Source organism: Pelobates fuscus, chromosome 5 (assembly GCF_036172605.1).
Source record: "Pelobates fuscus isolate aPelFus1 chromosome 5, aPelFus1.pri, whole genome shotgun sequence".
NCBI lineage: Eukaryota > Metazoa > Chordata > Amphibia > Anura > Pelobatidae > Pelobates > Pelobates fuscus.
Window position 1 is genome coordinate 280,478,583 of NC_086321.1, and position 72,089 is coordinate 280,550,671.

The following is a 72,089-nucleotide window of genomic DNA, read 5'->3' on the forward strand; positions in this document are numbered from 1 at the left end:
AAAGTCTCCTGAGTAGAACAGGACCCCCCATGTACAGGTTTTATAGCGTTTTTGAAAGTTACAGGGTCAAATATATGGGTCAAATATTTTTACATTGAAAATGGCCAGGTTGGTTATGTTGCCTTTGAGAGCGTATGGTAGCCCAGGAATGAGAATTACCCCCATGATGGCATACCATTTGCAAAAGAAGACAACCCAAGGTATTGCAAATGGGGTATGTCCAGTCTTTTTTAGTAACCACTTAGTCACAAACACTGGCCAAAATTAGCGTTCAATTTAGTTTTTTACTTTTTTCACACACAAACAAATATGAACGCTAACTTTGGCCAGTGTTTGCGACTAAGTGGCTACTAAAAAAGTCTGGACATACTCCATATTGAATACCCTGGGTTGTCTACTTTTAAAAAAATATGTACATGTGGGGTGTTATTTAGCAATTTATGACAGATAATAGTGTTACAATGTCACTATTGATACATTTTAAAAATGTATGTTTTGAAACCGCAATATCCTACTTGTACTTATAGCCCTATAACATGCAAAAAAATAGCAAAAAGCATGTAAACACTGGGTATTTTTGAACTCAGGACAACATTTTGAATCTATTTAGCAGTTTTTTTCATTCGCTTTTGTAGATGAGTAAAAGATTTTTCACATAAAATTCAAAAAACGTGTATTTTTTTCAATTTTTTATCATATTTTTTCATTTTTTTTTAAATTAAATTACATGAGATTATATAAATAATGGTATGTAAAGAAAGCCCCTTTTGTCCTGAAAAAAACAATATATAATTTGTATGGGAACAGTAAATGAGAGAGCGGAAGATTACAGCTAAACACAAACACCACAAAAGTGTCAAAAAGATGCCTGGTCGCAAATGTACAACATCGCAAAAAAAGTCCGGTCCTTAAGGGGTTAAATTGGGTCACAACTTTGAAGGTTTTGAGGGTGTCTTGACAATAAAACACTAATTAGACATCCAGTGCCAAAATTCTACATTGGAAGTTAACCAGGTTCTTTTACTCTGGAATTAAGTTCCATACTTTCATTGAAACAGATTTCATAAAAGCAAGTTACTGTCTGTTTTCCTCATCAATTGTAAAAAGGTGTCAGATGTGGGCGCCTTAGATTACAAAGTTCATTCTGGGTGTACTTTTTCATATTTCCAGGCAAACTAAAAGCACTTTTTCTCTGCTAAACCGTCATACATTCTTACTTGAACAAGCTGCCAACAAGTAAGATGAATCATTATAGGCCTTCTGGGTCTCCTGTGTTATAGATCTCATTATGTCAGCCTTTCAATCCGGTATCCTCTTCAACCCTTATTTATATTAATTAAATGCACCATGGGGATATCAGGAATTGACATTTTCCAGTTTGAAGCTCATTCTGCCTGAGACGCCATGGCCTTGAAGGTGTTTTCTGTTGGCTGTTGATTAGTTTGTTCAATTCTCTTTGCTGCTGAAGGAAGTAAAAAAAAAAAGCATAATACTTGCCTCTGTCTTTTATTAAAATCGTGACTTTCCATCACAAGTTTGTAAAATCATTGACTCTTACATCAGAAGTGTTCACATCAACTTTTTATTATACTTGCTGTGCTTAACCCCTTAACGCCGTTACGACGTACCATGCCGTCCTGCATTAAATGGGCTTTAAAGCCGTTGCGACGGCATGGTACGTCGTAACGGCTTGCAGCCCCAGGAGGTGAGTTGTACTTACCTCCGCCACGATCCTCTTCTGGGGGGCTGCCCCCCTCCGGCAAATGAGGCCCCCGGGGGCCATGTGATCGCTCTCAAAGAGCGATCACATGGCCCCCTATAGCTGGCTATGGATCTGCCAGCAGGGGGACTGTCTAAAATATCAGACAGTCCCCCTGCTGGTAGGAAGAATAAAAAAAATAAAATAAACATGTTTAAAAATAAATTAAATATATTTATATATATATATAATATGTATATATATTATATATATAATATATATACACATATTATATATATATGTAACGTCATACAAAGTGTATTTTAATATTAATATAAGTAATTTTAATATTAAAATACACTTAGAATGACGTTACATATATAATATGTATATATATTATATATATATAATAGATGTACATATATATATTATATATAAATACGCATAATTAAAATAATAAATAAATAAAATAATAAAATAAATAAATAAAATATTGAAACAAAATTTAATATAAATGATATATGCATATGTAATTTCATTCTAACTGTATTTTGTTATTAATATATATATATCGGTAACAAAATACACTTAGAATGACATTCTATATATCTATCTATATATAAAATACAAATAACCGCAAATAAATAAATATAGATAAATACATATAATTACATAAAAGATTACATTAGTATACACGTAGAATTTAAATACCTATAAATGCATATATATTAAAATTCTACGTGTACATTTAAATAATCTTTTAACGTAATTATGTGATTTGATTAATTACAATTTGATTGACATGCCTGACAACACAGGGAGAAAGTGCAGAGAATTTAATTCGCAAGCACTATATTTGACCCTGTAACTCTCCAAGACACCATAAAACCTGTACATAGGGGGTACTGTTTTACTCGGGAGACTTCGCTGAACTCAAATATTAGTGTTTCAAACTGGTAAATTGTATTACAACGATGATATTTTAGGTAAAAGTGAAGTTTTTCGCATTTTTTACAAGCGAACGGCACTTATGGTCTATATTATTGTTGTAATATGTTTTACTGTTTATAAACACTAATATTTGTGTTTAGTGAAGTCTCCCGAGAATAACATTGTTATGGGCAAATGCAAATATTACAAGTTTTAGAATGAAATGTTGTATTTCTTAAACTGTGTACTTTGTCTTTAAGAGATATTGCAAATTGACAAGGTGTTAGAAATTGAACATATTGTTTTTCATATATGTTTCTTTAAGCAATAACCTCAGTGCATAATATGTTTGCGCCATTTTGTCCCAGACGAATTACAATAACAATAATGCATAAATAAGCTTCAAGGCTATGCTACGACTCTTTCAGTACACAATATACTGTGGTAACCCCAAGTTAATGGAACTTCCCCAAATCCGGGAATCTCCCACGACTGTGCACTTACGTCTTAGTATAAACAACAGATAAGCTATTCGGACTTTAAGATGCCATCTTGAACTAAGTCAGGAAAATTTCCATGACGTATGCAGGGCCGGTGCTAGGATTTTTGACTACACAGGCGAAGATGCATTTTGACACCCCCCTCCCCCCCCCCCAAAAAATAAAAATAAACAATGCATCTTCACCTCTGTGTCTCGTAGCCCCCTTTTGAATTTCTTACCCCCATTAGTGTTGCATATCCACTCTCTTGAATGTGGCCCCTTTGTGCCTTACACCCCCCTTTAGTGTGTCTCCTACAACCCCTCTTATGTATTTCTTACTTCCCCGCCAGCCCCTATCTATCTCTCTTTTTCTCCCACATAGACATAGATACAGGCAAAACTACATATATGCACAAATACACAAACATACAGACACACAACCATAATTATTCAGGCACACAGTCACAAAGTCATACAATCTACACATACAGGTACATTGTCGTACAAACACACATTCATACAGAGGCACACACAGAAATACAAACACAGACATAAAGAAACATAGAGATAGGCATATAGACACATACATACACAATGATACAGAGACATAGATACACAGACAGTCATAAAGAGACATACAGACAAGGCATACAGAGACATACATACACAGACAAACAAAGAACCCTGCACACTGATACCATGTAAATGCTCCGGCCATCCACAGTGGTGGATGCTCCGTGTCAGGCGGACGTCGCTGGATCCACCAGTAAAGTCTTCAAAAGGAATAAACGCAGGCAACACTCCAATATTAAGGATAGTATATTTATTGGTAGGTGAACCACCCCTTAGAAAGTGTGACGTTTCAGCTCATGCAATAAGGCTCTGCTGAGCCGAAACGTCGCACTTTCTTTGGGGTGGTTCACCTATCACTAAATATACCATCCTTACTATTGGAGTGTTGCCTGTGTTTATCCCTTTTGAATACATACACAGACAGTCATACAGAGACATACAGACTGTATGTCTCTGTATGACGGTCTGTGTATGTACACAGGATGGCTAAAAGATAGATCCCCATCTGTCGTGCAACTTCAACAGTGCTTTGAAAGCTTGGGCTCTACCGATTCCCCATGCTTGCAGGATTGTATTTAGCACCGAGCAGTATTTGTGTGTTTGACTGTAAGCATGTGTTTGTATGGAGTATGATTGTAGGGGTGTGTTTGTATGTAGTGTTTGCGTTTGAATGCAAGCATGTATTTATGTGTAGTGTTGGTTTTTGAACGCAGGTGTGTGTTTATATATAATGTTGGTGTCTGATACAGAAGTGTTTGTATGTAGTGTTGACATTTGAATGCAGGGGTGTGTTTGTATGTTGTGTTGACGTTTGCATGCAGGTGTTTATTTGTGTGTAGTGTTGATGTTTGAATGCTGAGATATATGCACATATACATATACAAATACACTGCCACACACTGTGATACACATACACAAAGATACACACACTGACACACATGCAGATACACATATACACAAACTGATACACATTCAGATAGACAGACACACAGATATACACACACATATACAAATACACACAAACACTGACAGACACCGATACACACAAACACTGACAGACATACAGACACACTGACAGACACATAGATACACAATGATAGACATACACAAATACACAAAGACACACTGACAGACAGACATATACACACAAGGACACACTGACAGACAGACATATACACACACAGACACACTGACAGACAGACATATACACACACACAGACAGACATACACACACAGACACACTGACAGACAGACATACACACACTGACAGACAGACATATACACACACAGACACACTGACAGGCAGACATATACACACAGACACACTGACAGGCAGACATATACACACAGACACACTGACAGACAGACATATACACACACAGACACACTGACAGGCAGACATATACACACAGACACACTGACAGACAGACATATAAACACACACAGACACACTGACAGGCAGACATATACACACAGACACACTGACAGACAGACATATACACACACTGACAGACAGACATATACACACACACACACTGACAGACAGACATATACACACACACACACTGACAGACAGACATATACACACACACACAGACAGACATATACACACACTGACAGATCCCTTACCTGGTGTCACGTTCCGTTCCTGGCTGCGGATCATTCTGGTAATGGCTTCTGGTATCCAGAACTCCTTTTGCTATTCTTGTTTAATATTTTTTGGTTTTCTATTCTGTGTTTGGTTTTCTTTATGCTGGGATTTCTGGGTTCATTCCTATAGTTCGTCCCTGGATTTCCCAGTCTCCAGGTTTCCTTTAAATGTTTGTTTTATTTGCCACACCCTTATGTTTCCAGTTTTCATTATGTGTTAGAGTTCCTGCAGGCAGCGGCTCAAAGCTTCTGTCCTTTCTTGCAGGTAAGTGCTATATATGTGTTCTTAATCTGTGGTTGTTTTAGCATACATTAGGCAGTGTAGGACCTGCCAGATATGGGGTACATTGGCGTTGTTGGCAGGCTTAAGCAATGTATGATCATATAGTGTGACTAAACCCCCATGATTTCCATATGTAGTACTTAGTTATTTCTCCTCTTGTTTTGCCTATGTTATCTTGTCGTGTCTTAGTTTGTATATACCTGTCCATGTTCAGTCCTGTCCAGTCATGCCCATGTTTAGTTAATGTTCCCTTATGTATTGTGTCATGTTCTGGGTTTAGCTTCCTATCGTTCTGGGTTCTACTAGTTATGTCTTGTTTTCATGTTTGGTGCCTGTTCTAGCTTTGTCTTGTTTCTAGTACTGGATACACCCTTGCTGCAGAGCCTCCCTATTCAGCTCCTGGGAGGTCTGCTTATTTCCTAGCTCCTAGTTCCTTGGATCCGCAGAAGCTGAATCAGGGTTCTGGTTGTGGCTGCACAAACGCTGGTGCTCTACACCAGGGGGCGTGCGGTTACCCTGCACCAGACCCTGCTAATCCACCTCCACGCTGAAGACTCCCACATCATCAGGCATTATGGGTCCCGGTCCATGCGCCGCCACCTGGACACTGTGTCTGGGTTCCGGGCACCGGACTACCACCCTGACACCTGGGATCCAAAGTGCTGCCTGAGGTAGGTGGGAGTTGGAGGAGCTGGTCCTGCCCAGCTCCCCTCCTCTCTGCCTTCTCCTGTTTCAGTCTTCTTGGGAGGAAGTCCTCCCATGCTGACTTGAATGTGGCCGGCTGTTGCTCCGCCCCTGCTGGGCGCCAGCCGCGCTGTGTGCTACAGAGGGAGCAGGGATATGACGTATTCATATCCCACCCCCTCCACACAGTCCGCTGCACTGCAGTTGGCGCTCGGCCATGCTACAAGAAGGGACCGGCAGGAGAGGGGAGCTGTGCGCCTTCCTCCTGCCGGTCACCCGGACTTTTGCGCCCCTGGGCCGGTGCGCCCTAAGGCGGCCGCCTGTGCCGCTTTATGGACACGCCGGCCCTGGACGTATGCACCCTTTAGTTATGGCCTTGTATGTTTGCCAAATTAGGGGAGGTCCTAAAATGAATAAAGTAAAAGAAGTGTTACTTTTTCATATATGAACTACAGTGACCGTAAAATGACGACACCTAAGGTATATATAAGTGTACTTTTAAATGTTTAACACAGGGGAGAGACTTGGAGACAGGCGCTGCTCCATCTTAAAATGACAGAGAGGCTGACATGATGACATGTTCAGAAGGGTATGTTAACCTATTAATGATATTTGCAAGCATTTAATTTCATCTTATAAACTCTGCTATAATGGATATATATGTCTATATTTATATTTAAATACTAAAAAAGACTAAACATACCCCACTTTCAATACATTGGCTTGTCTACTTTTTCAAATGCTATGCCATTATGGGGGTAATTCTCATTCCTGGGCTACCACACCGTCTCAAAGGTAACATTACTAATCTGGAAAATTTCAATTTGAAAATGGAATGTTCTATATTTGACCCTGTAACTTTCCAAAACAACTGTTGTACTTGTGAGACATCACTGATTACAAATATGTGCATTTTTTTGCAGTAACAGTATTATGACATTCACAGTTAACCCCTTAACGCCGTTACGGCGTTCTATGCCGTCGCGGCTTTAATGGGCTTTAAAGCCGTTGCGGCGGCATAGAACGCCGTAACGGCTTGCAGCCCAGGAGGTCCGGCGGTACTCACCTCCGCCGCGATCCTCTTCTGGGGGGCTGCCTCAGAGCCCAGGCAGCCCCCCCACGGCAAATCAGGCCCCCGGGGGTCATGTGATCGCTCTCAAAGAGCGATCACATGGCCCCCTATAGCTGGCTGTGGATCTGCCAGCAGGGGGGCTGTCTGAAATATCAGACAGTCCCCCTGCTGGTGGGAAGAATTAAAAAAAAAAAATTAGACATGTGTAAAATTAAAATAAATGCATTTTTATATATATAATATATGTATATATATATTATATATATATAATATATATACATATTATATATGTAACGTCATGCGTAATGTATTTTAATAGTAATATTAGTATATATATATTAGTATTAAAATACACTTAGAGTGACGTTACATATATATAATTTGTATATATATTATATATATATATATATATATATATAATAGATATATACACATATATTATATATATACGTATAATTACAATAATAAATAAATAAAATTATTCAATAAATAAATAAAATATTGAAACAAAATTTAAAATAAATTATATATTCATATGTAATTTTATTCTAACTGTATTTTGTTATTAAAAAATATATATTGGTAACAAAATACACTTAGAATGACATTCTATATATATCTATCTATATATAAAATACAAATAACCGCAAATATATATAGAGAGATAAATACATATAATTACATAATAGATTACATTAGTATACACGTAGAATTTAAATACCTATAAATGCATATATATTAAAATTCTACGTGTATATTTAAGTAATCTTTTAACATAATTATGTCATTTGATTAATTAAAATTTGATTGACATGCCTGACAACACAGGGAGAAAGTGCAGAGAATTTAATTCGCAAGCACTATATTTGACCCTGTAACTCTCCAAGACATCATAAAACCTGTACATAGGGGGTACTGTTTTACTCAGGAGACTTCGCTGAACTCAAATATTACTGTTTAAAACTGGTAAATTATATTACAACGATGATATTTTAAGTAAAAGTGAAGTTTTTTGCATTTTTTACAAACAAACGGCACTTTTATGGACTATATTATTGTTGTAATATGTTTTACTGTTTTAAAACACTAATATTTGTGTTTAGTGAAATCTCCCGAGAATAACAGTACCCCCCATGTACAGGTTTTATGGTGTTTTGGAAAGTTAGAGAGTCACATATAAGGCTTGCATTTCATTTTTTTCACATTGAAATTTGCCAGATTAGTTATGTTGCCTTTGAGACCGTATGGTAGCCCAGGAATAAGAATTACCCCCATGATGGTATACCATTTGCAAAAGTAGACAACCCAAGGTATTGCAAATGGGGTATGTCCAGTCATTTTTAGTAGCCACTTCGTCACAAACACTGGCCAAATATTAGTTTTTTGCTTTTTTCACACAAAAACAAATATGAACGCTAACTTTGGCCAGTGTTTGTGACTAAGTGGCTACTAATAAAGACTAACCATACCCCACGTTCAATACCTTGGGTTGTCTACTTTTTCACATGGTATGCCATTATGGGGGTAATTCTCATTCCTGGGCTACCACACCGTCTCAAAGGTAACATTACTAATCTGGCAAATTTCAATTTAAAAATGGAACGTTCTATATTTGACCCTGTAACTTTCCAAAACACCATAAAACCTGTTAATGGGGGGTACTGTTGTACTCGTGAGACATCGCTGATTACAAATATGTGCATTTTTTTGCAGTAAAACCTAACAGTATTATGACATTTACAGCTAAAATGTGAGGCGGAACTACAAATTTTTAAAAAAATTTAACATTTCTCACAGTTTTTTTAATTTTATTCATAATCAATTAGGTTTCATATATAAATATTTGATATGTAATGAAAGCCCTGTTTCTCCTGAACAAAATGATATATAATAAGTGTGGGTGCATATAATTTGAAAGATGGGAACTACGGGTGAACAGACATATAGCGCAAATACCAGTTTTTGTTTACGTTTTGTTTTGATCAGAACGTGCACTATTGACTCCGTCCTGAAGGGGTTAAAATGTCAGACGGAAATGCAAATTTTTAAAAAAATCTTATTTTCTCACTTTTTTTTTTTTTAAATTTTATTCATAATAAATTATGTTCCATATATGAATAGTTAATGATAGATTAAAGCCCTGTTTCTCCTGAACAAAATGATATATAATAAGTGTGGGTGCATATAATATGAAAGAGGGGAACTACGGGTGAACAGACATATAGTGCAAATTCCAGTTTTTGTTTACGTTTTGTTTTGATCAGAACGTGCACTATTGACTCCGTCCTGAAGGGGTTAAAAAGATAGATACATTTTTGTGGATGAAGCAACTTACCATGCCACAAATAAGTTCCACCTTTGATGATCATTTTGTCAAGTTCTAATCTGTCAGACATTTTGACAACCGATCAGGAAATCTGGGCTTTGTCCAAATTAGGCACATACAATAAGGGAACCCATGCTAAAAAAAAATCAAACTATGAACTGCTTCAATAATGATTTGTCAAATTTTATTTTAATGATATTCACTCGTTCTCTCTAAATATCAAAAATATCGTCTGGAGAAATTAAGGAATGATAAAAAAAAAAAAGAGGATTTGAATTATCACTATGCTTACTTAATGGGACACTATAGCCACCAGAACAACTTCAGCTTATTGTATTTGTTTTGGTGAGTAGAATCATTCCCTTTAGACTTTTTGCAGTAAACACTGTCTTTTCAGAGGAAGAAAATGCAGTGTTTACATTACAGCCTAGTGATAATTCCACTTGCCACTCCTCAGGTTCAATTCATCTCTATGAGGAGATGCTGATTGGCCAGGGCTTTTTTTTTTTTTTTTTACTTGATCTTGACAGTCTCAGCCAATCCTATGGGGAAGCACTGTGATTGGCGCAGACCACCAGTTCTGATGATGTCAGCAGACATGGGAAGTTCACAGGCAAACAGGGGCAGAGCCAGCAGCTACAGATTTGAATACATGTAATATTTTACTATATATAGGGAGGCAAGAGGGGGCCAGGGTGGCTAAATGGTGGTTTTAACACTATAGGGTCAGGAATACATGTTTGTGTTCCTGACCCTATAGTGCTCCTTTAAAAGTGTGAGACAATACTTGTATCATTCACTGTGGTTATACTCTACGATGCCCCTATACCAGAAACATTGTTTTTTAAGACTGGTGTCCCTTGCATATTTATATTTTGTTCTTGTCCACAGGCTACAGATCCAGTTTAATTCTTTGATATGACAATTTTAATTTTTATACCAGTTTCAAATATCTTCCTTTGATAAGCTTAGACTCAGTTGGAGTGACTGCGTAAATAGGTCAAACTACTGTGACATGTCCTAATCTACAATAAAACAAGAATTAGGGTGGTTGGTTGACTCATAATTAACAGTCCCATTATTATTTATTTGGGATCTGGTCATAAATACATTTAACTTATCTATCTCATGCCCCAGTTCAGGGACTACCTTCTTAGCCCAATATATATTTTCTTTGCACTTCCTCATAATGTCGAATGGCATCCTAAGCATTGTGGAAGCACAAACACATATTGAAACGGTGTAAGTGCAGATGGTTTAAAGACATGAACTTATATTATAATATTTTGTACATTTTCTTGACATGTGGCTAGCATATTACATGTATGATCATATAATTAATACTTATATTGGGAAAACCATAGTTTTTGCACTACAGGTACCTTTTAATAATTCAAGACCTCTTAACTCTTAAAGTTAACTCTTTAAGCTATAATGTCAGTTGTGGCGTCTTTGCATTTTTGTTTACCTGTATGGTGGCAGATAGGGGGGAAGTATGTAGGGAGTTATACTTATCTGGTGTTCATTCTCCTAGGTGCCCCCATATTTGGCCTGTATCACTCATCAGGAGCATCATCAACTGTGTACTCTTGTTGAGTGCACAACATGGGGGGGGGAGGGGGATGGGGGGTGTGGAAGATTCCACAAGACCATAGAATATTTCATAGATCTTTTCATACATGTTCCATAACATGTCATTAACATCTGTTGCACATCATGCTAGTAGATGTCGTGACTGATAGGTGATGGGAAATGCCAGAATGCGTTGGAGGAATCAATTTTTGGCAACAATATTGTCTTTCATGAGGCAAAGTAGCCCCTACTTTGTCTTAGGATGTATCTTTGATTGTGGTAGAATTTTAAATTAATTCAGTCAACCAGAGCTTTTGATTAATTGAAGCAAAAGTTGTTGGTTTTGGAATAAAAATAATTTACTCAAAGTACATACTTCTCTTTGAAATGGTTTATATTCACTACATGAAATTGACCACTAGATGTCAGCAGAAGCATTTAAATAAATATATATCATCAGCGCTTACTGACAATGAACACTTTCAAATTCAGTGCTGTTCAGATTACTTATAGTGCCAAGTATTTAAGATTGTTTCCAGTTTGGACAAAACTATAATGTAATCGTCCAGTACTGAGTAGGACAGACATATGTGGTAGGTTTTAAGGACCCTGTTTCCAATCTGCAGCTTTCATCTAATTTTCATTTATTTATTTTTTCACTGAATTTTTGCTTTTCTCCGGTGACCAAGATTTTTGTTTTATTAATGCATTAATTTAGTTAAACCATAGAGAGAAAAGTATGTTGAGCATCAGTCCATGTAAGGAGGTATTTAGAAGTAACAGAGAATATTAACTTACAAGGTCTGAATCAAACATTATTTTAAGGATTGAAGCCAGACACTGAAAAACAGAATGAAATGAAATTAGTAATATAAATAAATGAATGTTAAGTCAATCATGTAACAATTTTTTGAATACTGAAGGAAGCAATGGTTTTGCCGTAGAGGGCAACTGGAAATACAAAAAATATGGACATAGGCAATGTTCCAAATAAAAAGGGAATAGGGTCGCACTCAGTCACATCAATTAAACACAGGGTGCTACTGGGCATGGGTCAGCAAAAAATAGGCAATGTTCCAGTGATTCAGTGTCCCTCATGGACAATAAGGAGGATCATAAGGAAATGCCCGAGGCAGGGGTTGGCAACCTTCGGCACTCCAGATGTGTTCTACATGTCCCATAATGCTCTTACAGCTATATAGTTGGCAAAGCATCAGGGGAGATGTAGTCCACCACATCTGGCGTGCGGAAGGTTGCTGAAAGCTTTCAGAAATATGCCACCATTTAAAGCATTGGAAAGACAGACTTTCCTTACATCTTTAGTAACTAGGAGAGACCCCAGCAGGTTTTGAGTTTTATGGCGTTGGAATCCAGTAACTGGCCCTAGTAATGTAACTTATGGAAAATCATAGGCAAATGATACGTTTACACCAAGAAGCCCTCAGACTGCTAGCATACGAAGACTCTTATGACGAATGCTCAGCCTGTAAATCCCAGGCTGAGTTATTACAGCAAGGACGATCAGATCACCTGAGAAAAGCCATGAGGGATTAGATCCATGTCAACAGGCATAAATATAGATGACAACCATGTAATAACATGCTGCAGTTTCAGTAGTAATTCCTGTTGACAACACAGAAGGTTTTGTAAGGTTTCATTAGAGTGATGAGCTTTACAACGGAAATGTGAAGTTGTTTGGCCTCTCCTATGCTTCTTTTACATTTACAAGAGTTATACAAATGGTTACAAGCATCAATCACATGGAGCTGTTATGAAGTTACTGTAAACCCGTATCTAACTAATTGTAACAGTCACCTGGGGACTTATGGAACAGTTTACCAGGAGCCCAGTTGCAGGCGATAGCACATGAAGCAGGCAAAATCCAAAACACACAGCCTGCTAATTAGATGCAGCTGACCCTAATTGGAAAAGGGTTGCAGTTGGATCAGTGCTGCTTAACCCAGCTAAAGGCTCAGGAAGCAGAAAAAAATGCAAACAGAAACTGAAGCACCCCTGGTGGATGTCATGGCAGAGAACCTGACTGGGATGCTGGCGCTGTGAGTTCAAACCCAGCCAGGTTTCTTAAAGGGGCAGCCACGCCTTGCTGTCTGCAGGGCTCGGGCTGTGCCGTGACACTAATGTAGTCTCTGGGATCAGGTTCAGGAATATAAATCCAACCTCTTTAAAAACTGTGTCCTGTTCTCTTGACCTCATCAACAATCTTTGTCAACTTTCAGACTTAACTAAAAACATCCTCTAGGGAGCCTGGATCTGCATACCAGAGTTAATACTGTATTGTTGTTATTAGTATTTATATAGCACCAAAATATTCTGCAGTGCTTTACAATTATAGAAAAAGGATATTTGAATGCCTTGCTCAAATGAGTTTCTAATCTATGAGGATTCGATAGGTGTTCCTGGGAAAGACATTTTATGATATATCTGATAAGGTGATCTGACTGGGATTTGAACATGAGTTTCCCAGTTCTAAACCTTGGTTACATTGGTGCCTGGAACAGGATTTGAATGCCGACATTTAGATGTCCTACAATTTGTCTCTCACGCTTTCCAATTAGAGAAAGCCAATCACACCACTAATGTACATTGTTCTGTTATACCCGCAAGCCAATGATTTCCAGGTCAGCAAACACCTTCTTGTATGCAAAAGTATGAGGGCAATGCATCTTAAACACCCTCCCCTTCCCAAATACCATTACATTTGTGATGTTAACTCCATTCTGCATTTGTTTAATTCCAGGATTAATAAAGATGTTACTATTAAAACCGTTGTTTTGTGAATTTCCTGTTTTGCCAGGTCTTATTTCTTTCAATGTGTGTCAGAAACATTGTCCATGTCTCATAGACAATTTTCTCCTGAGGCAGTTCTTTAGTGCATGTTCTTAAGACTGCAGAATGGTTATCATAGTCCACCTTGAATTTTTTTTTATTTAGCTATAATCCCCATGTGTCTCGATAAGTGTTAAAATTCATTACTTTTCTTTACTGCTTTTAACATGTATAATATGAGCTTTATAGTGACAGAAAATAATATAGTATTTTTTCAGTCAGTCCGAGGTAAGGAAAATATAGAATTTAGAGAGATTTATAAAACTAGAAACAAAAGAAATATATATGTTATAGAAATGTTAATATGTTACAGAAACATTTTTTGTAACACATAAGTTCACAGCAGTACAATACACAATACACATGAAGTAGAGAATCATTGGGGACCTGTGGCACATTTTTCCCATTTTGAAAGACCATTTAATTGATTTTCACTCATTTATTTATTTTCATATATGTTCACTTATATTATAGAAATATATTTAACATGTATTAAGGCCATTTGGCCTGTATTTGTGGGAGGGGCTTAAATTAATTCACTCCCCTATATAAGGGACACCCCTTACCTGACTCATATCGCTTGAGGTCAGCATCAGAATGATTTCCACTTCCGGGTCATCCAGACGCCATTTTACCTGATTACTCCATGAGGTTTTCTAAGCAGAGCTGTGTCAGGAATCCAGCCACAGGCTTTTCCGGCCTACCACCTTCTTTCTTCAATCCATCACCGTGGATGGTGTCCAAGTGACTCACAAACCGTAAGTCGACCTACCCGTTACGCCAGGCATCAGTCCCACGGCACCATGCACGGGTCAGGTCCTCACTTTACGGCTGCATTTTGTCTAAGTCTGTTCTAAAACCATTGCAAGTTCATGCATATCATTCGTTTAAACCCCCTACTGGTCTTTGGGTGTACTACAGGCTTCTTAAACATTATCACATTTCATGTACAAACCAACGAACCACTGCATTTTCGCCTACACACTGACCCCTACCGGTCATTCGGTGTACTACAGGCTTTTCAGACATTATTGCATTTCATGTACAAACCATTGAACCACTGCATTTTCGCCTACACACTGACCCCTACCGGTCATTCAGTGTACTACAGGCTTCTCAGACATTATTGCATTTCATGTAAAAAACAACCAACCACCGCATTTTTCACCTACACACTGACCCCTATCGGTCATTTGGTGTACTACAGGCGTCTTAGACATTTTTTGCATCTTCATGTACAAACCAATAAACCACTGCATTTTCACCTACACACTGACCCCTACCGGTTTTTGGTATACTACAGGCTTCTTAGACATTATCGCATTTCATGTACAAATCAACGAACCACTGCATTTGCGCCTACACACTGACCCCTACTGGTTATTCGGTGTACTACAGGCTTCTCAGACATTATTGCATTTCATGTACAAACCAACAAACCACTGCATTTTTCACCTATACACTGACCCCTATCACTCATTCGGTGTACTACAGGCTTCTCAGACATTATTGCATTTCATGTACAAACCAACAAACCACTGCATTTTTCACCTACACACTGACCCCTATCAGTCATTCGGTGTACTATAGGCTTCTAGGACGTTTTTGCTTTTCATGTACAAAACAATAAACCACTGCATTTTCACCTACACACTGACCCCTACCAGTCATTCAGTGTACTACAGGCTTCTCAGACATTATTGCATTTCATGTACAAACCAACTAACCACGGCATTTTCGCCTACATGCTGACCCCTACTGGTCAATCGGTATACTACAGGCTTCTCAGACTTTATTTCACTTCATAAGCTAACAAACTAACTACAGCATTTTCGCTTTTATACTGACTCCTATCTGTCAAACGGTAGGATTAACCCCTTAAGGACATATGACATGTGTGACATGTAATGATCCCCTTTTATTCCAGAAGTTTGGTCCTTAAGGGGTTAAAGGGTATTTTAACATACAATCAGCATTTCTGACCCCTACTGGTCAACAGCAAAACTGTCTTCACATGTCATATACAATTTACCAGGCAATATAAATTACACATAAGATTGTTTTAAACATAACCATAAACCATAAATTAAACTCCAGCACAGGTTCAACTTCAGGTTTAATTCACAATAATTTACATTTCACATCAAGACCAACAGTGGTTCTATCAACACTGCCACCTACAGGTCTGTCAAGTACGTTGACAATTTTCATGGGGTTTTACAAACACCAAAACACTGACACCTATAGGTCAACAGACAAACAACATTTCACATACCAATCAGTATCCAACTACACTTCCACCTATAGGGCACTCGGCAGATCTCCAGTGCACTTGCATTTTGCAACACCATGTTCACTGACCCCTACCATTCAATAAGACATACAACAATTCACATAGCAAGCACTATATCAACATCTGGTATAAATACATATATTATTACACAGTAGCAGACGCATCTGTATATACGTAACTGGTAATATAGTTCACATACATTTTTCACAGCACGCTGCTCACACAACAGACTTTCCCCTAGAAAGGGGACATACAACTTACAAGGTGGGGACAGACCACATTTTCACTTGTACATACGGCACTTAATGGGTTAAGATTGATACATATTTAACCAGTATGGCTACGATGATTAATATTTATACATCACAGCACTTTACTTTTCACATATACTGTACGTATTAAGATAAGCTTGGTCTATGCCATATTTCCTTATGCCATACGGTTTTATCCATTCAGGTTACAGTTACTACTAAAAACCTATACGGATTGTCAGGTTCAATACCATACTACCAGGTACATACACCTGCTCACGTAGTTATTCATCTCTTACCTTCCCTGGAATAGTAATAGTGTACTGGCAATTAGGGTTCTAGGGCCCAATAGGTATTACCCCCTTTTTTTCTCTGCATTATGCTTCGGTTAGTGGTCCCGCGAGGCCAACACCCCGCCTCACACTCGGAGGCATACACCCCTCGGGCCACTCATGAGCTAGCTGCCTCGCATTGTATCATAGAGAGGGCCTCACCTGTCACTCCCCTTCCTATTTTCTGGTTACTGTCACCGAGAGGCCAACATCCTGCCACAATATTCAGTGGCCACACAAAATCCCCTCGCGCCAAGCATAGATAGAGCCTCTCAAGCCACTTGGCAACTAGCAGGGCCTCACCAGTCACCAAAAAAAAAAAAACACCAAGCCTAATCGTTTCGCCTTACGGCTTAGCTAGCAAGCCAGTACAAGAACCCTGGGTACAAATAATAATTGCAATCTTTATTGTTATTTAAGTATTTCTCCAAAAGATGGTGAAGAATCACCTCTTCCTAGCACCCCGGCTAGAATTGATACACCTTCAAGCAGAGGAGATGTTGCTAGTCCAGCAGCAATCAGATCCTGGACGATCCCACACATTACCACTGACCTAAGGAGGTGACAAATCCCCTACCCTGCTACAGCAAGGAAAGCAGAGTTATTCAAACTCCTCCATACATCAACGGACAACACGGAGGCAGGGGAAGGCCCAGCTACATCAACTCAGGTGACACCCAGGCTATGCTAGCCTCACTCATAAACTCATGAGCCCAAAAAAAAAAATTATTGATAGACTGGCAATCTCGAGTTGGTCACCACAGCCCTCACAAGGCTGGGCCTCACGCTACTCTACAACCAGCACCAACCGATACTCGGTTACCTGGTACAATCAATTCTTATGACACACAAGACGTTAACCCTGCACGTATGATCCCAGCACATTGGGGAAGCAAGGCATATATATGTATGATGATGTATCTGTGATGGTCAGATCCAGGGATTCCAGGTAAATCGGGAACTGACCATCCCTTGGTTGGGTTGGCATTTGAATATGTAGATATGTTTATTTGTGCAGGTACCCATACAGAAGGGAGTTTGTCCCAAACAAATGGACGAGCACTCTCAGGCTCCAGGTACCAGCACCTCTGAATACCAGAGACCATTGATATGAGTAGTTGCATTGCATATAGACTGTTGCATATATGTTCAAATGGTTCAGGGCACATGACAAACCATGTGTCCCAATACAACTTACAAATAACATACTCACCATCTGTACACACCAATACATTTTCAACACTCCTGACTCATCACCCTTCCAGACTTGTAGTAGATTTACTAAAGCTCTGGAGCTTCAAAGGGCTCCCATACAGGTATCATCTATACACCTTCAAGGAATATAGCATGCCCTCACTTACAGTCAGCACAACAAAACCATTGGCTGTAAACACACTCATAGCCAAGATTTGCAGAGGGGTCTTCCAATCTCCACCATTTACAGCATGGCACCAAACACAAACACATTGGTATTGTCACAAGGAATCTTCCCTTAAACAAAGACTAACCATAGACTTATTGGCACCACACACCTCCGCTACCCCAAGTCTGAACTCCCTCATACCCTCCGAGGAGTTTTCTTACTATACAACACCATTGGTCTACCTTTACAGCTATCACTCAAGCATGGGTTGAAGCTTGGTTAAGTAAGACCAATATCATCAACGCAGTAAACGGCTACCATCTACCCTACACACTGGCACTTACATGGCATAAATTGGGCAATCTTTTCCTTGCTCAACTTTCGAGCTACAGATTAGCCTACTATCGATATTCGCAGATACTCTGTGCTGGTTATGATAACATATCCAGAGGCCTTACAGTCATACACTATCTAGAAGACTTCTTGTTGATCAAAGATAACATATTTTTCACTAGAAGCCTCACAGCAGCTTAGTCTGGTTGACCACTTGGGTGTCCCAGTACCCCATAAGAAACAGAAGGCTCAGACACTATCATCACATTACTGGGCAAATGACTTGAGTCGGCATCCATACACGCAAGTTACCACAAGACAAATAGGGAACATTCTCAACTACATCAATCACTACCTCCTGCTTAGTACTTACAACTGCAAGGAACTACAATCCCTACCAGGTTCCTTAATTTTGCCATGCCAATCATACCACAAGACCATGCTTTCACATCCAGAGTACTTTCCCCTTTTTTCCACACTTCCAACATGACGATCAGAGGATGTCCCTAGACACCTCAGCAACAGCAGACCTGCACATGGGGGGGAATTTCTTAACCACTTGGCATGGTAAAAGCATGTTCCTTCCAGGATTGTCTGACACTTCTCCAACCAGATGGTCAGATGTGGCGTCTACCACGGGTTTGGCAATGATCTACCAGGAACAATTGCTTTGGAGCTGTTGGCCATGGCATCCAGGTTTGGAAATTTTTCCACCACCTCAGCCCCTTTGGGAGATCTACCCCATTGTAGCAGCTGCTGTGGCATGGGGTAATGTAGCGGTACTTACCTTATCCGGGGGCCGGCCGCGGTCCTCTCTTCAAGCCGCGCGCGGTCCTGCGGCTCATCCGACTGCTCAAACAGGAAGGCGGGCAGTGACCGCGAGAAGCGGTCACGTGTCCCGCCTGCAGCTAAGAGCGCGCCGTGACTCTCGGGCGCGCTCTTAAAGAGACAGTGGGAGCCTAAATTGCAAAAAGGCTCCCATTGGCTCCTGTCATGCCAATCACCCCATACACTTACCTGTTGGGGGAGTGGAAGTGACAGGAGCCAATCACGTTAGTTTGAAGGCTACTTATACTTACCCTTTTCCCTTAGTTCCTTGCCCTATCGTGGTTTCTGCTACAGTTCCCTTTAGTGCTTGTTGTATTCAGTTGTGTTTCTCCGTACTTGACCTTGGCTTTGTATTCTGACTTCGTTTTCGCTTTATCCTTGTCTGTACTGTTTGCCGGCTTGCTGAATCCTGTGTACCAGACCCCGGCTAGTTCTCGTTTACGCTGTCTCTTTGTGCCCTTGACCTCGGATCGCTCCTGACTCTGTACTTCTCCTTTACGTCGAGTCCGGCCACTCTAAGGTCCGGTAGACGTATCTCTCCTCTGTGCTGTCTTCTGTTTGGCTGGATCCTGCGTGTAGGGGTATATACTCGTTACAGGTAAATCATGGTCAGGGTCATCAATCTGTTGTTACTGAGACAACTAGGCACATGTCATATCATCAACAAACGCCACTACTCATCCATAAGGTCATGATATTTCTGGGGAACTCACTTGGTTGGCCACTTATCACATTTCACTTTCATGTACCAGATGGGGGTATACATCCCTGCCGACAATTGTCTCATTTATATTCCAGGCATGTTCATCATACACTTCCTACAGCCGCCCATACAGTCACGGACACTCTTTGGTTCCAGAGACAAAATCATGGATTAGACATACTCATGCAGCATAGCATGCACTATCCCATCTAGCACTTTCATCCCATACTTGTAGAACACATAACACAGCTTTTTACCTGGCTTAAAGAATCTCATTGGAACACAACATAGCTCAACCTGTGTCATAACATTTCTCCTAGGTTTTGCTTCTTTATGCCACCTTAAACTATCTCACACACCATTAATTATATATTTTACAGGCATTCAACAACACAGGATAACCTATGGCCAAAACTACCAATAGCCATCCAACTTTTCATACTTATCGGACCTATTAGATCTACAACCATTCAATTATACTAGCAAGTCGGCCATTACCAGCCATGCACATTGCCTTTTATGCCTTTCTCGGGCCAGAGAATCCACTACCATCACCACCACTCAGACAGATCATTGTCTTCAACGATCCCACGTACGTAAACACATATATCATTACCTATTGGCTCTACCACATTCCGAAACGAGTCAACACGGACCAACAGTAGAGATAACATACTATCCTACCCACAACAAATGGTGTCCACTTTCGGTCCTAGATTCCTACCTTCAAAATTCTTCCAGGAATTAAATACTGTAATGCATTTAAGGAAATGTCTGGTTAATTTGTATATATTTGTTGACTGTATTAAATCTTTGATTATTCATTTTTGCCCTCTTTATTTACAGGCCTACCGTATCGTCGGTCTCGGCACACCACAACCGACTTGCTCCCTTTATACTATCCTACGCTTATGCTGGATCCTTACTCCATATACGGCTATTTGCCCCTTACACAAGTATTAAGGCCGTTTGGCCTGTATTTGTGGGAGGGGCTTAAATTAATTCACTCCCCTATATAAGGGACACCCCTTACCTGACTCATATCGCTTGAGGGCAGCATCAGAATGACCCTCCCACCCACTCCTCATTTCAACACTTTCTCTTTTCTTTCCATTTACTTTACTTTCTTACTCCTTGGTGGGCCCTCTTTATTTACAGGCCTACCGTATCGTCGGTCTCGGCACACCACAACCGACTTGCTCCCTATATACTATCCTACGCTTATGCTGGATCCTTACTCCATATACGGCTATTTGCCCCTTACACAAACTATATACTATAATAACAATTTATTATAATCCCTTGCATTATTACAATATTTGTTTGCACAAGCTTTTCCTACATATTGATACCAAATGGAACTTATATATCTTTTTCGTAATGTAGTGCGTGTTAGATAATTTGGCCACCAAATTACCTGCAAAATTTTGAGACTCTTAAATGATTAGTGGAACAAGTGGAACCACAAAATCAGTCTAGATAAATCATGCTGGGCTGGAATATTCACTATTGTTGAGCATCTCTGTTTTTCTTGGGCTTTTGTACACGAGTCCACATAGCTGTCAGTGTATTTTTCACTGAACAAGCTTGTATCTAAAAGATTCTACCATGTTACATACCTGAGTTAGCCTAGAAAAATATGTTAATAAACACCTAATTTAAATCTATTGTGAGGGATTCCATGAAAAAAATCTGCTCTCTATCTAATCTACTTCTACTTGCTAAATTCCATTGACAACAAATAGCTAGAGATACATGGGTGTTGAATGCAGTTGTTGGGTTTAACTCAATGTAACTGTTCATTAACCTGCAGAATTGTGGCAGATTACAACATTCTAAATTGAGTTGAAGAGAACAGCCATGTTAGTATGTCAAATATTATATCTTTAATAAATAGAACCCTTGGGTGTTTAGATTTGACTGTTCGCACATACCACAAGATCGTCATACCATCTTTGCCAGATGCTTGCTATAGCTTTTATTCTACACAAATTAGATGTCCACTGTTCATGAGTATTAGAACCCCAGAAGACTTTGCTGTTGACAGCTACAAACAGTGACCTCAAAATAAAATTATGCTGAAAAAACAGGTTTAAAAAAAAATAAATTTTCCATATAAATTTACAATTTAATATTCAATTAACATTTTATTACATGTGATTCCACTGTAAAAAAAAAAGCATGTAGTGGGACTAAAGAATGTAATTTGCTAAACTTCACTTGAGATATAGCAGTTCATATTTATCAAAGAGTAGTATTGTAAAGATAATGAATAACGTTAGAAATGCTATTAGAACAATAAAAGACAAATGAAAAAAAGAATTAGGAATAGGGCTCGTGAAGAGGAAGAACGAGATGTTTACTGTTTGATAAAGCTTGTATGGAGGCTTAGAGCAGGTGTATCACTGAGAAGATATGGTGCAAGTGGAGGCAGTGTGGGGTTTTTAGTTTGTGAGATGGTTAGCATTGAATCCGCTGTCTGCAAAGCTATCTCATTTGTCTTCTAACCATTTCTTATATTGCACCACATAAGTCATATTTACTTATGTACATGCCTTTAGACACTAAATCTATTTATAGATAAATCATTTTAATATAATTTTAATGTAACCATTACATTATATTTGTTAAATATTTCCCTTTTTTCATGTGTGAATTTTTCCCATGTTATAAATTCAAAATATGTCACATCAACCGGAACTTATATATGCATATATATATTTATATAAAAGCAGTTCATTTTGTTAAAATAATTATACATGTATAGACATATGTTTTACTCTCAGAACATCACATTCATTTTTGTAGGAAAATATAAACTCCATTTAAGTACAAAATGGTGTCCAAAATCCCTCCAGGTACAGCTGCTTAGTCCATGACTGACCCACATTCCGTCGGTAAGCCCTCTGATTTTCTCCATTTGGCTAATCGGGCTTTGAACCATTCCTAGGCAAAGAGAAACAAAACTATTTGTCAGAATTTTAAGTTTAGGTGCTGAAAACTATTTCCAGTACTATAGTTAAAATGTCAAATATAATAATGCAGATTTTTATTGCTGTAAAGATTAGGAGGTTACTATATCTGTAATTAATTAAAAATTGAATCACAAAAATAGATGATTTGGTAAAATTCTTCAACTCAATTTGGTTTTTATTTCACTACAATTCAGATGTGACAACGCAGTGTGTTTACTTTAGAAGGTCTTATCTCCTGTTCTGTTAATTGAACTTTAATGACACTGCATGAGGCTCCTGCAGGCTATTAACAGAGCAGGATATAAGACATTCTAAACTAAAGAGTCTGCGCAATAACAATAGTTTAAACATTAGATCTTTCTTTACAAGAAATGTGTAGGAAGACGGTGTAGGTCACATGCAGGGGGCTTATGGCAAGAGCTCATAAGGGCAGAGAATTGAGCTGTGAGACTGCAGGGGCGGGATCAAGACACCAAAACTACTCCATTAACCTAAAGTTGTTTTGGTACTTATAGTGTCCCTTTTAATGTGGCCTTGACTACTATTACTTTGTGGATGTTGAATACTTGTGTAAGTAACATATTTAATGTTTTTTTTTTTTCTTACTATGAAATCAATAGTGCATTGCAGTAAACGCTGTGGAGGTCAATTTCACATTTAAGTTGAGTAAATGCATTTTACTATTTTAAAAACATTTAGAAATTTCAGTCTCACAGTTAACATTTACTAAGGCCTGAGATAATGTTCCTGTAAAAGAGCAAGGTAAATTGCTTACTATTTGATATTAAAGGGACACTTTTTCCAGACTCCAGCCCCCTTAACAACTACATTCCAAAGAAGATGTTATGGAGGTTTGGGTTACTGGGTGCCATCTTACCGTTAATGGCTAAACCATTTTTGACCAGTTTAACCTTGACATTTGTTTCTTCTGTGCCTCACAACACTATATCCTCCTCTGGCCATCATACAGGCAAGGAATCTCTGCCTTGGAGACAAGTGATAAGCACAGAATGTCATCTGACAGTAAACCTTCATGGACTGTATGATGACCGGAGGCAGAATGAGGGTGGTAGTGATGGAGGCTGGGGACAAACTTTGGGGTCAAACCATTTAATTAACCCCTTAAGGACCAAACTTCTGGAATAAAAGGGAATCATGACATGTCACACATGTCATGTGTCCTTAAGGGGTTAAAAACAGTTTAACTCCTGAAGGTAAGACAGCAGGGTCCAGGCATTCCTGCCACCATAACAAATTCATTGAGATTAAGTTGTTATGGGGAGGAGAGTAGCTTTAACATTTGTTATATTCTCTTAACAAAATGATACCAAAACTGTGATTGTCCCAGTCCCACTTTAGACTCACAAATACTTTAGTGTGAATGTAAAGGTTTTATTTGGGCTACAACAGCAGTAAAACAAGTGTTTGTAATAGTATCCATAGACAGAACCTTTATTTTGCATTATTATATTCTTTTAAAGAAAATTTGGAATGGTTTCCATTTGTTTTTAGAACAAAAACACCAGAGATTTGTAATTAGAATCCCTTCATTCCAAATAGCTTTTGTTTTTACACATATATATGTGTTTGTGTTATCACATTACATGTCAAGGTGACATATGGCTACCATTAAACACAGTACATTTCATATCCATGGTATGTGAAACATGTATCAAAGGAAGGCATGTGCAGCCATCTCCTAGCAAAACTATACTTCATAGTTAGAGAGAGCAACACAAAATTGTGAATTGTGGGGAATGTAAAATGAATTTCAAATCTAAGGCTGAAATAGCTAAGATTATGTATTTCAATTAGGCTATTGTGACCTAATTTGTTTTTTGTTAAAAAAGGGCACAAAAGCATACATGAAACATACTGTATCATAACATTATATTTTCCTAATAACTAACTATTTTTTTCTTTTTACTCTTATATTTAGAGTACTCTTTAGTAATATTCTGTTGCGTTTCATTCTGCTTTGATCTAAAGTGCATTTTTTATTGGTTGATGACAATGAGGATTTGAGTACATAATTAGCTTTGCGTTTCTAGGCATTCTTACCTTACAATTTTTTCCTATGTAATTTATTCGTATTAGCAAGACCATATATTAATGGATACAAAGAGATGATACGCAAAAAAACAGAGCATCAGAAAACAAATAGTAACAAACAGAAGTCCACTGGTATCTCAGGACATCAAGGGTGGATCAAGGCTATGGGAAATTAAAAAGTTGAGGGGGACAGAAAAGGAAATAATATTTTCCAGAGATATATTAAAAGGTTTAAACCAGAAGTGATGAAGGGATAGAGTATAGCCCTTGGAACCTAGTATATTACTAGGGCTAGGCTTCCACGATTATTATCAATTCCTAGATCAGATCAGAACCAGGCAGAGAGCCTCTGTTTTTTTACTTTTCACCAGCTGTGAGTGGCAGCCAGGAGGAAGATTTATTTTGGTAGAGTTAGTCAGCCGTGAGGGAGCTTGTGGGTTTGGATCGCTGTGGATCCACTCTAGTTCCCCTAAAGGTAGAGACACTGGGTGGATTTAAAAAAACTTTTTTCACTGTGTGTGAGTGTCACAAGCGCACTTACCTGTGACCCCACCGCCGCGTCTCCGTCTGCTGTTGCAGCGGTCTCCTCTTGGTGCATGCCGAGGACCCCCGCGTGCACAGCATCATGTACCTCCAACTGGCGGTCCTGCAACACATGGACGTGGTACCGCGGTTCTCCACACCACGCCGCGACCCGCAGGAGGTCCCAGCTGAAGCCACATGTGATTCTCTCGCTTGGCGCACGCATGCCCGAACGCCGGCCTCTTAACGGTACAGTACAGCTCACCTTCTAACCAATAGAATGTAAGAGGTGGATACCTCTCCCTGTTATAATTGCAGTCTACCTCTACCTCACTGCTCAGTTCTACTGTGCTTACTGTGGTGTCAACTTCAGTGTGCCTGTCCTGCCTTATCTGATTTATTCGGTATCTGACTCCCTGCCTGTTATATATCGTCCCTGAACCCATGCAGCCTGAACTGACTCCTGGCTTTCCTTCCTAAGAATATGGTTTTCCTTTGGTACTTCGCCTTGGCTGATTCCTGCCTCCTAGACTCCTCCCGTCACATAAGTGACGGACGTAACATTAAGAATGTCTGTGAGTGTGTTAGATTGTGTCTAAGCCACACTGTCCCTATACCCCACAATACTGCCCCTGTCCACCCACAATACTGCCCCCACCCCAACAATACTGACACTATCCCCCCACTAAAGCCCCACTCCCTTACAATACTGCCCCTACCGCCCACAATACTGCCTCTATAACCCCACTAAAACCCCACCCCCTAATACTACCCCTATACCCCACTAAAACTCCAACCCCTATACCCCACTAAAACTCCAACCCCCACAATACTGTTCTTATCTCCCCAGCTAAAAGCCCCTATGCCCCACAATACTGTTCCTATCCTCTCCACCATAGCTCCAGTCCCCCACAATGCTGCCCCTATCTACCACAATAGTGCCCGTATCGCACAACACTAAATCCCCATTCCCACAATACTATGCCAATCCCTACCATTAATGCCCCAATCCCCCACAGTACTGCCCTTATTCTCCCACTTTAAAACCCATATCACCCCACAATACTGCCTCTTTGAGTTCAGTTTTCAGGCATAGTGTGAGTATAGTACTTAGAATGGGGTACCCTACCATACATTTCAGTCTAAGTTATCTGTTCTTCTAGCCTATTACTTCTGATGTATGATGATTATAACCTACCAACAGGTTTTGTTTCTTGTATCATAATGTATAAAATGTACAAGGCATCGTACAAAATGTACGATGCCATGTTTGAACTTAAGTGAATGTGTCTGCGTATGTCATTGTACAACAAAACTCAATAGACGTTATGGACACCGCTGAAATTTCTGCTTGCATGCAAATGAGTTTTAGAATAAGCTTCAAACAGGAGGTGTCTTGTTACTACATTCAATGTTTTTCATTGGTAATTTAATGGTTAAATATGTTACATTTATGTGGATGCGCTGTCCCGATTTCTCTCTACTTACGTTTACCTGGTTAATTAGGGTCTACAAGGAAATAAGGGTTCACTCAAAGACCGCAAATATAGGAAAAATGTCACAAATTATTTGGTAAGTGCTAGGTAGTGGCTGAAGATGGGCAACCTAAAATAACCCAATTTGGTAGGATTTCTAACTTATCAAAATAGGATAGAATAATATTTTATTTGATCAAAATGCAATACAGTGACAGACAGATGGCTCTTATTTGTCTTGTCTGACCGTCTATGTAATGTTTCTTTTAGAAGTTTTGTGTTGCTGGATATTTCAGTGAAGTCTTAGAACAAGCAACTCAGTGTGTGGAGAGAAACAGAGGATGTTCTACTTTGCTCATTAATATATCAGTTTCGCTAGCTGCTAAATCGGAGGGACAATTGATGCCTTTCAGGAGATGTAGTTATACAAGGTCAGCCAGAGCGAAGCAGGATGAGGGAATACACAGCAGCGTGATAGGAAACTAGACATAGGCTAAACAAAGCAGTGTCAGTACCAACAAGATATTGCCAATGACAAATCATATGCTTACAATTCTTTCCCCCCCATAGTTGGAGGCAAAGACAGTTAAATGTTAGAAATCACTTGATATGTGGATTTTCCTTTTTTCTTTTAATGGAGGGACAAACCTAAATAGAACTAAAATAATATTATTGATATTGTAATATTGTTTAAATTGACCTGCATATTATCCTAAAATCAGGTATTATTACTCCATGATATTTTTGCTTTTCTATTAGTGATTTACCAAAGTGTGTGTAAAACATAAATTTATATGCATGAATCTTTTAGTGTCCTGAACACGATTTCTAAGTGGCATCTTTTCAGCTTTATTTGATCAAGGTCCATCTTTATGTCCCTCTTACTTCTCTCGTCTTGCGGGACTGTAGGCTGTGCTCAGAGCCGGCGCTATCATAAGGCGGCACAAGCAGCCACTTAGGGCGCATCAGCCCGGTGACGCAAAGATGTCCGGGTGAATGGCAGGAGATGGGAGCACAGAGTACCCCTCTCCCATTGGTCACTTTATGCAGCCATGCCAAATTTACTCGGCCGTCGAACTCTAGTGCAGCCTAGGCTGTAAGATGTACAAAAGGGGCAAAAGGATGGGTAATATAGGCATAAGGGGGGTTATTAGACACACAGGTATAGTCAAAAAAAATTTCATCTGTGTAGATGAAAATCCTTGCACCATCTCTGTAAAAATATAATCTAAAAGACTATTTTATGTATAAGCTTTACTTCAGAATGTTTCCATACATCATTCACGTGATCCATACATTGTTTAAGCTCTCCAAACTCGGGCCCACCAGATGTTGCTGAACTACAACGCTATTTCATTAAAAGAATCATGGGAGTTTAAGTACAGCAACATCTGTAGGGTCAGAGTTTGGAGAAATCTGGTGTAAAGATTAATGCACTCACTTTTGCCTCTTCTTCTGTAAGACCTGCTTCAGCAGCAATTAGCATCAGGGTGGTTTCGTCTGGCTGCTTGGACACATTATTAAAATTGTACTCGAGGATGTCCTGTTGTTCCTGCGTAGGGTTTTCGTTTTCCTGTATCTCCTTTTGTAGTGAACTCATTGTCTGGAAGTGGTAAATATAAATTAGACAAACATTTATCCATCAGTATCCATATAGCTATGTTTGGAAACACATGAAACCTTGCTTTGTACATTTTAAACTGAGCAGAAAAATAGTAATCCACAAGAAAAGATAGTCCACTCTAAGTAGACTGATTAGTCATCTAGGGGACTATAAATGGGGATAACCCAATGCTACAAACCTTTAACACCAAAGTCATGTCTTTACTTGCCCTACAAAGTAAAGAAAAAAGTAACAAACATCATCTATTACAAGTAAATAAACTTGATGTATATTACTTTTTTCTTTACTTCGTACGCCCAAATTGGGCCTATTCTCATTCCCTTCCACTCCCTAGTTTACAGGGACTCGAAAGTGAGTTGAGATACCTTTAAAAAAACGGAGACAGGGAAAGATACATAGCGTAATACTGTATCAAAAAGGTATTTATTGTCCAATATACAGGAACAAAGTTGAAAGGATCCCCCCCCAACATAAGACTCTTACATAAAATAAAATGTAGTACTCATCGTAATATATATTGCAGGCAAATAGATCTGTCCCAGCGGCTTGTGTGTTTCCCTATGACAGCTCCTCTCCGGTGCACTCGGGTAGGTTGTCGGTAATATGCTCAAAGGGAAAATGCTGGCTGGAAAAACCGGCTTCTGGTAGGCGCTGGTGCAGTCTGCTGCAGATGGTAGTTCTCAATGAAGAAAAAAGCACCCTATCATTGAGAACTACCATCTGCAGCAGACTGCACCAGCGCCTACCAGAAGCCGGTTTTTCCAGCCAGCATTTTCCCTTTGAGCATATTACCGACAACCTACCCGAGTGCACCGGAGAGGAGCTGTCATAGGGAAACACACAAGCCGCTGGGACAGATCTATTTGCCTGCAATATATATTACGATGAGTACTACATTTTATTTTATGTAAGAGTCTTATGTTGGGGGGGGATCCTTTCAACTTTGTTCCTGTATATTGGACAATAAATACCTTTTTGATACAGTATTACGCTATGTATCTTTCCCTGTCTCCGTTTTTTTAAAGGTATCTCAACTCACTTTCGAGTCCCTGCAAATCATTACGAAATTTGGACTTTTTTTGTTCAGGACTTTGTTACAGATAGAACATTTGGACACATTTTTATCTTTTTCCCTTTTTTTCTTTTTTCTGTGATCTATATGATTTTTTTATATTATTGTTTTTTTCATACTAAATGCCCCCTTTTTATTTTTAAAGGGGAATATCTACTAAGCGCTGAAACTCATATGCCAATTTGTTTCTTAGAATTTGGGAGAATTCTTTTCGTTTTAGCTGCTATTACTGTCTAAGTACCAGAGGGTACTATATTCACTGTATTATTCTAACTATATCTTGACTTTTTGTTTAGGACATTTGCTTTAATTTCATATTGCGCTCTCTTTTTAGTATTATCCCTAGTTTACAACTCAGACTTTGCACCAGGCACAGAGCTTTAGGTGGCAAAATGTCTCCTATATCAGGCACTTCAACAGATACGTCATGTGGTGTCAGACCAGAAAATAACAACACACGGAAATATACAGACACAGGTCCCGCTCACATTTATAACCAGATAGCACTACTCTCAACTGTACAAGTATATCATGAAACTCCCCCGACGCCCAGGCATATTTATGGATCCAATATACTTTGAAATCTTGTGCATGGACCCAGATCCACTGCCACACAGCGTGTATGCCATTCTGCAAAAACAACAAAATTTACCACACCCACCTTTCTAATCCAAATGGGAACAGACAACAGGGGAATCATTCACTACCGCCCAGCGGCATAAGATGTGCAATTTAGTACACCACAATGCGAGAGTGAGCATACAAAATCCTCACTGTGGTACATGACCCCAACAAGCAGTCAACCCAACACTGGATGGTAAGTGGTGGAGATCCGAGAAATCAACATTTATCCTCATATGGTGGGAGTACCGACTCATCATGCCATTTTGAGGGAAAATAGCCTCTATCACTAAGAAGTTCACTGACAGGTTACCACGGTTCCACCCGGCTTCTTTCCTCTTACAGCACACAACGACCCACTCATCTAGGTACCAAAAATCAAGGCCGTTCCATATATTTTTTTTCAATTTGACAATTTTTATTGAATTTTCGGGGTACGGAAAAGAAAGAGGGATTTCAGGGGGTAATCGTCAATCAAGTAAGCTATACATTGTATGTCAACAAAACAACACGTCAATAAAAAGATACACTTCCAGCATTTGATAGTTTCCTCTGGACCTGTTTTGGGTGTATCTATGCTCTGTTCTGTTCTATCAAGGAGCCATGGCTTGTCGCTTCTCAACCGTTTGTGGTTGAAGTTTAACATTATGGACTGACATTTGGGTGGGGTACAGATAAGAAAAAGGAGGGGGGATATATCGGTAGTTTTGTCTTCACTTCGAGCAAGGTGTTTATAGCTCATGTGTTATTATGTTTGTACACTGATTGGCTGTTCCTAATGCTATACTAAGTTATCCTAGGGCATAGTAGGGGGCATGGTGAGGCCTGCAGGGTTCCCACCTTCACCCCACAGACATGACCGTCCTGTCAAGACGTTCACGACTAAGGGGTTACGGGGAAGGCTCTTCAGTTCCAGGTTTCCTTTCATTATTAGCTTTGTGCGTATAGTTGTCCCAGATAGTTTTGACTTCAACGGTGTTAGGGTTAGATATTATGGAGGAGTGTGCCATTTATTCGTAGCCCCAGTTAAGAGTTACTTGTTCCCTTAAGGCTCTTTTGCTCGGGACTTTACCTGTTTTCTAGGCTCTCACAAGCAGTATATTTGCTGCTATCAAGATCTGTAAAGTGAATTTAGTCTGTGGTGTGGGTGTGTCCCTCAGTAACATGAACAAGATACATTGGTCCGGTGTACGACTTTGCTCTATTTGGGTAACGTTGGACACCTCTGCCGTGACCATTTTCCAGAAGCTTTGAAGGCTCGGGCAGGACCGCCAGATATGTAGCATTGTTCCCACCCCCTCCCCGCATCTCCAACATTTGTTTGACATATTCGGGTACATGCGGGAAAGCTTTTTAGGTACATAGTACCATCTGTACATAATTTTCCTCATCAATTCAAAGTGTGTTGCACAGGATGTGTTACCTCTATGTGCCATGTATGCTTTATCCCATTGATCGTCTGGAATTGTATTCTAGTTCTCTATGCCACGCTTCCCTGTATGACCTGAGCTCTAGTGGATGTGCATCGATCAGTGCGGTGTATATGGTGGAGAGTACTCTCTTTGGGGGGATTGGGGCTGTGCATAGCTTTTCTAATTGTGTTAGTTGGGTGGGTCCCGTGCCTACTTTAGAATTTTCTAATATGTATGACTTCAGTTGCAGGTATGTGAACAGTAGCTTACTCGGCAGGTTGAACTTGGCCTGCAGGTCCGGGAAGTGTAAAATGTTGTTGCCATGAAGCAACTGGCAAAAGCGTGTGCATCCCAGCATAACCCATGTTCTATAGTCTAAGTTTGGTACTTGGGCGCTTACACTCTGTATTGGTGTGGCTAGGGATGTTGGTCCGACCATGCACAGCGAGTCTTTTGCCGTGTCACACATCTGAAAGGTGAGATGTGTTGGGGGGAGGGTTGTGAGCCGTTCAATATTTTAAAGACAGCAAAACAAATAATCCCATATTTTTGGCGACAAACTGCACCAGCCTTGTCACTATGGTTCTCTAGACTGGAGGAGTGGAGGTCGGTAGATGAGCTATGGCTTGCCTCTCAGGGTAGCCTGAGGTGGTGGCTAGGAGGAGGAGAACAAGGGTAAGGAGGGTTGGGGGAGGGAAAGTGGGGAGTTTGAGGGAGGGGCTAGGTTGCGCTGCTTTAGGCTGTTGTAAGGTTTTGTGTCTTTTCATTTTCTTGCCTAGTTGTTTTGTGATTGATGATCTTTGTTAATGTAGGGTTGGTCGTTGTCGCTTTAGCTAGTTTTTCCGTTAGGGGTCCGGAAGTTCAGTTTCTGTCTCTTCTTCGCAGGGGGGGGTCATAGGTGGTGGTATGCATTTTCTTTAGAGCCCCTATGTCGTTCCTGTGTAGTTAGCATCCCATAGGTCCCAGGTCTTGTGCAATGAGTTGTAAGTGTCGTGTATTTGGTGCTGTGAGTTCATCCAAGTCTCTTGTCTCTTTTATTTTGCGTATGACGGTCATTATTGTCGGGGTGCGTTGCTCTGCCCATATCTCCGCGATCGCCCGTACTACTTTATACTTTTATGACACCTGGGTGTTTCGCCCACAGTATGATTGCAATGCCGTTCCTGTGAGTCCCGTTTTGAATTGAACTCTTTAATTTTTCTGATTCAAAAATGTTGATAAATTTCAATAAAAAAAGATATTCACCTATACTAATGGTCTATTATACTTTAATGCACTGAGTATCTTTTTGTTTCATCTATTGTATTAAATAGTATGGTAAATTTGCACAATATTTTTATTAAGATTATGACTTTAGATTTCTCTTAAAGGGTTTTTAAAAGTTAAGACCGGAGGTGGCTGGTGGCTGAGCGTGTTTCACGAGACCTCCACAGCTAAATGGAGAATTAAGTGACTATATAGCGTTCCAGCATGCCAAAACGACCGACTATGCAGCTTACCTCAGCCAGGAGCCTGCCGGGGTATCCCTAATCACCTGCCTCTCTCCCAAATCAAACTTCTGTCGAAGGTTTCCGGCGGGGCCTGGAGACTTAGCCGGGCGGACGAGATGGCCGCTCTCCCGCACGGCGCTTGGCACTACTCCGGCAAGGGGCACTCGCAGACCCGCTACCCCAACTGGACCGGTGGGGGTTATCCAGGTCCCCGCTGGGCAGCCACAAGCCGCACCGAGAATCAAGGTCACTATACTTGAGCCTATATTTGGAAACGAATCTTAGCTTAGTGAATAGCACTGCCTGTCTCCTTGCTCTAGTGTCAATCTACAGCCCTATAGTATATCCAACATAGCGTGCACTTATTGAGGTAACTAACTATGCAATATGCTCGAACGGTGTGTTATAGTAACTATGGTTGGTGGGGGGATAAATTTAAAGGACTTGCCTCTAGGCACCTCAAGACCATGCTACACGCCTGGTTAAACCCAGCCTTTCTAAGGACCGGTAATACTCCCAATCCTGTCTTTCTGTTATACCATTCAAGTTTGTGTTTTAAGTTATTTCTAACAGACACAAGGTTGGAAGTTAATGGTAGAGCAGAGCTATGATATGTAGTTTCAGGTTCAGTTGCTGAGAGATTTGTAAGTGAGGTGTGAGAAGAGTACTATTTTAAAAATTGGTGCTTAAGAGGTAATGAGAGCATAATAGACGTTGCTGAATTCAGTTGCAGTAATTCACATGATTGATAAAGATAAGGGATATATGCAAACTAATTCTAAACATGAAAGTAACAAGATTTTAAAATCAATTAAAACTAAACACAGTAATAAGTGATCTGTAAAGTAAACGCACAGTAAGAATTGTAGTCCAGATAGACAAGTCTGTAGCTGACCCCCATAATAAAGGCTGAACCTACATTATAAAACCGGCTGTGCACCAGTCCCACTTGCCAATTTATCTTACGTCCAGGTGACACCATAGGCTCAACATAGATTTATGAATTTAATGCATGATGCATTTAACTCCAGGAAAAATCTAAAAAAAAGTCTAATGAATTGCTGGAAAATGTGGCAAAAAATATTACTTTCACAGACTTTGTTATAAAAGGCTAGTACAGAAATACATTGTTTTTAGATTAAGCAGCTCCCTCCCCCATATGGACAGTCTGTAAATTGGATCTAGTAGTGCAGGAACTTGTATCATACTGCTTTGGCTACATAAAATATTTTCCACGTGTCCAAGTCAATGGAGTTACCTAGAATGTGCTATACAGAGTAATGACATAATTCAAGATTCACAGATACATCTTTTTATTTTGTTTAACAATGGAACTAGTCTCAAACTTCATTCTTTCTTAATTATGTGTTATCATAATTATATGTTAGTTGACACCAACCTATAAATTGATGTAACTTGCCTAATTACTAGAAAGGCAGGTTTATATATATATATAATATGGAAAAGTTTTTTTTTCCAATACCGAAACTTCTACTACTGTTGATCTAGTGCAGTGGTTGTAGGAGCATTATATATGCATTTTATTCATCTACACTTCATGATAGTAATATCATGTAGGGAGACATGTAGGCTGCTGGGTTCTGGAAATTCAAATCCCTGGAAGCCAAAAATGATCATCTATAGAAACGAGATCTGATAGTTTGTAATTTTATTTACTGCTGGAATCTGGTTGTCCCAGTCAGTATGTGGATGGACTACCAAGGTGGAAGGGTTTCACGTATATCTGGAATAAAGACACTGTTTTGAAGCAGTTATAGGATAGTGATGGATACCTCCTAAATCACAGTGACGGCTTTTTGAACTTTGTAATAGCTCTTATAGTAGATCTGTAGACATACTGTCTATGTTTCAAAACTGAGACAAACTCAATGTTTTGATCTAACTAGCCAAAGAAGAGTCTGAATAACTTCAGAATTTACTTCCACGTGAAGTGGTAGCAAAATCTCTCCATAACAACAACACCGTGCATGACAAACATTATGGAGACCTTTATATTCTTGATTTATATGGTTTAGTGCCCAGTGGATATTACCTATAGGGGATTATATGTTTGGGGGGAATGTTTTGTTTCTAACCGAAAATCGGAAGTGATGATATTCCGGTGTCGGATTAGTTCGTGCACTGATGGCCATGAGCTATATATGGGAAATATAAGGAGATACTGGTAAGCTTGATGCAAACACCCTTGAGAAAGGCAGCCAGGAGGTGCCGAAGCATTGGGGGTATTAGAGGCTCGTGTTTCTACCAGATTAGGCTTGTGGAATTTTTTGTAAATATCATTGTATATTTGATTGCCTTATTTATTGTCACTTTACTTTCTGCTTTATGTTTGTTATGCTTATTGCGGTTTAATAAAAGCATTTCTGTATATATCTCTTTGGAGTTATTTTAGTGTTCAATCTTTTTATGTATTATATAGCAAAATCTCTCCAACCTGACTGCTCTACCAAAATCCCATGACAGAATAATCATATTTACTAAACAACTTACTCAGCATTCACCATCACACACAAAAAAAGAGCGAACAAGGGCACATTTTATGCTTTGTTGTGATGTTAGTTCTACTCTTGTTATTATTAACAGCGTTATTAACTAAAGTAATAATTCAAAGTGAATTCAAAGTTAATTTCAAATGTAAATCTAAATCTGCATATTTTATTCAACTCTTTACAACTGATATTTTCTCAAATACTGAATGTTTGTAAAGAAAAATAAAGACAGGTAAATATTCACTAGGAGAAGATATTAAAAGGAAGTTTAAAGAGGAAAAGTTTTGTATGAAATAATTTGGGATGGAGAAAAATGGACACAAAGTACCGGTAGAACAGTGAGGGAACAAATCAAGCAGGAGAAAAGCAACTAATAAGATTTTGAATTCTGACAGTCAAATATAGGCTGAGATCCATGTACACGTTTTTTACATAAAAGTCATTATACAAGTCATGGCTCCCTTCATTGTCCTATAGGAGAGAGACGATAGTAAGACTTCCTGTTGAGATATAGGCAATTAAGGCAAGAATATAACCAATTGCTAGAAAAGACGTGGCAATCATGAGGAAATCCATTAATGAAACAAGCATGGTATTAGATGCATCATCATCAGCCTTCACTGTTTGTTCCACTGGAATGTAATGCTGTTCCACAAGGAAATAGAGCTTTCTTGTAATATCCTATATGTATGCATAGCCCAGCAGGTAATTATGTCACACTTTGATGCTATTTCTAACCCCATCTCTCCCTAACTTTAGCTCATCCTAAACCTAAATACCCTGGGCCTAGCAAACTCTAACCCTAACTAATCCTAAATCTTGCTAACATTAACCCTACCTAATGCTAACCCTAATAACACTCTGTTGAGTTGATTGGCTCAAAGGGTGAGTGGCCTTCTGATAGGCAATCTCAATGATGACATACCTTAGCTGATATGTTGTTACTGTGATTGGCTCCCAGGGGGAGCCTGAGGGGTAATTGCCAATATTGCTGGGATACCTTATTGTGAAGTAGTCCAGCAATACACACCAATTGCAGAGTCTGCCTTCAGCCCAGCAACATAGACTGACTGGCATGAGACGTCATGCTCTGCAACACTATTGTTGGATGTCTAATGCTCGTGGTATATACTACGAGCTGTCACTACCATGATTTTCTTTTTGATGGTAGTTGAAATCTGCCTGTTTTGTCATGGAGCCACAATGGTGGGATGCCTGTGGCAGCCTGGCGGGATAGGGAGGACGAAGCTACCACCAGACTGCCTTATTGTAAGGAGTCCTCAGAAAGTTAGATCAGCGTTAGATTCAGAGTCAAAGGTTATGTGTACCGACTCCACATCCCTGGTAATCACACTGAATGGACTAATGAACAGTACACAAGAGCACAGCAAACTATCAGGCTGATCTATTCCCTTGTATGAACCAAAAGGAAGCTGCCTAAATGTAAAGTCAAAGTCATCACAATGAACATTGATTGAAGTGAAAAATAGGCTTTTTTAATAAAAATTTCAACCAAGCCCAGTGCTTGAGAAAAAAAAAAAAAAAGTAAAGCCTATTGTTCTTCAACCCTAACAGGTATTCACTTGCTGAACAAAATGCATTGGGTGCTTTATTGGCGTGTTCCTTTGCTTTTTTGTGGTAGAGCATTGTGCTAGGTTTAAATTTTCAAGAAAGTAATTTTTGTTACTTCAAAGCACAAGTTTTGTTCGTGATGACAATCAGCGCTACCTGTTCAATAAGCCAGCTGCTTACTATGTTTTTGTCAAGTGAATCTAAGGTGGTAAATATTTATCTATGACATCATCCTAGGAAGAGGTATCAAATGACATTACCAAATGCAAGAATAAGGTTCTGATTTGTTTTCGTTTCACATTAAAATCAGTTTATATGCTGAGAGTAATTAACCAGCACTTAAGCATTAACATCATTCCAAGCAAAAAACGTCATCCAATTAATTCCTGAAGAAACCTGCACTCAGAAGTCAGAACTTGACTTGGTTTGCACACTTCTATATTAACCGGGAGCAGTGCTGAAAACGTACTGCACAGAAGCCCAGAGAGGGAAAACAGAGATTGTAGGGAATGTTAAAATCGCTCTGTCACTTTGAAGTATTTTAGAAAGATAAAGGGGGAATTTGATCAAAGGGGGTGGAGGGAGAGATTTATCAAAGTGCTGTATTCTGAAAAGTTGGGCAAAAATTTGAAAGAGGAAGAGTCAACAGTTAAATGTACGTGCTAAAACCCACTTTCCACTTTTTGTAAAGTATTGTTGCAAGTACTAAAAGGTGGGACAATCACCATGGGAAACCAGTGGAACTTGAAGGCAAATTCCATTGGTGACTCCTCACCATTAAAATCTTTGCACCACTTTCCAGAACACGTTTTCTTATTTTCTTTAAACAAAATCTCATATTGACTGCATTGGCATTTAATTGAAATGGCAACTCAATCAAAAAATGCCTTAAGACACTCACAAATCTTGCACTCAAGGACTTCAACTTAATAGTGCCCGGTGCAAAGTTAGAAGATTATCCATTCTGTAAACAAACGGGACTCCAAGGACTTAGTAATCAAATACAGTAAATTGTTTAATGTAGTCAACGTTTCATATAGGCAACGCTAACTTTCTTCAGGACCAGAAAAGAACCAGAAAAGTAGCCCCTACACTATCCAAAACCTATGTCTGTCTGTCAGTCAGATGATAATTGCAGTGCAATGCCAGGACATATACCTATTTACAGCTTCTCTTGTTCATTTGCACGCAGTAAGACTACAATAAATCTTCCCTGTGGTTGTAAGCATGTGAAACTAAAATTATTATCACATTATGACACTGAGATAAAAAGAGTACTGTCACATGAATGCAATCTGTTGGTTTTTTAATAGAACTATTACAGTGTGCTAACAGGCATTATCACTTGTGTTGAAGGAACACTCTGGGCACTGATATAACTTAAAGGGACACTCCAATGAGCAGAACCACAGCAGCTTAATGTTCTGAGAGACTATAATGTCAGTCTGTCATTTGTAAATACTGCCTTTTCTGTGAAAAAAAAAGTGTTTATATTTGTCCCTAAGCACGTCTAGTGATTTTCTCCAAGCACTCGTGGTGCTTCCCAATAGAGTACTGCAATCTCTGCGAGATCACTGTCTGCATCTTCACAGTCTGTAGTTGAACACAGAACACTCGACCTAGAGATGCATTGGAATAATGTCCTAATCTCTATAGGGAGATCGTGAATGGTGCATGCACAGTAGACCGAAATGCTTCTCAATGGAGGTGCATTGGATTGGCTGATATCATCTTTACTTATGATCTCAGCCAGGGGTGCAGCAACAACCACGGTAAGGCCTGTGTGACATGGGATTAAAAGTGTGTTAAAAAGTCTTCATTTAAAAAAAAAAAAAAAAAATGTTATCGAATATCTGTGGCTCTGAATCTAAATAGCCTAGTTATATTTGTGTATATATGATGTTAACAATATAAAGGAAGTTGTTTTGTGAAAGGAGGGGGTGTGGCTAAACATACTGGTTACACTGCACAAGGCTGCAAAGTCTTTATTTATTTATCTTTATTTTTTTAACAGTATGAATGAGATTTAAATGTGAAGCATAACACAATATAAATATGAAGCCAAATTAAGTAATGTTGGTGCCTAGAGTATGACTGAAGTGTGCTTTTAATAGATTTTTTTTTTAATTCAGAGAATTACAAAGGAAAAAGATTTGTATCATAAAAACATATACTGTATACCTGTAAGATCAATGAAAAGCTGAGCTATAGTGAGACTGAAAGATACTTCCAGCTTTGGTGAAGGTTCTCTGTAAGTTGTAAGTTCTGAATATTTGAAGCAAATGGAGGAGTTCTAGCAAATGTCAGAATTGTAGTTCAGCTTACTGAGGCGCGCGAGCCGCTCAGCAGCCCCACTGAATGCCAGGGACCGCTTGCCAGCAGCCCCACTGGACCACAGGGACTCCATGCCAGCACTCCTAAAGGTAGGGGGGCTGGTGGAGTAAAATGTAACCAAAAAAAAATTGTATGTGTGTCTGTTAGGGAGTTTGTATGTGTTTGTGTGTTTGTCACTGAGAGTGAATGTGTGCTTGTCAGTCAGTGTGTGAGAGTGTATGTGCTTATCAGTGAGAATGTACCTGTTCTTGTCAATCAGAGTGTATATGTGTTTGCATATGTGTCTTTAAAAGAGTATGTGTGTTTGTCAGTGAGAGTGTATGGGTGTCTGTCAAAGAGTATGTGTGTTTGTCAGTGAGAGTGTATGGGTGTCTGTCAAAGAGTATGTGTGTTTGTCAGTGAGAGTGTATGTGTGTCTGAGTGTGTATCTGTGTGTCAAGGTTTGTGTATGTGTCACTGTGTGTATATAAGTGTGTGTGTGTATGTGCCAGTATGTATCAGTGTGTTTATATGTGCCTGTGTGTGTATCTGAGTGTGTCAGTGTGTATGTGCCAGTGTGTATCTGTGGGTTCAAGTGTGTATGTCACTGTGTGTATCTGAGTGTGTGTGCATTTGTGAGTCAAGATGTGTGTGTCAGTGTTCATCTGAGTGTGTATATATGTGTGTCAAGGTGTGTGTCAGTGTGTATCTGTGTGCCAGTGTGTGTGTATATATGTTTGTCAGATACATATACACACACGTTGAAGCATAGATGCACACACCTTGACACACAGATACATACATACACACAGATACATACATACACACACACACCCAGATCCACACTGTGCGTCAAGGTGTGTATCTGTGTGCCACTATCTGCCAGTGTGTGTATCTGTGTGTCAGTATTATACACACTGGCACATACAAACACAGATACACATACCTTGATACACAAACACAGATACACACACTTTGACACACAGATACACACACATACATACATACAGACACACACACACACACACACACACACACACAGATACACACTGTGTGTCAAGTTGTGTGTATCTGTGTCAGTGTGTATATCTGTGTGCCACTATCTGCCAGTATGTGTATCTGTGTGTCAGATTCATACACACTGGCACATACAAACACAGATACACACACCTTTATACACAGACACATACAAACACAGATATACACACTTTGACACACAGATACATACATACATACACACACACACAAGGTGTGTGTATCTGTGTGCCACTATGTGCCAGTGTGTGTGTATATATCTTTTATTTCAAATATACAAATATTCAAATATACAACTGGCACATACAAGCACAGATATACACACCTTGACACACAATGGCACATGAAAAACCCCCGGCACAATTGTAATTTTCTTTCCATGGGGGGGGGGGGGGGGGGTGTTGTGTTCCACGATGTTGATACATTATGCCAATTAATTGGGAACCCCTGGTCTATACAACGCATCAATAAAGAATAGTCCAGTCCTAGCCTGAAGAAATCCTTTACGCTAGACACCGTACCCTTTCTGTGTGGGTGCATGAAAAGGATTAGGAGGTATAGTCGTCTGACAGCTAGTACTCCAGAATCTGCTCTGTATGGTTCAGTGATAGACAGTCCTGGCACGGCAGTTGTCCATCACATTATGCACAGCCAGCCTTGTATGTTTGTCACAAAGTAGCACTGTGTGAATATAAACTACTCATTAAATTAACAACACTCCAGATGGCAGCAAACAATACTGACTTATAACATAACTCCATAAAGCTCACATTTTAATCCATCAATGCATATATATACATACGTATGTAAAGGTAAAATATACGTCACCTTCATATCCTGCACAGATAGTGATCATTGGTGACAGTTGTAATTTACATTTAACCCCTTAAGGACACATGACATGTGTGACATGTCATGATTCCCTTTTATTCCAGAAGTTTGGTCCTTAAGGGGTTAATCTACCTATCTACCTGAGAATTTTAGGATATTCAAGTTAATGCACAAGTTTCAATCAAATGAATAAAGAGTTACTCCAAACATAACTGCTACAGCCAGCTGTTCCAGGCTGGCTAATGACACCCCAGTGATGTTACATAGCGTGTTCTAAGAGCGAAACGCTGCACATACAGTCTCCGTACTCCATGAGCACTTCAAATCACTAAAGCAGCTAGATAAAATAATATATTAGACAAAAAAAAAAAACAAGCAGATGCAATGATGATATCTATTTTGAACATGGGGTGCACAAGGCTTCTTTTTTTTTTGTGGGCCGTTCACCTGTTCTGATTCCCTGCACCCTTTTTAAAATCTAATGAACAGAGTGGTGTATTCACTAAACAGAGAGTGGTGGTGAATGGGAAGCCAATTTGAAAATTGTGACCAAAATAGCCGTGCTGTGAGTATGACTGGGCTACACAATATTTTCAAATTATTTGTTTCTGTCAAACTTTTCCAGTTTTCAGTTCACTACAGTTTGTAGGGTTATTCACAAGACCAAGGGTAGGCAACCTTCGGCACTCCAGAGCTTCTGGACTACATCTCCCCTGAGGCTTTGTCAGCATTATGGGAGATGTAGTCCACATCATCTGCTGTGCCAAAGGTTGCCTATCCCTGCACTAGACTCCAAACTGAAATTGAATGATAAAATCAAAGCTAAAGTAGCCCAGCTGTGACTAGCATAGATGGAGAAATGGATGCTTACGTTTTCTAAACTGGATTTCAATTAGATTCAGTTTTGCTTAGTACATAAGTCTCACATGGCCCTTCGCTAAATTATGAATGGTTAGGAATTAATCTCAGAATTGCAGATTTCAGACTAAACTAACAAATTTGGACAATTATCCTGGTAATTCATCAACATAGCTGTTTTGATTTCAAATGCTCTATTCACTAGTAAATTCATAACAATTCACAGTTTAGTGAGTATTCTGTCAGCATAGGAAAGCATCAGAACTTTTTTTCCAGTTTAGTATATGATCCTTTTTTTTGTTTGTTTTGTTTTTAATCTAAAATCAAGAACGGAGGTTGTTCAACTTCGAGCATTAACATTTTCAAATGTTTCCATTGGAATCAACCTTTTCTGGGCCCCACTATTAAATCAAGCACAGCAAAGCAGACAATATGTACTTACATCAATAGACGTTTTGGTCGCTTGAAAAAGAGTCCACACCCGCAGCCAGCACGTCTTGTTTTAATAAAAAATGCAGTCTGTTAAAAACACTGCTAGACGTGTTGCTGTGGTGTGAGAAGACGCCTACTTGGTTATCTCGCATTGTTGTGTTACAAACTAACAAACATAAGTACCTGAAAAACCTGCAGCACGAGCTCGGCCAAATGAGAGTGCAGCGAAGCAGAGAGTACCACTTGTCAATCTAGTGATCAGGCACAGGTCTTCTCGTACGCACTGTAAGTTTCTATGGAGCTATTCTTCTGTCACTGGCCTGACTTTCCATATGCTGCTCAATGGGCGTTTCATATTTCACACACAGCACACGCCTGCGAAGCTTGGCAGAAGGTTATGTAAGCTTTGAAGGAACTGCTAAAAATCTTTTCTCACATAGGTGACAGATTGTTTTCCGACAGGCTGCTTAGTGACATGTGGACAATTTGTGAGTTCATCCAAAGCGTGCATTTATTTATTTATTTCATATTTATTAAAGAGACACTGCAGGCACGTTATCCTTTAGCAAACATGAATTGTGAGACAATGAGAATAGGTACTCTGTGTTTGGATGGCATCCTAGTTAATAAATACATGTCGGAGAAGAAAAACATTTCCTTTTTTTTGTTCTCTATCATTTCAGGTCATTTTATTATTATTATTGCCATTTATATAGCGCCAACAGATTCCGTAGTGCTTTACAAAATGATGAGAGTGGGATTTAACTATAAATAGGACAATTACAAATAAACTTACGGGAACAATAGGTTGAAGAGGACCCTGCTCAATCGAGCTTACATTCTATAGGAAATGGGGTGTGTAACAAATTAGGACATCAGCAGTACCGCTATTCAGTAATGTATGTTCGATTGTTTTGTCATATAGGCTGTATTATCATCAGCATTTAAGAATCAGTTATTTACAATTATATAATGGGGATGTCAATAACCTGTCAATAACAAATTATTGATATACACAATATAACCAGAGACAAGAGCTAAAGAGGCCCTGTCAAACAAGCTTTCAATCTATGAGGAATAGGTAAATGCAGACACGATGCATAACAGTATGTCAGAGGAGAGGAGGGATTGATGAATAAGATCACTGTGTCAAAATAAGTTAGTAAAAGTGGTGTGTGGAAGAATCGAAGAGTGGAAGGACAGAGAGTGAGCTGGACTATGGAAGAGAGGGAAATGTCGAGGCGGGCAAATTTAATGAGAGAAGTGTTTTTAGTGACTTCTTAACAGACTGGATTCTTATTGGCCAGGGCTGTGTTTGACTTGTGCTGGGTCTGCCCCTGATCTGCCTCCTTGACAGTCTCAGCCAAGCCTACGGGGAAGCATTGTGATTGGCTCAGACTATGACTTCTGATGATGTCAGCAGACAACAGGCAGATCAGGGGCAGAGGCACCGGTTGCAGACTTGAAAATAAGTAAGGTTTTGCTATATTTAGGGAAGCAAAGGGGTTAGGGGGGCAAGATGATGGTTTAAAGACTACAGGGTCAGGAATACATGTTTGTGTTCCTGACCCTATAGTGTTCCATTAATAACTTTTTACGCACAGCAGTCGACCTGCATACAGTAATTCCTCTTTTAATAATCGACTAGGGAGCTCAGTTTAGAGTAAGGATTAGCTCAACTGGCCAAAATTCATGGGAGTTACAGTCCACTCCATCTTGAAGGCAGGTATCCTTATTGTTAAGACCCCCTTATTTCTTTTTGAGGGGGGTTATTTAGTGTGTATGGGTTAAGAAGAATATCCATTTCATACAGCAAGACCTCACCTTGTAAATCCCCTAAATTACCAACTTTACAAGAAGTCCTAATATTGGTAGAAGAAAATGTGTTTTCTGAAATACTGACTAGACAACACTTAAGGTATGAATAGGATGATCTCAGAATATTTTTTAATCACATAAAGGCTGAATACTGTACATTATATCACCACCCCTTCTGGTATCCATACATCAGACTTCCCAGTGCAGATCATTGATAAGTCTTTGTAAGGCATGTGCTTTGGGCAGTAACCTGTCTGGAGTTTAGCTCCACTGAATGGGTCATATGGGCTGTAGTGGGAGCTTATAGACTGTAGTGGGGGAATAGCGGCTGCAGTGAGGAGATGGGGGCACTAGTGGGGTTTAGGGGCAGAAGGGGGACTAGGGGCTGTAGTGTGTTGATAGGGCCAGTAGTCTGGTTTAGGGGCAGTAGGAGGAAGGGGCTGTAGTGGGGGTTAGAGACAGCAGTTGGGTCTAGGGATTGTGTCAGGAAATAGGGGATGTAGTGGGGGTAAAGGGCTGTAGTAAGGCTTAGGGATAGTAGTCGGGTAGAGAGGCAGTATTGAGGGTTCAGGAGCTGTAGTTGGGAATAGGAGTTATATTGGGGTATGGGCTCTAGTGAGGTTTAGGGGAAGTAGGTAGGGCTAGGGGCCAGTTGTGTATTCTGGTTTTGTGCTGCCCTAGGCATGACAAAACTCAGGCACCCCCCACCTCGTCTAAATTTCACTTCCTTTTAAAAACCAACACGCTCTTTGCCTGACAGACACACGCCTTCACTGATGCATACAATGACATACACTTCCTGACAGATACACAGTCATTGTCACACACACTGTTTAACCAACACACACTTTCACAAACATACACACTCACTGACAGACACTCACATTCACCGACAGACACACTAACTGACACACGCATTCACTGACAGATACACATGCACACTCACTGACAAGACACATACACACTCACTGCGAGACGCACACTCACTCAGTGTTAAACACACACACTGTGGCACACACACACTCACTGACAGACACATACGCACTCAGTATCAGACACACACATTCGCTAACAGACATGCACATTGACTAACAGATACACACTCTCTCACTAACAGACACAGACACACAAACATACTCACTAACAGACACACACTCTATGTAACAGACACACTAGCACACTCACCAACAGACACACACTAACACACTCACTAACAGATATACACACTCACTGTCACACACTCTTTGACAGACACACATGCGCACTCTTTGACAGACACACACTCTCACTAACAGACACAGACACAAAAACACTCACCAACAGACACACACACACACAAACAGACATAGATACACTAACACACTCACCAACAGACACACACACACTAAAACTCACCAACAGATACAGATACACTAACACACTCACCAACAGATACACATACACATACACACACTAACACACTCAGCAACAGACACACACACTAATACACTCACTAACAGACACAGAGTGGAGGCAGGCAGCGAGGGAGTTCTGAGCTCCCTGCTCAGCTCCCTTGCACACCTCTCAGTAATGCCGGAGCCGGAGTGACGTCATATTCGGGATCATTGTGGTGCGCGGGAGGGAGCGAGCATGGAGAGTTCAGCGGACAGTGATCCCTCGCCGCCCACATCAGGTAATGCCAGCCTCTGGGGGGGCCTGAGGTGGGCAGCTGGCAAGGTGTTTGGGGTGGCGAGTTTTTTTTCCGCTCTCCTGAAATTGCCGCCCATGGCAAATGCCTTGTCAGCCTCACGGTAAATGCACCGCTGCTAGGGGCTGTAGTGGGGGTTAGATGCAGTAGTTAGGTGTTAGGAGCTGTAGAGGAGGTGAGGGGGGGTTAGAGGCTGAAGCGGGGGATTAAAGACAGTATTGGGTAGGTTAGGAATTGTAGTGGGGGGGGTTGAGGCTGAGATAGGAGGGTTTGGAGCTATAGTGGGGGGCTTTGGAGCTGCAGGAGGGGAGCTAAGGGTCTGAGAAGAAACTATACAAAAAGAAAAAAAAATGAAAAAACATGTTTAACCCCTTAAGGACACATGACATGTGTGACACGTCATGATTCCCTTTTATTCCAGAAGTTTGGTCCTTAAGGGGTTAATGTAAAGGAACACAAGCTAAACAACTTTCGCTTAAAGGGACACTCCAGGCACCCAGACCACTTCTGCCAACTGCCACTACTCCTAACCCTGCAAGTGTAATTATTGCAGTTTTTTATAAAATGCAATAATTACCTTGCAGGGTTAACTCCACCTCTAGTAGACAGCCACTAGAGGGAATTTCCTGGATTATAGCACAGATTATCTGTGCTAGAGCATCGCTGGACGTCCTCACGCTGTGAGGACCTCCAGCGTCGCTCATTTCCCCATAGGAAAGCATTGAAAATATTTTTCAATGCTTTCCTATGGGGAGACCTAATGCGCATGCACGGCTTTGCCGCACATGCGCCTTAGGTCTCCCCGGCCGGTGGGCGGGATCAGTCTCGCCCACGGCCGACGGAGTCAGTAGGAGGAGCGGCGCGGAGGAGGAGGCAGCGACGAGGGATATCGTCGCTGCCTCAGGTAAGTGACTGAAGGGGTTTGTTTTCACCGGATTGTTTTCCTGGCACTGGAGTTTCCCTTTAATGAAGCAGTTTTGGTGTATAGATCATGCTTCTCAGGTTTCACTGTTCAATTATCTGCCCTTTAGGAGTGAAATCACTTTGTTTATGTTTATGCAGCCCTTGTCACACCTCCCCTGACACTGATTGACAGAGCCTGCATAAAAAAAAAACTGGCTTCACTTTCAATCAGATGTAATTTACCTTAAACAATTGTATCTCTGTCTCTGTAAATGTAACTTTAATCACATACAGGAGGCTCTTGCAGGGTCTAGCAAGCTATTAACATAGCAGGGGATTAGACAATCAAAATTAAACAGAACTTGCAATAAGGGAAGGATACATTTTAGATGACTCTTTACAGGAAGTGTTTAGGAAGGCTGTGCAAGTCACTGTGCAAGTCACAGTGCAAGTCACATGCAGGCTGTGCAAGTCACATGCAGGGAGGTGTGACTAGGGTTCATAAATAAAGTGATTTAACTCATAAATGGCAGAGAATTGAGCAGTGAGACTGCAGGGACATGATCTATACACCAAAACTGCTTAATTAAGCTAAAGTTGTTTTGGTGACTATAAATTTACCCTTTAACCCCTTAAGGACCAAACTTCTGGAATAAAAAGGAATCATGACATGTCACACATGTCATGTGTCCTTAAGGGGTTAAGAAAGAAAACTGAAATAAAGTTTCTTTCCTCTTCCCTGAGGATTACATTATGCCAAAGTGGACCTGTGGAAAATGCAACTTGGCTGGTGCTGGGCCTAGCATTTTTGCGATTTTTGCTTTTTTAAATCTAAGGGTTTTGCAGATGGATTAAAGCCCAAAAAAGAAACCAGTTAAAGGAACACTATAGGATCAGGAACACAAACATGTATTCCTGACCCTATAGTGTTAAAATTACCATCTAAAACCCCCCTCCCCCTCCTTGCCTCCCTAAATATAATAACATCTTACCTGTATTCAAGTCTGAAGCTGCTGACTCTGCCCCTGAGCTGCTTCTGTTTGCTGACATTATCAGAAGTGGTGGTCTGAGCCAATCACAATGCTTCCCCATAGGATTGGCTGAGACTGACAAGGAGGCAGATCAGGGACAGAGCCAGCACAATTTTTTTTTTTTTTTTTTTTTTAATTCTTTATTTTTGTTGTGCACAAAATCAACAAGTAGCCTTGGTGCGCCACAACAGCGACATCAGGGTAAGATAGCAGTCATTTGTATTACATTTTGTGGCATTCGTTGAACAGGCACATTTTTAAGGATACGTTTTAACAAAGATTAACATTTTAGTTTTCAATGAAGGAAAGTTATACAGATAGGCTAATCATATGTCGCCTCAACATGGGCACGGATCACTAAACATATTTAAAGCCGTAAACGACACATGAGGAACATGCACTTTTTCGTAAGATATGTTTAAACAGGCTTCAACCCTCTAGATGTTAGGTGGGGGAAAGCTTCTAAGTATTAGTTTTTTTCAGATTTGAGTTATATAGATAGTACGCTTAACTTTGCAGTATAGCCCCTTTAAAATAGGCTTGTAGCTGGGCTTAATGAGTCATCCTTGGAGTGAGGCAGGGTTTAAAGGCCCAGTGGGGTTCGTGAGTACAGGCTGTGGATTAACATTTCAAAGGTACTGGGACACAAAGAATAAACATAAGTAACCATGCAAGGTAAGAGTTATGAGTGGCATACATTTTCCTCTATGCAGGAGGGATTCAGGAGACCTTATTATGATACTATAAAAGAGGGAAACCTAAATATACTGGGCTTCTGGTCACACATTTAAATGAGTAAACTCGGAAGCCGAACACAAATAAATGATTTGGAGGCCTGCGTGCCTCACCAATTGCTGTATAAATGGAGATCTGCGAGTCCCAGAATGCATATAGTTGATTAACTCTCATTATATGATGAAAGTGAAAACGAAAATAAAAGTCTTATATAAAAAAACAAGTAAACTTTTGTTGCCTCCGGGTAATGAGAGTCTCTGCGTTATGAGCAGGGGCACAGGCTGTGAGCCGTGTAACGTGTCAGTCTAGGCTGCTTCAGCCAATGCCTGTTTTGGAGGCCTTTTCTGCATACCTGAGGCAGTGTTTTTCATGCATAGTTGCTTGGAGCAGTGTCATCCCCGTTGTGTAGGGCACCTGAGGGGGTCTTGGCTTCACCGATCTCCTCTGCTTTCTTTCTTCCGGGCGGTGAAGGTGGAAGAGGTTCAGTGGGTACTGTTCCGACCTCCGCGGTTGCGCCCGGTCCCAGCATGTAGTAGGGAGCGGTTCCTGTGAGGACCTCCCCGCTTGCTTTGATGGCAGGCTGGGTTTGGCTGGATTGTTGTTGCAGCTTGTTGGCACCATCGGCTGTGTTGATTGCGTAGGGCTGCGGTTCCTCAGGGGGCCTTGTTTCTTTCGGCGCCTTTTACGGGCTCTGATTGCCGGAGGGAGTGTGCGCCCGCATTGGGAACGTGTCCGCAACACCTTGGGGTGGGTGAACGTTTCGAGAGTGGGGTTTGTCCCATCTCTCCTATTGCCTTTACGTGCCGGGTCCTGCCACTTCTTGCCAGCTGAGGGTTCTGTGAGTGGGGACTGCAGTAGGGCCTCCAGCCTCTCCCAGACTGCCCTGAACATGCGCTCGTACCTGAGTTCCGTGTCCCTTCTGATCTCGCACCTAGTAGTGGTGTGTGTGAGCCGGCCGCCATTTTGTTTTCTCCGCATGTGGCCTCCGGACTCCGTGGTCCTGACTCTTGGGTATGGCTTGTCTGGCTGATCGTGTGAGGGAGGACCGGGATATCCCCCGCCGGTCCATAGGGGGGGAACGTGGGCTCTGAGTCTGCTTTTCCATTGTTCTGGGCATCAGGAGAGCGGCCGCCTCTCCCGCGCCCGCCATGCCAGCGTGCCTCATCAGTGCATCGGGCTTCGATCGGGTCGGGTGTCGCTTGTGGGGTATCGTTTTGTTTGCCCCGATTTCCCCCTTCACTTGGTGGCTGTAGCTTGGCGTTTTGGTGCCGTTTCAGCAGCTTAATGTCGCTTTTACAGAAGCTGGTAGCAGGAGCTGGTAAGGATTGCTGCCGCTCAGCTCTGCGGTCCGGCCCCGCCCCCCCGAGCCAGCACAATTTAAACACAGCCCTGGCTAATCAGCATCTCCTCATATAGATGAATTGAATCAATGCGTCTCTTTGAGGAAAGTTCAGTGTCTGCATGCAGAGGGTGGAGACACCTAACGGCAGTGCTGATTACTCTGCAGAACTGCCCAAGGAAGCAGCTTTAGCAGCCATCTAAGGATTGGCCAGTGGAGTTATCACTAGGCTGTAATGTAAACACAGCAAAGCATTTTAACCCATTTGCGGTGGTGGGGTTATGCTGTGCATTCTTTTCTCTTGGGTCATTGGAAGTCAAATCATTACTTGTTGTATGTTCACCCTCATTTGCATTAATATTTTGTAGGTTAACCCCCTCGAATGGGTGGGCTTTTGGGACACTTGTTTGTTTATTGGGTGGTGGATATAAGGTAGTACATTAGGAACCTGTGGACAGGGTAGTCTTTAACACGGGGCAGCTGCCCTGGGCCCAGATACTCCTGGGGGGCCCAAGGCAGCTGTCCCGTGGGCCCCGCTGCCCTAAAAAAAATGTTTCCCGGCCACTTTAGGCAGGCCCCGCCCTGTAAGGAGTCCCACCGGGTGGCCCATGCACTTAGGGCCACCCAGTGGGCTTGTACCAGCAGGGGCCCAGTCGGGCGCTGTGGCCCTTTACCACCGCGACCGGGCCCCTTGCTTTTCGGCAGCACTGGGAGGAAGTGAGTGCCGAGCGTCACTTCCTCCCATAAAGAGCTGCTGCGCGGGAGAAGAAGGACCTGCACGGGAGGGAGGAGGAGGAGCCAGTGAGGATGGGGGCTCCTCACTCACATCATCCTCAGGCAGCACACTGGATCCCAGGGATGCCACCCTCCAGCAAAAGGTAGGAAACTGGAGGGTGGGCTTAAAATGTAAATTTTATATGTTTGTCAGTTTGTCTGACAGTGTATGTGTCTGTGTGTGTCAGTATGTCTGTGTGTGTGTATGTCAGTATGTCTGTGTCGGTGTGTGTCAGTATGTCTGATTTTGGCAGGTCTAGCTTATTGGATGGCCTGGCTATACATGGCAGATTGGCTTGTATATGTTTTTATGAAATGTGTTATTGTATATGTTATGTGACATTTATCTAGTGGCATGTTGAAGCAATATAGAACAAATAAATAAAAGCCACAGCCTTTCCTACGACTTTGTGTCCTTGTCGATTAGCCTATCACTTATTGCTTAATGGCTGCATATGATGCACAAGAATTGATGAATGGGATGTACCAATGTTATTATAATGTCTCAGTCCTCCTTACGGTTGTTTCTTTACTGTTTTTGTGAAGATTTCAATAAAAACGTGTTTTTTTGAAAAAAAAAAAAGTGACGTTGTTTTTTTTAAAGGCTTCACCCTGTTGTTACTAAAACCGGCATAAAAATACAATACAACTGCATTGCATATCCTTGGCAGTCTAAGCACAAAACCTGAGAGCCATCAGCTGTACCCTGTTCGAATCACCATAACAAGTATGTCTTGCTCTTTCTACAACAGACACACCTTCTGCAAGAGTTAAAATTCACAATGAACATATTATTTTCCACCCATACAGTCTAAATCCCCCATATACAGTCATAGGTAAGACAATATGCCAATGACTTAATTAGGTTGATTTATTATAATTAGTTGCAGTTTAAAGTAATATCCAAGGAGTGGCATCAACAACTGAGTCATAATGAAGGGTGTGTTATTTTTCTAAATGGCATAACTTTATATGACAAATATTAAGATTACTACATAATTGCATAAAGGGAAAGTTTGTTTCATGTATCTTTTATTTTGTTAATTACATACATCAAATGGCTGCTAATAATCTGAACAAGAAAAAAATCACAAAGCTGATTTGTTTCACGCCTTTTTGTAATTAAAAATAAGTGTAAGAACTCTTGTAATAAATCTATTTTGGTGCATTTTATTTTTTATTTACACCCATACAGTTATTTGTCTGCTGCAAATAATTCCAGGGATATTTAATTTGCACTTTGTACATGAGAAAAGGGCGCATGCAAACTAAGCATGATACCGGAGAAACTGACGGAAGCCAAGCACAGAGAGATGGACACAGGTTTCTTCAGGAAGGAAGAGATTCTTTATTGGATCACCGATCGGGACTCAGAGGGACTAATGTCACCAAAATACAGCAAGTTCTGAGCCCCGGACAATAGTGCAGGCTCCTTATATAGGCACATAACTCCTCCCATATTAAGCTCCACCCGCACATTCTCTTAACCAATCAACACAAATAAGAATTAACTTCCTGTTTGACCGCATGGCCTGTCCAGCACAATGGAGGAGGGGAATACTATATCCTGTATTCTTGCACATGCTCCGTACACTACTGATCGTATCTTGCCACGTGCAACCAACTGATCGATACGTCAGCATATGCACGTACACATGCCACGTGGTAATCTCGGCCTACTAAATTTATTTTTACTGAGATTCCACCACATTCCCCCCTTTGATGCCTCTTGATATTTTACAATTACTTGAGGCATCACTTAACCTTAGTTTGCATACACTGCAAGTTACCTTGAACCAGACCAGACTTATCTTATGATGTGAATCTTCAACATTCATCTTCCTGCATTGGTTCTCCCTGATCTAGAGCCTTATATTTATATATTGCCATTACCTGTGCAGCAGCCTTCCTCTCTGCTATATTTTCTATCAGGCTTTGCACAGACCTAACTACTAAGGGTATAAGACACGGTAGGAGTAGACACAACATTAAAATCAGTAGGACTCCACCTACCACTGCCTTAAGCCCTCCAAACCACTCATACCAGCTACCAAACCAACTACTTGGATTGTACCCTTTCCATACCTGAGTAGGCACATGCGCTAGTTTAACCATATGGCTAGTAAGCTCAGCTATTGCTTGCCCTTCGTCATCTATTTGAAGACAGCAATTGCTTAGGTTAAACTTCCCACATACACCTCCCTCTACTGCCAAAAGGTAATCCAAGGCTAATCTATTCTGGTATACTGCTGTCCTCATCCTGGTATTATGCTTCGCTAGGAGATTGAGCGCTTGTGATGTTTCGTTAGTAATAATCTCAACCACCGCCTGTAATCTTATAATGCGGTTGAGCATATAAATAGGGGTTCTATAACCAAAGGTACCATCTTCTGCCCACGTGGCTGGCCCATAATAATCTATAATACGCTGGGGAGGCCATTCATTATCTTCCCAGGCGCCTATCTCTATGGGTCCCCTTTTCTTCCTATGATTCACATCATACACTTTAACACCTAAAGTCTCACCTGTTTCAATAGGTAACAAGAAGAAGGATGGTTTGAGCATACCCAACACACATGCCCCTTCCCAGTCCTGTGGCAACTCCGAATAGGCTTTCTTACCACAGATCCAGTACAAATTTGCTGGGGCTCTCCAGGTAGATGTGATAGATAGGTCAAACCACACATCCTTTAAATTGGCGTATCTAGCAAACGGGTTAGATGGTTCTGAGACATTTGAAGCCGACCACCAAGTTGTATTCTTTGTATCATCATCATAAGCTTTTTGCCCTAGACAAGTTAATTCTCCTACAGAAGTATTATACATTATTCCTTTCCTTGCTATGCAAACATAACCTATGATGGAGGTCTTTAATCTCCACTCAGATTTACCTCTAACACTCATATGATAATCGGCTTGTGTAGATATTAGTTGTTCAACTGCCTCAGAACCGGACATTACCTCCTTTGCTTCCCAAGGCCATTGGTCTCCCATGTTAGTACCTCCACACACGTAGCAGTTGGTAACATTAAGACTACCGGCAATACTTTCAGCTAGGTCAATGAACAGGTTTTTAGCATTATGGGGGATCTTATTATCTATACTCATCTCTTCATAAAAGGAATGGTATACTTGATGAGTTTGGGAGGATACCGTATCAGTCTCTATCCCTATAAATAATACTGTCCCAGGATCTAAACCCGTCCCGTATATTTGAAACCCAAATAAATTGCCATATTTGTCTAAGAACTTATCGGGGTTATTTATAAGTATATGGATGGGATTACATTCCATAGACCTACAATATGGGCTAGTCGGCAACTTAGTCACTATCATGTCCTTGTCTACTGTCTGTCCCCAAGTTGCCCACCCCACACAAGACCAATATGGGCAAAAGTTATACTCTCTATTTGGGCATCTAGGACTCACATATTTATTTTTACTACTGGGACAAATATATTTATCGTTAGACCCATACGTCCTCTCCCATCTAAGATCCCCACATACATTCCACGGCTTTCTACCACTTGATATCGCCTTACATGCATCAAATAGCAGAACACCCGAAGAATGTACGGATTCTAACACCGTCTTATTAATTAGGGTCCCCTGAGGATCTCCATTCCTGAGAGTCAACCAAATTGTACGAGGTTGATACTCCGGACTGAAGCACCTAGGTTCTCCTACTCCTAAATGGCACACACTATAATCTATATTTAGGTATCTACATCTCGATACATCTCCTTTATACTCGTATTGTGAATGCCAAATTAGGGTTTGGGAAATATGGTTACCTGTTCTCGTAGTCTTAATGCATACCCCACAGCTAGGAGTGTCGGTACCTCTACCTTCCTGAATATAAAAACACACATAAATAAACACTATCAAAAACACATCTTTCGCCGTCATCCTCAGTCTTCGTCCGTGCGAAGGCACCTCAGCTTCCAGGATGTAAGGGCTGCAGGGAATGGAGTTCTGCTCGTCTTCACAGGAGTCCCTTCGAGACTTTCCCTGGCTTATAAACTATACGTCGGTGGGCGGACAGGCTTTATTATGGCCTTCTCACTCACGCACCAAATCCCAAAAATAATAAAATTTGTAATCCACAATAATTCCTCGTTACTCCGACTGAGTCGTGCGTTTTAACCGGATCTTGCAGGGATTCTCTGGATCTGCTGTAACTTGCCAAGAATCGACTGCTGCTGGTTTAACCCTGGAGTGATGTATCCACGGAGTCACTTCGGCTACTTTTATCGCTGTAGGGGTAGACAAAAGAACAACATAAGGACCTCTCCACTTGGGCCCTAACGGTACATTATTCCACTCTTTAATCCACACTTGATCTCCTGGATGATAACTATGAACAGGGGGATAAATATTCACAGGTAATCTATCTTGTACCCATTTCTGTACCTCCTCCATAGTCTTACCCAACTCTACAACCTGCTGCCGGGTAATTCCTTCTCCCAACTGACTCAAATCCCCCCTTAAGTTACCAAGTACGGGAGGTGGTCGCCCATACATGATTTCAAAAGGAGAGAGGCCCATCCTTCTGGTAGGGGTACTGCGGATTCGCAATAGAGCTATGGGTAAGAGAACGTTCCACTTAAGTTGGGTTTCCTGACACATTTTAGCCAACTGGTTCTTAATAGTTCTATTCATTCTCTCTACCTTACCAGAACTCTGGGGTCTATATGCAGTATGAAGCCTCCACTTTATACCAAGCATATGAGTCAGTTGTTGTAGGCACTGGTGAACAAAAGCTGGACCATTGTCCGATCCTATAGAACAGGGTAGTCCATATCGGGGTATTATTTCTCGTAGCAGGAATCTCACAACTTCTCCTGCTTTCTCTGTACGAGTAGGACATGCTTCTACCCAGCCTGAATAGGTGCACACAATTACCAGCAGGTAACGATGTCCACCCGATTTAGGCATCACTGTAAAGTCTATTTGTAGATCGGACATGGGGAGTCCCCCCATAAACTGGACTCCTGGTGGCTTTACTGGTCCTTGTCTTGCATTATTTTTAGCACACGTTACACATCTTCGTACAATGGCCTGAGTCAAGTTGGACAATCTTGGTATGTAGAAATGTTTTCTGAGAGATTCTTCTGTACTGTCTCTCCCAGAATGTGTCCCGTTATGATAGTTTTGGACAATTTCTACCGCTAGTGATGCTGGTATGACTATTCTTCCATCTTCTAGCTGATACCACTTGTTCTCCAAATACTTTCCCGGTTCAGTCTTTAACCACTCCTCTTCTTGAGCTGTATAAACTGGAGTCCATTGAGACAGTGGAGTTGGTATAAGAGCAGCTATATGCCCCACATATTCCTGTCTTCCTGATTCAGCGGCACGCTTAGCTGTACTGTCTGCCATCCGATTTCCCTTGGTTACATCACCATCTCCTCTCAGATGCGCTCGACAATGTATAATACCGACTTCTTTCGGCTCCCACACTGCTTCCAATAGTTGTAGGATTTCAGCTGCGTACTTGATTTCTTTGCCTTCTGAATTCAGTAGTCCTCTTTCTTTATACAAAGCTCCGTGGGCATGAGTGGTTAAAAACGCATACTTGGAGTCCGTATAGATGTTCACTCTTAAACCTTCAGCCAATTGTAACGCTCGTGTCAGTGCTATCAATTCTGCCTTTTGTGCTGATGTTCCTTTCGCCAGTGGCCGAGCTTCTATCACCTTGTCTATTGTTGTTACTGCATATCCTGCATAGCGGATCCCTTCTTTCACATAACTACTGCCGTCGGTGTAATATTGAACATCGGGGTTCTGGATGGGAAAATCACGAAGATCTGGTCTACTTGAAAATACTTCATCCATTACTTCCAAACAATCATGTTGACTTTCAGTAGGTTGTGGCAAAAGGGTAGCTGGATTTAAGGTGTTTACAGTCTCTAAATGCACTCTTGGGTTTTCACACAACATTGCTTGATACTTGGTCATACGGCTATTACTAAACCAATGATTTCCTTTGTAATCCAACAACGTCTGTACTGCATGTGGGACTCGTACATAAAGTTCTTGACCCAAAGTGAGTTTATCGGCTTCAGCTACTAGCAGGGCGGCTGCAGCTACGGCTCTTAGACAAGGTGGAAGTCCGCTGGCCACTGCATCCAGTTGCTTAGACATGTAGGCAACAGGTCTTTGCCATGATCCCAAGTACTGTGTCAATACTCCCACAGCCATTCTTCTTTGCTCATGTACGTACAGGTAGAATGGTCGTGTGTGATCAGGTAGACCTAATGCTGGGGCACTCATCAAAGCCTTCTTCACATCTTCAAATGCCGTTTGCTGTTCTTGAGTCCATAAGAAGGGGTCGTGCTCTGTACCTTTGATAGCTGCGTACAGAGGTTTTGCCAGTATCGCGTAGCTGGGAATCCATATCCTACAGAAGCCTGCTGCCCCCAAGAATTCTCGCACTTGTCTTCTATTCTTGGGTATCGGTATTTGGCACACAGCTTCTTTTCTCTCTGGCCCCATAATTCTTTGACCTTCAGAGATATGGAATCCCAGATATTTGACAGTTGGCAAACACAACTGAGCCTTCTTTCTAGACACCTTGTATCCTGCCTTCCAGAGAATGTGTAGTAGATCGTGCGTCGCTTGCTGACATATTTCTTTTGTAACTGCTGCTATCAACAAGTCATCAACATACTGTAACAATACACACTCTCCTGGGATAGACTCGAAATCCAGTAGATCTTGACTTAGAGCTGAACCAAATAGGGTAGGTGAATTTTTAAACCCTTGGGGCAGTCTTGTCCAGGTCATTTGGCGTTTTGAGCCCGTTACAGCGTTCTCCCATTGGAAAGCGAAGATACATTGACTTTCTGCGGCAATTCGGAGGCAAAAGAAGGCATCTTTGAGGTCTAAGACTGTAAAATAGGTAGCCCCGCCCGGAATTAAAGCAAGCAGGTTATATGGATTGGGCACGACTGGATGTATACTAACAACCGCATCATTGACTGCTCTCAAGTCCTGCACAGGTCGATACTCATCTGTACCGGGCTTTTGAACAGGCAGCAATGGGGTGTTCCAGGGGGAAGTACAGAATTTTAGGATACCATACCGTATGAACTTATCCAGATAAGATTGTATGTTCTTCTTAGCCTTCTGCGGGATGTGGTATTGTCTTAGGCTTACTGGATAAACCCCAAGTTTTAGTTCAATTTTAATAGGTGGAATATTGCGGGCCAGTCCTGGTGGGTTGTTCTCTGCCCAGACTCCTGGTATGTTGAATAAGGATTCATCACTCCTAGGGTTTTGGCTAGTCAATACTGTATAAAGTCGCCACTCTTCTTCCTTTGGTACGGATAAAGTCATAATACCTGAAGGTCCATTAAACTTTAAGGATGTTGTTCCATTTGGTAGGAATGTAATCTGCGCTTGTAATTTAGATAGCATATCACGTCCCAGCAATTGGACTGGACATTCAGGCATATAAAGGAATTGATGTTTTACTACGTGGCCTCCCAATGTACAGAGTCGACTTTTAAGAACCGGTTTTTCAGCACTTCTTCCAGTTGCTCCTATCACAGTAATAGTCCTTCCAGATGGAGGAGCAACTAGATTAGTCACCACTGAATGTTCAGCACCAGTGTCGATCATGAACGCACTCCTTTTTCCCCCTATTGATACATCGACCATAGGCTCCGCTCGACCAAGGGGGATGGAGCCCGGTCGGTATCAATAGTCCTCCATGACCGTGTCAGCCAATCCTACGAAGTCCCTACCTTCTCTATCGCGGGACCTTTGCGCTGCTGGAATATACCTGTCTTCCCTAACACTTCCTCTGTTCCCATTACTCCCTCTACTACCATTACTCCCTCCGGGGCCTCCTCTACCTCTCGCTCTGCCTCTAAAGTTTCCATAACCTGCCCTGGGTTGGTCTCTCTCGTACTGCTCTCTTTGTGGACATTCGTTCCTCCAATGCCCTTCTTCCTTGCAATACGCGCACTGATTCCTACTCAAAGGCTCCCTATTCCATCTACTATCGCCTCTATCTGGGCCCCGTCTATCTACGCCTGCGATCGCTACCGCTAGCATATCAGCCTTTTTACGCATCTTGCGCTCTTCCTCTTTCTTACTTTCTGTATCCCTATTCATATAAACCTTATTCGCTACCTCCATTAGTTGGGTGATGGACATACCTGCAAACCCTTCTAACTTTTGTAGCTTGCGCTTAATATCTCCGTAAGCTTGGCTGACAAAGGCGGAGTTCACCATTCGGGACTTATCTGCGTCTTCCGGATTAAAGGGGGTATACAAGCGGTATGCCTCCAATAATCGGTCATAAAAGACACTGGGCGCTTCATCACTTTTCTGAATCACCTCAACTGTCTTCGACATGTTAATAGCCTTCTTTCCTCCTGCTTTCATGCCAGCAATTATAGCGTCTCTATAGGCTCTGAGTTGAACCATATCAGCACCATTTACGTTCCAATCGGGATCGGTGTTGGGATAATGTGTTGCGGCCCATGCTGCTGGATTAGCTTGGTTCAAAGCACGGGCTCTATCCTCTAGTGCTTTAATGGCTGCTTGATTAATTCTTGTCCTTTCCTCATTGTTAAACAAAGTCATTAATAACTGCTGGCAATCAGCCCATGTCGGATTATGCGTCTGTACTATTGAGGTGAACAGATCAGTCATAGCTTGTGGTTTCTCAGTATACGAGGAATTGTGGGTCTTCCAGTTTAAAAGATCGGTTGTAGTGAATGGGACATATACGAAGACTGGGTCAGCATGTGCCATTTGACCTGCGGCATCGATATAGGCTGACCCAGGATTCAGGCGAAGAGGCATCTGATAGTGCTTTAATTGTTGGGTACCAGTCAGTTGTCGGGTTTGGATGGGGCTACGTAGAGGGGCGTCAGTCATGGGTTCCGGTCGGGGGGAGAGAGGGCATGGGGATGTGGGAACTTGGTTTTGGGAAAAGGTTGTAAATAAAACACTTCGAGTCGAGCTAGATGAAGCTTGACCGGAAGTCTGAAGTGGCGCCAAATCAGGATATTCGGATTTAATGGGGGTTGGTTCTGATTCCGGAAGGGGAGATTTAGTACGAGGGGGGGTGGATCCTGTAATGGAGGAGGAAGCGGAAGTGGATGAGGGTAATGAGGGGAGGGGTGCAGGACTTCCTGCATTTGCGTCACTTCCTCTTAACGGAAAGTAAGGGGGCGGCAAAGGGATCTCGGACTCAGGGGGCGTGTCCAAAATGGGCCTAACACCAGTCCTAGTGGACAAACAAGTCCTAGCTACCATGAGGCGACATTGCTCCTCGTGGCATGTCTGAAGCCATTTTGGCGAGTCATTTACGGCCTGTCTCCAACAGTCAATATAAGGAAACTGGCCGAAAAAGTTCAGGCCTACCCGATACAACCACGTGTAAGCGCTGTACCAGAGTTGGATCCAAACTGCCACGTGGCGGCCATGCCGCAACCAAAGTAGGCCACTCCCTAGTACACAAAGTGACCAAACGTACAGGAGACATTTTAACCCCAAAATCACAAGTTTTGAATCCCTTTTTAAAATTCTTCACCATACAACCTAAGGGATCCGGAATCGTTGACTGCGACGCACCCATACTTAACAATGGAACGTCGTCGACAACGAATACTATACACGCGTACTATTCAACAGTCACACCCGTTTCCTCTGGCAACAGCACCACGTGGTACGGTTACCAAGTGAAACGTACACAATAACAATAAACACTCAGGGAATTCACGTACACACACAGCTGTTACACCAGTCACTAGATAATCAATATTATGCCCTTTGGCGTAACTATACAGTCACCCACGCTATAATTCTCTATATACGAATTACCCGTCTATAACACACCCCAGTAACATCGTCTTTTACAAATAGCGGTTACAGTACGGTTAGCATTGGTCAAAGCACAAGTTAAGGTCACAATACAATTATTAGTGGTTATGGTGTTAAACATGCAATGGACGACAATGATTAGTACTTATATACAGTGTCAGTAAATATACAGGGTTATGGTACCGTGCACTATAATACAGCAACACACTATTAACACTCTCGCTAGACGGCTGAGCTCGCGCTATCTAACAAGATATACACTTTACTAAACAATCTTTATCACATTTACAATTCCCAACTAAACTATTGGCCAGTACCTTGAATGGACTACCTAAAACTATATACACCCGTTTTGGTTAGCCACACTGCCCAATCACCACATATAGCGAGCTAGAGAACCGAATTTACACAGGCGCCTCTTAGTCGCACTATCAAAAGTCTAGTGGGTTCCAAATTTACACGCCTTCCCACTTAGCCCAGATAGGTTGAGAGCTAGCGAACCGAATTTACACAGGCGCCGCTTAGTCTCCCGGTCCCTCCGACCTAGCGAACGTAATATACACCCTAGAACGCTAGTCTAGACAAGACACCGGTGTCCGGCTAGGGCTATTTACACCAGGACCCCGCCTGACTAACAAAATCAAACGGTCTGACTAAAGAGCGTTCGATCGAGCGGTGCGCCTTCGCTCCTTCCCTCCGACAGAGGGGGCAGATACACAGATTCAAAACCCCTTTGGGCCTACCGCACAATCGGTATACCCCTAGTGGGTCCTGCCGTCTAAAACAGCAGTTGTCTTACCTCCTCGTTCCTGAACCTGAGTTCACACTCATCGACGGGGACACCCCAGCACTTCTTACGTAGAGGCCGATGATCTCCTGGACAACGGACCAGTGGCGCCGAGACGAAGGGAGGTCCACGCAGAAGTTCAGGGGTGCAGCCGTAGAGAACGTGGGCAAAGATAGACCGTCTCACGCCTCTGCCTCTCAGCTACCGTTGAACGATGAGCTTCCCGGCCAATGCACCAAATGATACCGGAGAAACTGACGGAAGCCAAGCACAGAGAGATGGACACAGGTTTCTTCAGGAAGGAAGAGATTCTTTATTGGATCACCGATCGGGACTCAGAGGGACTAATGTCACCAAAATACAGCAAGTTCTGAGCCCCGGACAATAGTGCAGGCTCCTTATATAGGCACATAACTCCTCCCATATTAAGCTCCACCCGCACATTCTCTTAACCAATCAACACAAATAAGAATTAACTTCCTGTTTGACCGCATGGCCTGTCCAGCACAATGGAGGAGGGGAATACTATATCCTGTATTCTTGCACATGCTCCGTACACTACTGATCGTATCTTGCCACGTGCAACCAACTGATCGATACGTCAGCATATGCACGTACACATGCCACGTGGTAATCTCGGCCTACTAAATTTATTTTTACTGAGATTCCACCACAAGCATGCCTTTCTAAATGCTATGCCAAAACTTATATACACATATCCCACTGTTGTGTTATGTAGATACATTTCAATATATGCGGCTTTATATTTGATTTTCCATTTGTTATATTATCTTGTTTCTCTGATTGACAGGTGTAGTGGAGCTCCTGTACTCTGACTGAGTAGCTCCGCCATGTCAACTTCCTCACTGCTACCAGGGGACTCTGCAGTGCTTCAGACCCAGTTGGGAAACTAGACTAGGGTCTCTGAGAAATTCTTTAATTAGACCAGACTGAAGCTCTCTCCTTCCATACAGGTATCGTCTCCCAGGCAGGTAACAACACTGCCTGCAATGCCTCCAAACAACTGCCTTTTCAAAGGCACGTGTTGCGGTTTCTTAAAACATCCCCGGGATCCAGGGATCAACAGGTCCAAAAACTCTGTTACTGGAATCCCCTCACAAGCCAGACAGGACACACAGTTCCAAATTAAACTAACAAACAATATTTTAGTTACACTCAGAACTAGCCCCTATCCGCATTACATTAAACTTATGGCGACACACTCCATCCAATACGTATAACAAAGTGATATGGAGATTCATACAGACGCTCATAATAATGCAATATTTACAAAGGGTGTGGAAGACAAAGACTAACAAGAAATACACCCCCCTGCATGCATAAACCATAATATTCAAATCTATCTGAATATGCAAATTAACAAGCCTTGTCATTTAGATTGCACATAATTGTTGAAACCAACAGATGGCATTGCACAGGCACACCGCTAGACAGGGAACAACACAAGACATTCCCCAAAACACATTACAATGCATACTCTTTCAAAACACAGACCCCCAGTATCTTAACAGAGCTCTGCAGTCCTGAGAGTCTCTTAGCACTTGGAGAAAATGTGGAACCAGATGGAAAAGAAGTCCTAATGGCAATCGTGTACCTGTGTCTGCAAAACAGCACCCCCTCCTAGGCCAGGGCACATAGTTGATGGGAAGGAGGCTGACCTGCAGCCATCTCCAAGTGCCAGGTAATGGAGGCTTCCTTTACAACAGGGTTATTCACTAATGTGTGAATTCAAAGTGAATTTCTATTTTTAGGCAGAAATAGTCAAATTGGAAAAATTCTCCATGTCATCTATGTTTTTCTGTTTGGCTATTTTTTATATAAATTTTAAATGCACATTAACTTTTCTAAAGTTCAAGGTTTAGTGAACACCTCCCTAAATGTGTTGTTGATTTGGAATCTTAGCATCTATAAACCAATATTATAGCATAAAAGTAATCTCTCTACCTCCTGTCTGTGAGGTTCCAGCAATTCAGCTTACAATAAAATTAGCAGTTGATGTGTCAACAATTATAAAGAGAAAACATTTAACACATACAATTTTTTTAGCATACACATATATATATATATATTTATCTTGGCATATTAATATTTAGAACAAATAAAATAATTGAAAAAATTACAGGACAACTCCGGGAATAAATTTAAAGGACAATTCCGGGCACCATCATAACAACATAACTCCTCACAGCATTACAAAAAAGTTGTTATGCTGTGAGGAGCTCCTGGGCACTGTCTTTACATGTTAAACTATTCTAAACAGTTCCAGAATTCCTGAAGACTGTGCCCAGCCGATCTGCCTCTAAAAGATTGGACCTTTTTTGGTCCAATTTTCAATCAGGAAGCCTCTGAGCAGGCGCCGCTGATAGGCTAAGAAAACCAGCTTATACTGTCAGCGGTGACTTCCCTCAGAAAGTTTCAGACCAAGAAAGGAAGTAGAGGGGCAGAGTTATTGGACGCCATCTTCCAGTGTTTTGGATTATATTGTTCATTAACGGTTTTTGTGGCTATGATGCTTGGAGTATTCCTTTAGCCTCTGCAGCATCTACAAGACTAATTATGGATTCACTTTTCTAAAACAAAACAAATTGTTGTTTAAGAGAGATTAAATCAGATTTTATTAAAGACACGGACGCTCATAATATGCTGCACTCTTTCTTTAATTCCCTCAGCAGCAAAGCAAGATAACATTAACATAGTTGAAAAAAACAATGGAAAATGAAAAAAAAAAACATCATGTACATACATCATATGCATAACAACACATCATCCAATGAAATACAGGCACAATCCTATATAAGGCAGGAACTCTCTCTCTACTTCCTCTTTTTTTGCTGCTCCGTCAGCTAAGTATACTTTTTCCTACTGTATTCTTGTGGTGGCTCGGGATATTAAAAATAAGAAAAGGGGGGGGCGGGGCCGGGCCGCCGAGCCGAGCGGTCGCAGGACGGCTCGGCTCCTGCAAAATGAGGCACAAATAGCCTACTAATCGTGACTTACGCCGGCAAAGACTGCGTCCCTCGGTGTAAATGGGCTGCCTGAGCTGAGGAGAGGCTTGCTCTCGAAGTTTTAGTCCCTCGGAGGATGGGGCCTGCTGCTACAGGCAGGACCTATGCTGGCGGTGAGTGAAGCGGACGGCCGCCGCAACGCTATCCTGCCCGACGGAGCCCGACATGTGTGGAAAGCCGGCGGACCCGGTCCTGTTCCCCCCCCTATGGACCGGGGGGGTGATCCCGGTCCAAACCAAGCCAGGCCACGCTTACCAGCTCATTGTACAAACACTGACATGCAGCCCGAGACCCGCACACAAGATGGCGGAGACCACGTGCACTAGACCTGCACTCTCAAACGCAAGACGACGAGCAGCCACCATCCGCCCTGGCACCCAGAGCACTACCAGGTAAAGGCCCAAACACCCAGAGATACCCTGGCGTATGGAGCCCAACGACCATCACACATGTGAATCCCACTTCCGAGAAGCCCGCTCACTCTTCATCTGAGCTGGGCGCTCACCGGGAGGAACCCCCCCACAGCCTGCCATACACCCAGGGAGAAGCTAGAGGCTCGGCGGAACCCTGGGCCCACGGTCCTGAAGATGGGTCCAATGGCGAAAGGGCACGAGTGCCTATTAAGGCCTCAGGCTGAAGACAAGCGGCCCTCGGAAGCAGAGTAACCACAGCGGGGATCCGGGTCAGCGGATCACAAGCGCCGGATAAACACGAGACTTTGGGCACACACCTGGCTCCCTGTCACTTAACAGTTTAAGGACTCACCCGAGTAGCGGACCGTTGGTAGTATTTGCTCACCCTTTGGCTCCCAACAGGTCTTCCCTTTGCTGCCTGGCTACCCTATTTCCTCTCTTCTAACATTCCATCCCTAATTCTCGGGGACTTCAATATTCCTATAAACCCACCTTTGACCTCTGCAGCCACTAAACTACTTTCAATGACTTCCTCCCTTGGGCTATCACAGTGGGCAAATTCTCCCACCCATGTAGCTGGCAATACCCATGACCTAATCTTCACTTATGCATGTACAGTAACTAATATCTGCAACACTCCATATCCACTCTCTGATCACCACCTCTTATCATTTGCTCTTGCATACCCCCTCATCCAACAACCTCAGCCTAACCCCCCTCAACTCAGGAGGGACCTTAATTCTCTGGATCTCCAACAGTTGTCAGCTGACATTGATTCACAACTGCTGTCCATCCCTTCCCTCTCCTGTCCTTCACTGGCCATCTCCATATATAACTCTACTCTTACATCTGCCTTGAACACTGCAGCGCCACTCCAAACAAGCACCTCAAGGAGGACCCGCCCCCAACCATGGCATACTAAATCAACGCGCTACCTGCAAAGAGGCTCCCGTTGTGCTGAACGCTCCTGGAGGAAGTCTCGTACCCAATCAGACTTTCTCCATTATAGATTCATATTGTGTTCATACAGTGCAGCCCTTGCCCTTGCCAAACAGTCCTATTTTTCCTCTCTCATTAGTTCATGTTCCCGCAACCCCAGGCGTCTCTTTGACACCTTTAATTCTCTTCTTCGCCCTGCTGTGGCCACCCCCAAAACTAACCTTACTTCTGATAACTTTGCATGTTACTTCACTGACAAGATTGAACAGCTAAGTAAAGAATTCTCCCCTCCTTGCCTTTCTGTTTCTCAATCACACATAGATCATGCCTTTCCTACCCTTCAGACATTCTCCCCAGCTACTGACCAAGAGGTGGCTGCTCTTCTTTGCTCCTCTCGCCCCACCACTTGCCCGCTCGATCCTGTCCCATCTCACCTTATCAGATCTCTCCACTTGTCTCGTTCAACTGCTCGCTCTCTTCTGGCATCGTCCCTGCTGACCTTAAACATGCCACTGTAGTACCTATACTAAAAAAAACATCCCTCGACTCATCCACCCTCTCTAACTACCGTCCCATATCCCTGCTCCCTTTTTCCTCAAAGCTTCTGGAAAGGCTTGTCTTTACCCGTGTGTCTCATTTCCTCAATTCCAACTCTCTCCTTGACCCCCTTCAATCTGGCTTCCGCCCTCTCCACTCTACAGAGACTGCCCTTATCAAAGTCACTAACGACCTAATCGCAGCTAAATCCAAAGGCCACTACTCCATACTAATTCTTCTTGACCTCTCAGCGGCCTTTGACACCGTTGATCATGCTCTCCTTCTTCAAACTCTTCAATCGCTTGGTCTCTGTGACTCTGTCCTCTCGTGGTTTTCCTCTTATCTCTCCCAAAGCTCATTCAGTGTCTCCTTTTCTAATGATACCTCCTCCCCTCGCCCTGTCTCGGTTGGAGTCCCCCAAGGCTCCGTCCTTGGTCCCCTTCTATTTTCTCTTTATACTGCCTCTCTTGGCAAACTTATATTACCTCTTTTGGATTCCACTACCACCTGTACGCTGATGACACCCAGCTATATCTCTCCTCCCCGGACCTCTCCCCTGCCGTCCTGCAACATGTCACTGCTTGCCTTTCTTCCATCTCTGACTGGATGTCCTCCCGCTTTCTGAAACCCAATCTCTCAAAAACTGAGCTCCTTGTCTTTCCTCCTCCTAATACTGATCCTCCTCTTTCACTCTCCCTTCAAGTTTGTGGTACCAACATCAGTCCATCTTTGCAAGCACGCTGTCTTGGCGTCATACTTGACTCTGGTCTCACCTTTGAGCCTCACATCCAGCATGTTGCCAAATCCTGTAGATTCCATCTTAAAAACATAGCCCGCATCCGCCCCTTTCTTGCACCAGATACTACCAAGGAGCTTGTCCATGCTCTGGTAATTTCCCGCATGGATTACTGTAACCCTCTCCTGATTGGTCTTCCCAAAAGCCGTACTGCACCCCTACAGTCCGTAATGAACGCTGCTGCTAGACTGATTTTCCTCTCTAGTCGTTTCTCTCACACCTCACCCCTCTGCCAGTCCTTACATTGGCTTCCTGTATGCTATAGGAGTCAATTCAAGGCAGATGAAATTTAATGTTGAAAAATGCAAAGTTATGCACTTCGGCGTAAAGAATGCACAAGCAATGTATACCCTTAAAGGAAGTAAATTAGGGATAACAACACACGAAAATGACATGGGAATTGTTATAGACAACAAACTATGCTACAGTGGCTAAGGCCAGTAAGGTGTTGTCATGCATGAAAAAGGGCATTCATTTTCAGAGAAGATCATTTTGCCTCTTTATAAATCGCTGGTAAGACCACATATTGAATATGCTGTGCAATTTTGGGCACCTGTACCAAAGAAGGATATTATGGCACTAGAAAAAGTGCAGAGGCGGGCTACAAAATTAATAAAGGGAATGAAACATATCAGTTATCAAGAAAGGTTAACAAATGTAAAATTCTTTAGTTTGGAAAAACGTTGTCTGAGAGGGGATATGATAACATTATACAAATATATTCGGGACCAATACAAACCATTGTGTGGAAATCTATTCCCAAACCGGACTTTACACATGGTCATGCGTTTAGACTGGAAGAAAGAAGATTTCGTCTAAGGCAAAGAAAAGGTTTTTTTACTGTAAGAACAATAGGATGTGGAATTCTCCGCCTCAAGAAGTGGTTTTATCATAGTCCACACAGATGTTCAAACCGCAACTAGATGCATACTCGCAAAAACTAAATATTCAAGGATATAATTTTTCTATGTAGGGTTATAGCTTCTTGATCCAAGGATAAATCTGACTGCCATTCTGGGGTCAAGAAGGAATTTTTTTCCTAGTTTGTTGCAAAATTGGCAGTGCTTCAAACTGGGTTTTTTGCCTTCTTTTGGATCAACAGCAAAAAACAAATGTGAGGAAGGCGGCTGAACTTGATGGATGCATGTCTCTGTTCAGCTATGTAGCTGTGTAACTATGTAAACCCCCCCCCCCTTTTGTGGAGGGGGTCTTCCGAGCCCTTACTGGACCCTTTGAGGTTTTGGTTTTTTTTGCTTCTAGGCATTGTTTACTTAGATTTATTATTTATTTCAGACATTGTAATGTTGCTTATAATTATACATATTTCTGACATTGTATTGGAATGTGGGTTTAGCATTGTGGATGTTCCCTTCACTGCTGTGGGGTTTCCCCTCCCAAAGGTCATCCCCTCACCGGGCGCTCACCGCGCTCATTGTCCGTCTATCCTCACCCTCCTTCAGACACGGACTCCAGCTGACTCGGGGGCTGCACACATCCGCACGTATGTGAGCGGCAACCTCTGGGTGCCATCTTTTTAGAGCCTGATTCAGCTCACGGCGGCCATCTTTTTGGTTCTGCCGCCCACTTGAGGCCACCATTTTAACGGAGCCTGACACTGCCCTCGGCCATCTTGTTGGTGTCCCTGTGGGTTGGGGTGGCCATTTTTTCTGCTCGGTTTACGCATGTTTTGCACGGGAACCGCCCTTACACCTCCCCTCTGGGGTGCTGCCCGGGTGCCATTTCCCTTTGCTTGTTTTGGCACCCGGACGGCTTCTTGCTCCTCTGATTAACTGTAAGTTTAATTTGCTTGTTTTTCCTACAGTTGCTAGTAATTTTTTCCTTGAGGGTCTTTCGGTTACTTAACCCTGGACCCTGTCTCTATTAGTAGTGTCTCTGCTCACTATTTTGCCCTTGCACATCAGGGTTTACTATTAAATTATACCTTGCAGCATCAGGGTTTCTTCCAACTTTATACTCTTTGAGTTGCCTGTAAAGGTGCTTTATTTGTCAAGTTTCAATACCATGACAAGTGCTACCACTCCTGTAAGGATCTCCCCATCCGAGGAAGTCGGATTGTTGGGCTCAGACAAGTTCCAAACAATTCTGGACTCCTCTATGTCCAAATCTATGACCAAGGCTTTGGTTTCAGCTATGGGCTTTATGTCCAGTTCCCTGTCCACCACTATTTCCCAAGCGTTCTTGCATGCGCAGCATTCTGTCCCTGCAACAGATCCATCCGCTGTGGCTACTACTTTGAACGTACCCGTCCGGAAGGCCCTGTCAAAATCTGAACACTCCTCCAAACAGGTTGTGATGGACAGTATTACACCTGTCTCAGATGACGAGCAACTAGCACAACCGCGCAAAAGAGCCACTAGCCGAGCACAACCGGCTAAGATGTGGAAAAGGGCTAAGGACCACACTAATGTGTCTGAGTCTCAGCTCAGCGATTCTGAGGAGGAGTTAATTCGAGTCCTATCTGGACCTAGATGGGGGGTCTGACATTGATTCAGAGGATGCAGGGGATGACATCGCAGCTCCCTCACACGCCACTTCTACTGAAGGAACATTGGCACCTAGACCACGCCCTCCTACAGATGTAGATGGCAAGGTTCTGGACCCACAGGGTGAACCCCTGTTAGAACCAGACAAATTGAGACACCTTGTTCAGCCGAATGGTCCCCAGCCAAACATGTGGGGCAATATCTGGCTTTGCGGGTCCGCAAACCCCTAGAAAAAGCAACGTGCAATAAGCTGCGGGCTGAATGCCCACGCCTGACTGTTCCCAATAAGGTGTGTCAAATGGTTATGGACCCCAAAATTGTCCAATTCCTGGGGAAAACAGGGTGGAAACTCAAAAAGGGGCTGGATTATTCACTACGCAATTGCCAGGATAAAATCCTGGACATCCTGGATTGGCCACTAAGATATTTGAGGCAGTTGAAGATACATTATATAACAACCTGCAACTGGATTTGTTAACTGTCAGGGGATGGATTCAGAGATTGGTATGCCTAATAGACAACGCAAACACAGGGATTGCTACGGAACGCCGAAAATCCAAAATTGAGCCTAAACTGATTGATTTGGCCATAAATGAACCAGGGGCACAAGCCCAAGGATTCCTCTTTGGAAATTCTTTTGTAAAAGATCTGGGGGCATATGTACAGAACTTTACTGCGCAAGATAAGGCGCAATAAAACATGCGCAGGGTCTTCCACCCCAAGGTTTTCGCTGGGGCCAGAAGAGCCAGGAGCTGTCTGCCCAGCTTTCCCCCGAGAGGTTCTTCCAGTACGAGCCAAGGATCTTGTCCAAGTAGATTATCCATGCCTGAGTAAAAGTCCAACCAACCATTCTTCCCGCATCGGAGCAGACTATGGTCCGCGAGAGGACCACAGGGAATGCCTTCCGGACGACACCCTTACGGTAAGCTTGCTCAATTTCCATTCTTCCCTATGGTCTGAGGGGGGACGACTCACACATTTTTTCTATGTATGGGCTCCAAATACCCAGGATACGTGGGTCCTCCAAGCTGTACGGGGTTTGTGTCTCTGCCACAGGATGCCGACCCGGTTTCCCAGGAAATTCGGTTACTGGCACACAAAAATGCCATCCAAGAAATCCTGTTAACAACACCGGTATTGATCAGCAATCTGTTTCTAGTCCCAAAGAAAGATGGTGGCGTGCGCCCAGTCATAAACTTGAAACCTCTCAACGCGTATGTCAGGTACCACCATTTAAAAATGGAGGGGCTCCACTGTCGTCGCGACCTACTTCAGCCTTCAGATTGGATGGCCAAATTGGACCTAAAGGATGCATACCTCACGGTGCCGATATCTGTAAGCAACCACAACTTCCTGCAATTCATTTGGGAAGGAAAGAAATGGAGATTCACATGCCTCCCATTCGGACTCTCTTCAGCCCTGTGGTGCTTTACCAAAATCCTGAAGCAGGTGGTCGCCTTTCTGAGCAGTTGTGGCATACGTCTCACCATTTACCTCAACGACAATCTGCTAATGTCGTCTTCCCAAAGCACATTGCATTTGCACCTGGCAAGGACCATGACCCTCCTCCAAAATCTGTGATTCCTAATCAACGAGGAGAAATCCATTCTCTCACTTACGCAACACATATAATTTCAAGGGCTGCTGATAGATTCAACAACACAGACTCTACAACTACCCATGTCCAAAGTGAAGTCTATCAAAAAGGAAATCTCTCTTTTGCTGCACACCCTGCAGATCTCTCTCAAACAGCTGGCTCGTACGGACGGCCTTCTAGCAGCTTCTATCCAAGCAATTTTTCCAGGACCGCTCCACTACAGGGCACTACCACGCCTTCCAGCAGCCTACCTCTGAACAGGTGCTTTCTACAAAGAGGCTGTGACCTTAGATATGGAAGCCAAAGAGGATCTCAAATGGTGGCTCTGCCACACGGAGGCATGGAA

The 72,089-nt window shown here is 41.8% G+C and overlaps 1 protein-coding gene across 2 annotated transcripts; it reads right to left on the bottom strand.

The window, feature by feature from the left end:
• Positions 1 to 21,484: 21,484 nt before the first annotated feature.
• On the bottom strand, positions 21,485 to 43,351 carry HOPX (HOP homeobox). 2 transcript variants are annotated; one of them, XM_063457287.1, is made up of 3 exons: positions 43,198 to 43,351; positions 28,686 to 28,847; positions 21,485 to 23,166 (listed from the first exon to the last, which is right to left on the bottom strand). In XM_063457287.1, the coding sequence occupies exons 2-3, from the start codon at positions 28,842 to 28,844 to the stop codon at positions 23,089 to 23,091; spliced, it is 237 nt and encodes a 78-aa protein (XP_063313357.1). In that variant the 5' UTR covers positions 28,845 to 28,847; positions 43,198 to 43,351; the 3' UTR covers positions 21,485 to 23,088. The 2 variants fall into 2 exon arrangements, with proteins under 2 accessions (XP_063313357.1, XP_063313358.1); XM_063457288.1 differs by lacking the exon at positions 43,198 to 43,351 and adding an exon at positions 43,025 to 43,133.
• Between the last annotated feature and the right edge of the window lie 28,738 nt (positions 43,352 to 72,089).

What these genes read in the sequence shown, in the direction of transcription:
- HOPX (XM_063457287.1), bottom strand. Translation starts at nt 28,844, where the DNA reads ATGAGTTCACTACAAAAGGAGATACAGGAAAACGAAAACCCTACGCAG. An exon ending in TTACAGAAGAAGAGGCAAAA is followed by an intron (nt 23,167 to 28,685) that starts GTGAGTGCATTA and finishes CTCTTTGCCTAG; the next exon opens with GAATGGTTCAAAGCCCGATT.